Source organism: Polypterus senegalus, chromosome 10, assembly GCF_016835505.1.
Source record: "Polypterus senegalus isolate Bchr_013 chromosome 10, ASM1683550v1, whole genome shotgun sequence".
Classification (NCBI taxonomy): Eukaryota; Metazoa; Chordata; class Cladistia; order Polypteriformes; family Polypteridae; genus Polypterus; species Polypterus senegalus.
The window spans coordinates 63,627,426-63,699,514 of NC_053163.1; the positions used below are offsets into that span (position 1 = coordinate 63,627,426).

The following is a 72,089-nucleotide window of genomic DNA, read 5'->3' on the forward strand; positions in this document are numbered from 1 at the left end:
TCTTCCACTTCAGCCAGTACCTTTTCCAAATTTTGCACTGGAGAAACTTTCATTAGATATTGAAGTACCATTTGCAGGTGGAGCACTGGACTGCCGCTTTGCAATTACTCTGATAGATTATTACAGCAAATGGCCAGAAGTGGCTTTTACTTCTCAAGTAACCTCTGCTACTATGATTGCGTTCCTCACATCAGTTTTCAGCAGAGAAGGTTATCAAAAAGAACTGATTTCAGATAATGGTCCTCAGTTTGTCTCGGCAGAATTTGAAACCTTCCTGAGTGAGAGGAATATAACACACAGAAAATCATCATTATACTATCCCCAGGCAAATGGTGAAATTGAGAGATTCAACAGAAGTCTCAAAGAAACGATACTAACCACTAGCCTTGAAGGAAAACCTTGGAAAGCATTTGTTTCTGAGTTCTTACTTAACTATCGAACAACTCGCCATGCAACAACCAAGATGTCTCCTTCATAGCTACTTCATGGTAGAGACATGCATACAAAGTTACGTATTGCAGTGTTGAAGGAAAATATAAAGCTGGAAAAACAGAAGAAAGCTATTATGAATGCATTACAGCAAAAACAGGACAAAAGTAAAATTTACATGGATCTAAAGCGAGGGGCCAGGGAAGTTGATTTTCAGCCTGGATTATTTGTGCGTGTGAAAAAACCTGGAATACAAAAGAAAGAAAGATCTATGTTTACTAAACTACTTCAAGTATTGAGAAAGAAAGGACAGTATATGTTATGAGCCAGATGGAGGTATATGGAATTCTTTTGATCTTGCTGCTGTTTGTTCAGACCCTAGAGAGGAAAATGATGAAAGACATCTATTTGTTTCTCTTATTCCACACAGACATGCCCAATCCGAACCTGTTAGAAGGAGTGAAAGAGTAAACCACCTGTGTGGGCAAATGATTACTAGATGTAAATGACAACAATAGTTGGTTTTGGAGGAATGCAGAATGTATTTTCACATGACTGTTTTCTCAATATAAAAATCCTGTGTGTTAATTGGGATGATTCAGTTCATGTTCTGTTAGTTTACAAATGTAATTTGGTACAAGCTTTCCTTACTATGGGGGGAATATGTGGTGTTCCTGCTGTGTTCAGTAGAGGGCAGTATGCATGGAAGGTAGGGGGTGAGGGAAGGAGGAAAGAGAGAGAGAGGATCGTTGGGTTGAGGTTGAGTTTGTCAATTAAAGGATTTTGGTAAAGGAGACTTTGTGCTGTTTGTACTGGCTGAATACACAACACTGTTGTACACCATGTCCTTGTTCATGGGATGACAATGAGCATGTTCTCTGTATCATCCGGTAATTCAGAGAAGAGAACAGGTCATTGTTCCTTGCAGTACTACATTTGACATGACAGTACACTATACTGTTAATACTGAAATGTTTGTTACAATACTGTTTCTACTGACAGTATACATTTGTAAGTGCATTGTCACCTCTGTAGAATCGAAGCAAGACCAAATGAGGGAGGACAGACTGCTCTTTTCTCCCAACAACAAAAATCACTTGTTGTTGATAAAATAATGCTATCCGACTCCGTGAAATCCAGCACAGAGTGATTGAAAACAATGTCAACTTTGATGGAATCAACAGTGTGTATCTGTTAATTATTGACTGTGTCCTACAATGCAACAGACTTAGCATGAAACAGGTATACAGAGTACCCCTTCAGTGCAACTCTGCAAGAGTCAAAGATGATACTACAAGTATAGTATTGTAATGTACGTAAATCTGGAGTGCATATACTGTAAATACACTATCACAGAGGTCTGTCTCTTTTTTACCACTTACTGTACTAAACTACTTATCTATTTCTATAGAGAGAGCTTTCCATGGAGTCCTTGGAAAGGCCCCATGAATACATTTTCATAGATGAAGAATGGTTCAGTCTGGTGAAAAGGAGGCAGAGAGGCAAGAATATAACTGGTGCCATTGTGGAAGTTCCTGGCCGGCGTGGTGGTAATGTAGCCATTTGTGCAGTCATAAGTAACTGGGGGTTCTCCATCATCATGCAAACCTGGGGCCATATAACACCGAACATCTCCTTACATTTCTGGGTAGTCTACAGGATATTATGGCTGCGCGTGAGCGTATTTCATTGACAACCACCACTTCATAACGGTCTTCCTTACACCTTATAGCCCCTTCCTGAATCCAATAAAGGAGTTCTCTGCATGGTGGTGGAAGGTTTATGACCGACAGCCTTACAACAGGGAAACTATTGGAGGCAATGGAACATGCCTGAGATGATATAACTGTGGAGTCTTGTTAAGGCTGGATTCAACACACCAGAGGGTGTTTTCCTCCCTTGTTGCTTGGCAATGGAAATTTATTTCCTGTGATAATGAGGTTCTCTGGCCAGACCCCGCACAAAGACATGATGTAGGAGGTTTTTTTTTTCTATTTTTTGTTATGAAAGTGCTGGATGTAGATATCACTTTGCCTACGATAATTTTTTGCTAAATGCATTTTCAATAAACATTTTCTGTTACCTATATTCCCTGGATGCTGTGTCCTACATTATTGTATATAATGTCTAGCAAATGCTCTGTGGTGAATATATTTATACTTGCTGTGTGTATGAACTGAATGCATTGTTTGGTTTTGAACACAGTATAACTGGTTTTGAGGTGATAGTTTGGTTTTGATAGAAAAGTCTGGGGTTTTGTGAATGTAGTGTGAATTTTTGGATTTGTGTTTAAGAGAAAGGGCGGAGGCTTTAAGAAATGTGTTTTAGCAATTGGGAAAATCTCTAATAAGCATGGGACGTTTTAGTAAAGAAATTGTCAAACTTTAACTTAATCATTAATACTTTTTATTTGCAGTGAAGCCAGGCTTTAAATACTAGAAATTAAAAGTGGAATAAAACATACAACCTGAACAATGCAATCAATGTCAAGTTTGGCTTTACTATACCCAGGAGAGAGACGCCCATGTAATCCCAAGAGTCCGTTCTCAATTGAACTGAGGCATTCGTTAAAGGTATGCACCACCATGACAATGCTTTTGCTGTCTTCTGCTTCACTAAGGTGTATTTTCATTTGGTAGGTGGTATGGCACTTTTGCCCTCGCCTACACCCTTTTCTCTCTCTCTCTCTCTCAAACCAATGCTGCATTCTCATATTAAAGATGTGTGTCGTCCTCCATTTCATTTGCCTCACATTTTCCTCTCCCAAAAGCCATTGCATCTGACCCTTCGGTTGTCTCTGACAGTATGATCAAATGATTGCGCTAATCGCCTGTTTTTCACTGCTTGTCAGGACGTCCTATCCTGTGCCTTCTGCTAAACATCTGTTTGAATGAAGTAGTATTAAATCGTTGTATTAAACCTAGCATTTAAGTCCAAGCTCAAATTTTTAATCCCCATTATAGACATGCTACTTAGTCACACATGCAATAACAGATACAACCACTGACTTTAAAACAAAGGAAAAAACAAATTAAAAGAAAAAAAAAAACAAGTCTTTCACAGGCCCACCATGCTTATTCTAAAATAATATTAATGAATACTTCGCATGTTTTAAAGTTTTGAAAACATCCTCTAAAAGATATTTAGATTTTCTCTATTTTGAGATAATATAAGACATCACCCACCCACTGAGTTATTAAAGGTGTGGTGGGATTCGTCCACTTAGGCAATATAAGTCTGCATACTAGTAGTGTGGTATAGGCTACTAGAATCGAATTTCTCCCTATGTACTGACACCAAATGTCAGCGTTAACAGATTAGGAGTCATTGTGACACCAAGGCTGCCTGAGAAGTGAGTAAAGATTTTTGTCCAAAATTATGTTAATCTAGTTTATTTCCAAAACATTGTGATGCTGGAGGTAGATGGCAATGCTTGCAGGTTGGGTTTTGTCCTGGGTACATTTTGGCCAATTTAAAATGAGATAAATGTGATTTATGAATGACTTTTACAGCTATGTCACATTACACAACTTTTCCAGTGATTTTCAGTCGTAGCCTCCATTTACACAATCTTAGCAAGTCTGAGGCAGTCTGCAGCATACTCTTGTGAATTCAGTTATCTAATGTGACATGCCCAGCGACTCACTCAAATTAGTTTGCGACTCACTCCAATAATAATAGTTAATTAAATTGATATAGAACTTTTATTGCTACTCAAAGCACTTTAAATAGACAGATAAAATCACTTAAACTGCCAGCAATGTGTAGCACCCACCTGGATGATTCAACGGCAGCCTTTATTATGGCAGTACACTCATTACACATTAGCTATTATATGGTGAAGGGATAAGACTGAGAGAGACTGGATGAATAGTGAGCCAGAATGGATGAAGCACTGATGGGCAGTTTAGCCAGGACATCAAGGTATACCCTACTCTTTTCAACAGTTGCCCAGGGATCTTTAATGACCACAGAGTCAGGACAATGGTTTTACTGTCTGTGTCCTCTGAAGGCCATATATACAGCTCAGTGTCCCATCACTGCTCTGGAGCATTATGATCCACATACAGACCAAAGGGTAAATGACCCCTGCTGGACTCACTAAAATCTCCTCCAGTAGCAAGTCTTGCTTTTCCTAGATGGTTGCCAATCCAAGTACTGGCCAGGCCTGAACATGTTTTGCTTCAGGTGGATGACATGTTCTAAAGCACAGGTGATATGGCTGCTGAATTTGGATTTTGTCTTTAGTCATGTGTGTGTGAAAGCTAATAACCAATTAATGTTCATCTGGAAGTACAATGCATAGAATACAGCGACAAGAAATAAGGAACTCAGGTGTTTTGGACCTCACAAACAGAAGAAATATCTGTCTGATATTTCATGTTTTATACACTGATATGCTATTGTAACTCTACTCGCTGTACCTGTTAACTCTCCATACAACATGGGTTCCATCCGACAGCATGTTGTTGGATGTTACAAAAAAGGGGTGAGTATGACTGTGCTAGAAAGTAAAAGCTCAGTCAGTAAATGTGACATGGGCAGGTCCACGCCTTTTCTTTGATCCTAATTGAAAAAGAACTTTTCAGCCATTCTGTAGGATCTTTAAAGGGCAGTTTCTATGAAATACTTTTATATATTGCTGAAAGGCAGTCTCAGTTTTCTTCAGGATTAACCGTTACGGTTTCTGAAATTGATATGGGTGTGAGATGTGGAAAATTAGGTAAGTTTTTTTTTTAACAAAATTTCTAACTTGCATAAAGGAAAAAAGTGTGTGGCTGCAAAGTTAAACTTGAATGTATTTTTTCATAAGATGTAAATAAGTTACCTACATAAATATCTGTAAGTGTTTTAATCCCTGAGTTTCCATGAGTTACATTTTGAAAAGGTTTGAGAAGGTGGAAAAAGGTGATCATAATGTATAGGAGCTAAAGATAAGTCCTCGTCTGCCTTGAAACGTGTCCTGCATTGGTTCAATATTTAAAGTAATTTGTGGGTGACTGGATTGCTGCTAAACTGACGATAGTTAGCATTGATTAGAGCACAGAGCAGGGCATACAAGGAAGATTTACAGCAGGATTTGTTTCCCACTGCAAGCAAGGCCAGTGTGAATTCAAGAATGTTCCAAGATTTTATTGTGCTTACATTTGGCGCCCATTAGTTAAACAAAGTTAGGTAGTGTCGTGCCACCTTCTGCTTTAGATCTTTGTAGAGTCATCTTTTGAATGCATGGTCATTTTGAAATCCAGATAAGTTGTGTGATGATTGAATCTAATTTCTTAAATAACGATTTTCTTATGAATAAGATCTGGAATAGTTATAGCAGTATAGGGAGGATGTTTATATTGATAGTATTAATTCACCCTGCTAAGGTGAAATGGAGTGTCGAACATCTGTTAACATCTTGTTTTATTGTATCCATAGTACTTTTGAAACTGTATTGAAAAAGATTTTTATATTTACTTGACACAATTGCTACAGGTGTGGTCCCAGGTTAAAATAAAGTCTTTTATTAAACAAATTATCATATTATAAGGCTTCATTAATGACCCATTCTCCTTCCATAAAATAGCCATGATTCCTTTCTTTTTCTTCTCTAAGTCCTCCATGCCTGTCAGGTGAGCTTCACCTGATTCCTCTCCTGACTCTGACTCACCTGGAGAAGATGAAGCTCTCTTTTTTTAACCTGGGCCCAAAAGTACCTCTGGTGCAACAAAGTTGTGTCCTGGTGAGCCTGCCCCTTGCAGCTCTCCCTAGCAGAACCCATGGACCCCAATAGGGTTGCCCACTACAAATGCAATTCCCATGCAGCCCTGTGGGAGTCCAAACAGGAGCCATACCACAGGAGCGCTGCCACCCAGCATATTGTAGGAACACTGGAATTTGTGAGGCAGTCTCCCTCAGTCCTTCCATTCTAATGGTCTCCCAACCAGTAAAGACACCAATATCCATCCCAGCTGGAACACCCATCTGTCCATAGATTTCTTTACAGCAGATATTCAAACTGTATTGATATTATGAACAAGTAGCTGTCCCATCTACTATGATGTTCTAGAACATTTATTAGGAAGAGGAAGAACATTGAGAATTTTTGATTGTATTTACTATACAGGTACTCGTCGACGTATGACCTATGCAAGTTACGACTGGTCGACTTTACGATGTGTTCGACAGTTTCCTCCGCCTGCTGTTGGCAGCGCCAGTTTCCCGCAGCCCCAAGTCTCGCTAGGCAGCAGTAATAATATAAGCAGCAGTGTTGCCCCATGTGTGTTTGTGTCTTGTTGTTTTGGCAATTTTCGATAATAATATACCCCTAACATGTTTACCAAGAGGAAATTGTCTCTGTCCACTCCTCAGCCTGCCAAAAAGGAAAGAAAAGCCATTCATCTAGACACCAAAATGATGATAATAAAACAGTATGAAGGAGGAAAGAAAGTGAATGCGATTGCATGTGATATGAAGTTATCACACTCTACTGTGTCGACTATTTTAAAGGACAAAAATAGAATTTGTGAAGCTGAGAAAGGTTCTTCACCTTTGCGATCAACAGTGATTATGAAGCAACGTACCGGGCCCATCCATGACATGGAGAAATTGTTAAACATTTGGATGGAAGATCAAATTCAAAAGCGGACGCCATTGAGCCTCTTTACAGTACAGTCGAAGGCTAGAAGTCTGTTTGAGACTTTGAAGGAACGCGCCGGAGAAGACTACAGTCAATAATTTGTGGTAAGTACTGGTTGGTTTAAGAAGTTTAAGAAAAGATTCCAGTTGCATAATGTTTGAGTGAATGGAGAAGCAGCGAGTGCGGATGAGGAAGGAGCTAATAAGTTTGTCAACAGTTTAGATGAAATAATTAAGGATAAGGGTTATCTCGCACAGCAGATTTTTTAATGTGGATGAAACAGGGTTATAATGGAAGCAGATGCCAGGACACACATACATCCACAAAAAAGCCAAAAGCATGCCAGGATTTAAAGCACACACGTATAGACTGACTCTGCTGCTTGGCGGAAATATCGTGGGGTTCAAGCTGAAGCCCTTCTTAATTTATCATTCCTAAAATCCATGTGCATTTAAGAATGTGAACAAGCACACATTGTCAGTTTATTATAGATAAAACCGTAATGCCTGGATGAACCAGGCTTTATTTGAGGATTGGTTCAGTAATTGTTTCATTCATCAAGTGCGTGAGTACTGTTTGGAGAGATGAATTCCCTTCAAAATGTACAGTAACTGTTGCTCGATAATGCACCTGGACATCCACGTCACTTAGCTGATCTCTATCACAATGTGAAAGTGTTTTCTTTGCCCCCAAACACTACTCCACTTATTCAACCGATGGACCAAGGTGTGATTTCTACATTAAAGGCAAACTATCTCAGAACCACCTTCGCCCAAGCCATAGCTGCTATAGATGTCGACCCAGAACTATCACTACACGACTTTTGTAAACAGTATAATATTCTTAAGTGTATAAAGAATCTGGCTACCGCGTGGGACTCTGTGATGGAAAAGTGTATGAATGGTGTATGGAAAAAGTGTGTTAAGCGTTATGTGAATACTTTTGCTGGATTTAACAGTGAGCAAGAACTTGATGAGATTCGTGAAGAAATAGTGAAACTGTCAAAAGACCTTTCATTGGAATGTGAAATGGAAGATGTCGAGGAGTTGCTAGACTGGGAATCAGGTAAACTTATAAAATGAAGAGCTGATAGAATTGGAAGAAGAAAGAGTGGCAGAAGAAGAAACCAGAGAATTGGAGAAAGACGAAGAGGAGGAGGCACCACAACGAATGTTCACCACAAAGGGATTGTCAGAAGGTATATCTCTACTGAATAAACTCCTCGCCCATTTTGGAACAATGGACCCAAATATTGAACGATTTGCGAGGATTGAATGGATGGCACGCGACACATTTCGTCCTTATTGCGAAATTTATGAAGAGAAAAAAAAACAAACTGTGTTTGACTTAGAAAGTAAGAAAATGTTAATAAAATATTACTTTAAGATGATTACAATATCATTACCCAGTCTAATATTCATACCTTAATTTACCATAGGCCGACTTACGTCCAGATCAACTTACAACCAGTCAGTCGGAACCAATCGCGGTTGTAAGTCGACGAGTACCTGTACTTCCAATACTGTAATTTAAAAGAACTTTTTATTTACTTTCGATGGTTATCCATAGATAATAAAACTATTTTGCTATTATGAACAAGTAGCTATCCTGTCTAGTATGATATGCTAGAGTATTCACTAGGAAAAGGAAGGATGTTGAGTATTTAAACTGTTCATGTCTAAGGTTCTGTGTAATCAACAAAATGATGCACCAGAAGGGACAGGAAGTAGGACTGACATAGTAATGTATGATAACAATATATTCCAGCTGCTTCAGATGGATCTAGAAATAATTGTAACTATTAGCTCCATTTTAAAATGAAAGAGCAGGCTAGTTATTTTTTTAACATTTATAAAATATGCTTCGCTTTAGAATGCAATTTTACATGGCAAATTAAAATATACCATGATTGTGAAGAAATAAGACTTGAAGAATTCTTGACTTCATTAACTTTAAGGGCCTTCATGTGAAAAGATTTAGACATGAAGCTCGAGCAACCTTATATCCAAAGAGATTCTGTTCCTGCTTCTTTACTCTCTACAATATACTGTACAGTGTAATTTTGGATGCAACCACCATGGCTGCAACAATTGTACTCTAACTTGTAAACAAGGCGCTATATAGCGCCCGACCCGGCACAGAATAGGCAGAGGCACGTGTTCACACTCATCAAGGCTCTTTTATTTTTCTTCAGCTGTGTGACACGCCTTTTCCTTGCCACACAACCCAAACACAGTCCAAGCACAAAACACACAGTTACCACCAAACCAACACTTTCATGCTCCACCACTCCTCCCAGGCAACCTCATCCTCTTCCTCCCGATTCTGGCCTCGATTGCTGGGAGGCAGGCCCTTTTATGCCCCACCCAGACGTGATCCAGGTGCCTGACCAGCTGGTCTTAATTGCACCTCCGAAGTGGGGCTGATAAACCGTCCAGTGTGGTGGCTGGATCTCTGCAGCACCCCCTAGCGGCCACCCCATCTCCCAACCGGGCTGCTGTGGTGGACTCCATGTCCCATGGAGCCACGGGGGAGATTGAGGAGGAATCCACTGCCAGGGAGACTGCCCCCAAGCGCCCCGGGGAAGGTATTGCAATGTCCATAATGGCTCCCCCGGGACGTATGCGGCAGAGGCATCCCGGCCGGGCATGGGATCCGGCTGTCCGTCACACTCTGTATTGTCCAAGATGTGTTCAATTGCCATCCTTACAACTCATCTTTCTTTAAGCAAAGGTCAGTCTTCCTAGGACCTGCTGATTTGACTACTCAGTTCTTGTTCATTCCATTTCATTTTGTCTTATTCATGAACTTAGAACATAAGAAAATGAGAAATTTGACAAGTGAGAGGAGACCATTTAGTCCATTAAGCCTGATAGTTTATCTAATAGTTAAGCTGTCACAATATCTCACCCAGTTTTTTTCTTAAAGGTTGTCCAGATTTTTTTTTCCACTATACATTTCAATCGTTTGCTCCAGAGTTCCAATTCTTTGTGTGAAGAAATGCTTCCTAACTTTATTTGGTGCCACTCTTTCCTGCAAAGTGAGTCATTAATTCATTCATTTTCCAGACTTGCACATTCCAGTACAGAGTAATGTAGACCTGCAGAGCAGTCTGTCTTAATTGGGTGCAGGGTAGTGGTCAGCTCTGAATTTGACACCAGTTACAGTCCTTTGGATCTGGTAAAAAACAGATTACCTTGTGAAAAGCCAAGGTATATTCTCCAAATAGACAGTTCTCAGGAAACAATTTAAACAAAGACATTATCAGTTGCGCAAACCATTGTACTACTATGTGTCATAGAGTCAAATGTTTAGCATACTTAGTGATGAACCATTTTTGTGTACTCATTGCTTGAACTAATAATAAGACAAATGTGTTATTGGCCACATGTGATATGTGAATACTGTTGTCACACACACATGCAGCAGGAGCACCTGCCTGGCCCTAAAATGGAATGAACTGCAAAGGATAAGAGTGTTACACCATGCTTAACTCATCCCCACTTGTTTTTCACAGAGCAGAGGATGAGTTTTGGGGCAAACAGTGACACGATTTCCAGCCCTGACCCATCTGCCTTGGAACCTATATAAGAGGAGATGTGACCAAAAGTCCACGATCATTGTGGACCCTGCTCTCAGTAAGGGTCACTCTGGTCAGTAGACTAGCAGTATTTCAAGCAGCATAAAGAACAGACTGTTGGTCCTATCCTTTGGCTATTTAAGTGCCCGTGTGGGTCCCAATCTCCTAAAGGTGCTTTCTATTTGTATCCATGCTGTTTTCCATTTTCATCTAAATAAAAATTATTAATTTGTATAGAACCAATTTGTACAATACAAGATCTAATTTAGTTTAAACAATATTGATTCTTTAAAAAAATGCAATTTCTTGTTTTAGCAGTTTTCAGTTATATGAGAAATGATATTAGAAATGATTTACTAATACATTTTGTTTCTTCTCATTCTTATTTAGTATTCACAATTTTTTTTGTATAAATGCATATTTTCAAATTAAATTAACAGCAATTTTTAGGACTATTCTTACCAGGTGCGCTATACTGTAATTTTAACTTGTTCCTATTATGACTATGTTGCCTGTTTGACTAATATAGCCAAGTAGAAATTCTTGCTAATTGTCATTTGCTTCCTACATCTCAGTTTAAGCACTGGCTAACCTTTAATCACTAACAAGAATAACTGTCCACTAGCTGTTCATGCACTTCGTGAACAGAGTGATTAATACTTCTATTAAACCATCCTCATAATGAAGCTAGGTTCTCCATATGGCAGATTTTACAGTAACCCAAGGTATTATAAACAGATGGGCTTTTACACTCTTGAAATTAAAGCATTTGCAAAACATAAGAAAACCTAAATTAAAAAATTATTTTTCATGTTAACCATAATGTACAAGTTAATATAAATAATTGATGTTATGAGTCTCTGTTTGTCCATTTTAGCACGAGTGTTTAGAATTTTATGAGGTTATGCACACTGACAGAGGATTGCCAATGAAAATTGACATTCATGCTTTCCAGTTTTGTTTTTGTTTAACCTTTTTCATCTACTTTGTGGTAGCTACATAACCAGCATTACTTCACATTCTTCCTTTGTTTAGAAAGAAGGAGCAGATTCTTTTAAAAAGGATCAGAGTTTTTCTTGTAACAGTTAAAAGTCTGACTTAAACTGTAACTTAAATTTTACATTTATTTATTTGTCTGATGCCTCTATCAACTCTTTTTCAACTAAGCTTCTGAGAAACCACAAAAGCCCTTTGTGAATCCACTGAGGGATAACTCCATGGACTGACGCCATTGTATGTAGGTAGCGCAAGCCACAACACAAATAGTGCCTCTCTGGACTTAAGGACATGCCGTACTCTGACAGACTTAGGGAATTAAACTTGTTAAGTTTTAGGCGGAGGAGACCGCATTGAGACCTAATCCAGATATTTAAAATCCTCAAAGGCACTGATAAACTTAAACCAACAACATTCCTTCAGCTTAAGGGTGAATTGAGGACAATTGTGGAAATTAAGGGATATGTATTTAATACTGAACCAGGAAGAACTATGCAAAGAGTTGTGGGACTCTGGAGCAAACTACTTGTAACATAAGTTTAATATGTCACTGTCCTCTGTACAATTTTTTTTATAAATCTATTCGCATGCACATGTGACACAGATTTAGCACAGAGGCGCTCATCATTTAGAACTGCTAGGCAAAGCATAAAACAAGACAGATAAAGATAGCTGGGGAAACATGCACTATTTTTTGTCTGTCAGAGTCAGCATGAAATTGTATCCTCTTTGCCTTGTTTGGAATTGTATTATTCACCTAAGTGGGGCCTGCACATGAAGAAAGAGTATAAAGCCTTGGAACATTGCCCGGCACACCTTTGAAACCGACAGACGGATGGGAGATAACATCATCCAATCCTGAAAATCCTTCCAATGCAGCAGTGAAAATGGCAGACTCTATATATCAGGCCCTCAATTTCGAACTGGGTTCTTTCCATTGGCTTCCACTGTCTGTTATGCAGTGTAAGCTGTCATTAAAGAAAGCTAAGTTATTTCTCCTATGTGATTTCTTACCGCCATATCACTAAGGGTGGAGTATCGCCTTTTAATATTATATCTACAGTCGACCCTCGATTTACGACCGGCCTGACATGTAAACAACTTGGTTTACGACCAAAATTTTTGTTTTGAATTATGATCAACGTCTTGAGTTACAACCCGGAAGCGGTCACATGTATCCGCTTGTGCGACTGTAAACAAACAGCCAAGAGCGTTCGTAAGTGTCAGTCGGAGCCCAGATACTTGTGTTTGTGGACGTAATTTCGGTCAGTGCAGTGATTTATATAATTTATTTCGATAATTGCTATCAAAATGGCCCCAAAAAAACTAGAAAAGAAGCTAAGGAAGGAAGAGAAGGTAATGAAGGTAAAGAGAGCAATCACAATTGAAGGAAATTGTTTGGAAATATGAGAGTGGCATTTGTGTGACCAATCTTGCTAATATGTACAGCATGTCGAAATCCACCATTTAGACTTCGAAGGCTTTGTAGAGGAACCTGAGCCTGCAACTGACCCTGTGATTGATGACATTGTCACTATAGCTGAGTCCATAGGCTTGCAGGTAGACAGTGGTGATGTTGAGGAACTGGTGGAGGAACACTCTGGAATTGTCTGCAGAGGAACTCCAAAAACGTCTGGCTGAGCAACAGAGAATGGCAGCTAAGGAGCTTTCTGAAGAGGAGGGGAGGATCAACAATCAATGCAGCAAATTTCCTCTTCTGAAATAAAGGACATTCTGAAAAAATGGACAGAGCTACAAAAATTTGTAGAGAAAACCCACCCAGACAGAGGAGAAGCTAATCGTTGCATTAACTTGCTTAATGACAATGTCATGTCATACTACAGAACTGTGGTGAAGAAAAGACAGAAACAGACAACCTTAGACCAGTTTTTATTTCCGACAAGATTGAGACCTAGTGAGCCAGAAGCATGTCCTAGTGGACTACAGCCTCTCCCAAGGAGAGAAAGGACACCAGAGAGCCAGAGTCCTGATGTTCTTATGGAAAGGGGCTCTCCTTTTAAACAATAACCACCTTCCATTTAATTCTCCTTGTCTTCCCTTCCTGCAAGCCAAAGATGTCAACTTAAATGGTGAGTACAGTATGAAATTGTTGTTTCTGGTAGGCTAGGCACTTTTTTATAACTTTTTGGTTAGTACATTAGAAAAGTTATTGGTGTTTCTGGTAAATTATGCACATTATACAACCCTTTTTTATTATGAAAAGATTAAGTAAGTGTTGCTGTGGGAGGTTCAGAAGGCATTATGGGTATTTCCATTATTTTTTATGGTAAAAATATTCTTGACTTACAAACAACTTGAATTACAACCAGCCCTCGCAAACGTATTGAGTTTGTAAGTCAAGGGTCCACTGTATATAGATTTGGTTTATGTAACACACCGCAGTTACAAAAGAACTCATTCCAACAAGGGTGCTAATGCCCCCTGCGGGATACACTACGAAACATATAGTTGAAACAAACACCTTGACACCTTTTAAGAAGAATTTAGAGGAGATATTGGGACAGCTAAGCTTGGAGCTATACAATGGGCTTGAAGAGCTGTATGGTCTCCATTTCATATGTTGTTCTTATGTAAATTTGACACAAAATGGTCACATGACAACTGTGTGTGTATATAGCATTGATTACTTTATAAAACAGTATAGAGAAGAAAACTAAATAATACAATCAAACTCTCAACAAAAATAAATAACAAAGAAGAAGACAAAATCTTTAAAAAACTGACACAATCACCAGAAAATAAATGTAAACAAAAAAAACAATATTACGCAAACAATGTTCATCTCTATGTCTATGTTTTATTAACTTGATATTACTTAAAGAGAAACAACATTCCATATTATCATGTCAAACTTAACATTAATTCAACCCCTGTCAGAGAGAAAGAGAGGAAAGACTACAACATGGGCAAATCTTTAAGAAAAAAAAAGAAATAAAAATATCTTTTTCCCCAATATAAATGCTTATTCTAAGATTTGATTAATTAGATCTTGCCATTTTTTGAAAAAGTTTTGAATAGGTTCTGTAAGTGAGAATTTTTTTCCCCCCAATTTCAAATAGGATATAACATCAGTTACCCATGACTTATAAAAGGTGAGCAAGATAAGTCTGCATGCTAGTAGTGAAGTAAAGGCAATTACAGTTTGTTTGTCCTTCTCCACTGTAAGCCCCTCTGTGAGCCCACCAAACACAGCTGTTAATGGGTTAGGAGTGATTGTGACACCAAGGATGTCTGATAGGCATTTCAAATTTTTCTCCAGAATGATGTTAATTTGGTGCAGGCCCAAAACATGTGGCCCATTGAGGCTGGAGCTAGTTTGCAATGTTCACATGTTCAGTCTTGCCCTGGATACATTTTGGACAATTTTAAACAAGATAAATGTGCTTGATAAAAGATCTTAAGTTAGATGATTGAATGCTTTGCGGATATGCAGTTGGAATCAATTCTGTGCCTTTCACTGCTTTCCTCAATGTGCCCTTGGATCTTTAAAAGGAAGAGACTTTAAAATGTTTTTACATATTATTGAGATGCTGTCTCAGTCTGCAAGACTGATCAGTATTAGTATGTAATAGAAGTGGGTGGGAGGTGAGGAAAATTGGGCAGGTTCTTTTTAGCGACGTAGTGGAAAAGTTGTGTTGATGGGAAGTTAAATTTGAAGTGTAATTGTTCATAATATGCAAAGACATTATCTATATACAAATCTCTAAGTGTTTTAATCCAGGATGTTTTCCAAACATTAAGAATTGTGAAGGTTTGAGAGGGTTGAAAAAGGTGATTATCATGTAAAGGTGCAACAGATAAGAGCTTCTCTATCTTGAACTGCTTCCTGCATTGGTTCCATATTTGGAGTGAGTCATGAAAATTAGATTATCAATACGACAGGGAACCCAAAAATAATGAGAATTTTTGTTCTGGAGACTGGAGGGGCATTAGTTCCAAAGTTTGCTGCTAGATGCATGTAGTAGACTGCCCTCTGCCTCATTTGCCGAAACGACATCCTTGGGAAAAAGTCTGTAAGGAGAGTGTAATTTATTTTCTTGCATCTCTGTTAGCGTCTTCGTCTATTTTGCGATGGCAGACTTGAAAGAATAACTTGTTAACATCAAGTTCTGTTTCCTTTTGGGGAAAAAGGCAGCAGAAGCTGTCACAATACTTCAAGAAGGCTTTCAAAGAAGAAGATTTGAGCTAGTCAAGTGTTTTTACCTTAAAGTGCTCAATCAATTGCATGATGCTGTGCGGAGAAAACGACCCGAATTGTGGCCAATTGTGGCTTCTGTATCACGACAATGCTGCCATCCACACAGCATTCAGTGTGTGGCAGTTTCAAGAAAAAGGGATGGCAACGGTCCCTCCACTCATCGGACCTTGGACCCTGTGATTTTTTTTCTTATTTCCAGGAAAGAAGAGTGATCTTAAAGGAAAGCATTTTCAGGATTTAGAGGAGGTCAGGAAGCAAATGACGGAGGAACTGAAGGCTAACAGTTTTGAACAATGGAAAAAGTGGTGGGACAAGTGTATTGTGTCTCAGGGAGAGTATTTTGAGGGTGATTACAGTTTGGAAATGTTCAGAGAAATATCCATCATCCAACCCCAATCCCAGCAAGCACAGGGCAGGAAACAAACCCCTGGCAGAGCACCAGCCCACCGCAGGGCACACACACACACACACCAAGCACACACTAGGGACAATTTAGGATCACCAATGCACCTAACCTGCATATCTTTGGACTGTGGGAGGAAACCCACGCAGACACAGGGAGAACATGCAAACTCCATGCTGGGAGGACCCGGGAAGTGAACCCAGGTCTCTTAACTGTGAGGCAGCAGCACTACCACTGCACCACCATGCCGCCCTCCGAGAAATATATGATTTTAAAAAAAAAATAATTCTCATTATTTTTGGGTCCCCTCTCATATATTGACGATAATTAGTTTTTACTGGGCATATAAAGAAATACAGCAAGAATTTACTTTGGTTGTAGACCAGGCTTCTGTATCTTCATCAATTTGTGTCAATGTCCATGTCTTCGTAGCGTGTGCATTTGCTGTCAAGTAATAAAACTGAAAGTTAGGTAGTGCCACACCCCCATCTGCTTTAGGTCATTGTAGAGTCACCCATTGGATGCGTGGATGTTTCAAATTACAAATAAATGAGGTTATAATTGAATTTAACTTCTTAAAGAACTATGTGTTAATGTATATTTGGGATGAAAAAGAAGCTTAGGAAGGATGTTCTATTTAACAGTATTGATTCTCCCTGCTAATGTGAGATGGAGTGTAGACCATCTGTTCACATCTTCTTTAATTTTTTCCAAGCAGACAGCAAAATGTTGTTGAAAAAGATCTTTATATTTACTTGTAATGTTTACTTCTAGGTATTTAAACTGATCTGCTAAAATAAATTGAAAGATGTCCAGTATAATTTTGTGAGTTATGGAGTTCACTGCAAAAAGCACACTTTTTATTCAAATTAATTTTAACTCTAGGTAGCTTTTGAAATTCTGCTTGTGTATTGAGGACTGTGGGTATGGAAATTTGTGGGTCTCATATATACAGTACCATATTATTTGCATACAGTTATATTTTCTTTTCAAGTCCTTCTCTGGTAATCCTGTTTAATTCTCAATACATTTTTGCAGCTGAATGGCTAATGGTTCAATGGCAATGGCAAAGAGCAATGGCGATTGGGGGCATCCTTGTCAAATGCCATGTTCTAGTTTGTTGTAGTTTGAAATAATGTTGTTAATACAAACAGAGACTTCTGGACTGGTATAGAGTAATTTGATCCATTCACATATATTTGGGCCAAATCCAAATTTGTGCAATGTGGTGAATAGGTAGTCCCTTTCAACCATGTTAAATGTATTTTCTGCATCCAAAGATAATAAGATCTTTGGTGTGTTAAATTTTATGGGTGAGTGCATTATATTAAACAAGTGTCCAAAATTAGAAGCTAAGTGACTGCTGTCACACATGTGCACATGGGAGGCAGCTATAGGGTTTGAATGAAGATAATTCCACCCCAGACCAGGGGGTGGCAGACTCTGCTAATCCTTCCTCTGTTTTCACTGCAGACCACTTACAGGAAACTCTGCCGGTCCCTGGATGATGCCACTTCTGGTCCACAGCTCAGACAACACCACTTCCTCAGCCTTCCTTTATAACTGCCATCTTTAATTTAGCCAAGTCAGGTCTGTTTTGGACTCCAATCTGAACATAATTGTACAATAAATTTATCATTTTGCAGCTGGGTTCAAGTATATGGGAGGCTGCCCCAAACCTTTTTGAGGCTCTTTGTCTATTTTTTGGCACTGCCTTTAATAAATCATGCTTTGGTCTTGTGATATTAAAGAGGGAAGTACTTTTCTCAATCCTTCTGGCTTGAATTTTGGAGAGTACCTTAACATTATTATTCAGATGAGAAATTGGTCTGCATGATGTCCTTTTCTTTCTTTGGAAAGACCATTAATGCTTGCAGAAAATTGTGAAGTAGAATGTTTTCTCTAGCTTACAGTATATAAATGTTGCAAATAGTGGAGCTAACTTGTTTGATTTTCTTTTTTTGATACAGTAAAATTCCACTGGGTAGCCATTAGGGCCTGCTGCTTTCCCACTTTGGAGTGAGTTTATAGCATCTAGTAATTCTGAGAGTGTCAGGGGTTTATCCAGTTCCTCTACTTAACTATTGATCAGCTTTTAATCCCAACTCACTCAAAGGAATGCCTTCTAAAAACTTCTTGTGAAACTTGTGAGGCTTTCTCTATATTTTTAAGAAAAAAAATGAATGACATTAGAAATATTATTGAACATCACTCCAAAGTTAATCCAACCGAATCCCAGTTGGGCAGTAGGGCAAGGAAATCTTATCTGCTTGTCACCCAGATACAGTATATAATACCATCCTATACAGGTGGCATGGCGCAACTCAGTTATGACTGAGAAATACCCAATCGGAAGTCAGTTCACATTGAAAAGCTCCTGTGGCTAAAAACCCAAGGGTGGACAGAACTTGCAAAGAAACAGGTAGAACATAATTCCTCAAAGTCTGTCTTTGTAAAGATAGCCCCAGATCAAAAAACAGCATGTGGTGTTATGGGTCCACAGCTCGTTTAGCAAAGGCCAGCTGTTTTTATGTAAATAAATAATCACTGCGCTCGCGGCGGCTTAGTGAGGGGGAATGGTGGCTGTAGCATGATCTCCGGGCGATCTGCGGTGTGGGCGTTTCTCACCTAGTGCACAGGTGAGGGACTGCCCACATCCGTGATTGTTCCTGTGGCTAATGTGCTGCAGCCCCCCCTCAATATAAAGAAGCGCGAGTCGGTTAAAAAAAGAGAACGAAAAAAGAAGAACAAAATGGAAAGGGAGAAAGGACGGAGTTTACAGGAAGCGAGCGAGCAAGCCGGTGCAGGAGAGAGAGACGATGCGTGTGGGCGAGTGAGCGAGCGAATGAGCGCTCGCGGGCAGCTGCATGGAAGCCTGGGTGTTAGGCCGACACCCGGGAGTTGAAGTAGAACTCGCTCCCGCTGAGCGATCATGTAGTGGGAGTGACCAAAGAAGGAGAGACTGTCCACGTAAGGCCGGAGCGGCGGCGAGAGTCAGGAGGCTTGGAGGTGAAGTCCTTGGTATGGGCGTCCTGGAAACCATGGAGTCCAAGTCTCGGGCCTGGGATGAGTGCCAGACCGAAGCCAGGATAGGGAGGTCTCCAGACCTGTGTGTATGAGAGAAAGGGCAGCAGCAGAGAGAGCGTCTCGCCGGTTGCAAAGCACAACCAGGAGAAGCAGGTGAAACGCTAGCATAGAAGAGCACCAGGCTTGTTATTTATTTTAAAGACTGCTTCCTGATGAACGTTTTAACCTGGTTTTAAAGGATTGTTCTATTTATTGCATTTTTTACCTCCACGTTTTGTTTTAATGGATTATTTATTTAATGAAGATTTATTGAACTGTGAACACTGCACTGTTGCACTGTGTTTTGTTGGATTTTAAATAAAAGCACTTTGCACTTTTTTACATTATCACCTTGCTCAAATGTTATTGCCTCACTGTCTAGCTCACCTTGGTAGCATTATCGACGGTGTTGGGTTCAAGGGCTCCCGAACAGCTGATGGGAGCATGGAGCAGAACCCACATTGTCACACAGCACCAATAGAATAGCTCTTGGAAATGTAAATCAACTTAGAAGCTGGTAATTGGACAAGAAATCAATTTGATCTCTGAATATGTGCTCTCTTCTAATTTGTGAGATCTTCTAACAATACTACGGCAGCCATGGCAGTTGGTCAATCTGTGCACCATTATATTGTTACAGATTGATTATAATCAAGTGCCTTAAATTTGTAAATGATATGTAATTAATTTTGGTGTATTTGATAAAGCCAGCGGCATGGATGTTAATCTAAAAAAGAAAGGGAAACCACACAGAAACAGTAGCACTGCTTTGACACGTGGTGGCACAAGTTTACAAAACCTACTAGAAATGTGCATATGCATGGGCTGTGGCTGCCGTGAAAATGTGTGTATGTGTGCCAAGTTTAGTTTTTATACATTTCGAAACGAAAACGGGCATACATACTGTTTATACATGAGGCCTCTGGTGTATGCTTGATCTATTTTGGTAATTTTGTTGATTACCTCTGATACCTTCTTGGTTTTTCAATTTATTTTTGTGGGAAAGATATGAAATATTCTGACTTCTTTAAAAAGCCTTCCAAGTTTCCCAGAATATTACTGCAGAGACTTCTGAGGATGCACTTTTCTGTAAAAAATAATCAATTTGCTTAGAGATTAGCTGGTGAGAACTATACAGAATTAATGACAGGAGCTATCAAAAAAGTGTGTAGGACAGTGATGTAAGCTCCATGACAAGATTGGCATGGTCTGAGATAACAATAGTGCCATACTTGCAAGGTTTGATAGTGGGCAATAAATTATCTATAAAGAAATAATCAGTTCTTGAGTAACTATGATGTACTGATGAGAAGGAGTATGCTCTTGAGTTTAGATTTAAAAATCTTCATGTGTCTGATTATGTTATGATCATGACCCATTACAAACTGTGTGATTATTTTTCAATATTAGATGTTATCGCCACTGTAATAGAAGACCTATCTAATTGTGGATTTAAAACAGAATTAAAGTCTTTGGCCATTATAATTTTATGAGTGTTCATACTAGAAATGATGCAAATATATTTTGGGTGAAACCTCTATCATCCATACCAGGTGTGCAGATATTTTATCAAAATTACTTTAGATTTAAATAAATTACCCATCACCATGATGTATCGCCTTTCAGGATCAGATACAACATCTGATACTACAAATGAGATTGTTTTATGTATTAAAATTCCCATCTCTATTTTTCTTTATATAGCTGGAGTGAAAAATTTGGCCAATCGCATCTCTTTACAACCAGTACTGTTCCTTACTTATTAAGTAAGTCTCCTATAAAAATATTATCTTGGCATTTAGACCTGTTAGGTCAGCAAATTAGGTAGCAGAAACACTACTTTTGAACCTTTGAGGGCATTTTGTAATCTTAAGTAAAAGTAATAGATTGTTTCATATAGTTGCTTTAACCTTGATTTCATATTATTGACAGGTAGTATGGCTAAGGAGTCTATAGTTATGTTGGCACTTAAAGTAGTTGGGGTAAAAAGGATTAATAAGAAATAACTTGAAAATTTGTCTCCTCAAGTGAGGCTAGACAAAACTTCATGAAGTCCCAATCCTCTGACATAACTAGAGACAAAGCATGTCCAAAACAAAACAAACCCTCAGCAGTGATGTAGAGGTGATTGAGATAGCTTATGATTGTACAGACCAAATACAATAAACCTAGTGTATGATGTTAAACAGTCCCCTTAGGAAATAAATTTTCTTTAAAAATTACTTAATGGTTACCAAAATATAAATATATTTAATAGAATACATCAAGTTGAATGAAATTATACTGTTTATTATATTGTTTTTAACTTTTATTTACTATATTTCTTTATGCTCTTTATTTGTTTCTTGTTATCTGCTACTTTTATTTATTTACTGTATTTATTTATACTGTCAAGTACATGTGAATAGGGGACGGTTGAAGAGCTCAATTAACTGCAGTTCTGCTACCACTCCAGGGGTTGAAGGGTTGGTATCCTAATGTCTTTCTTTCTTCCTACATCTGTAGACCAGTTGATTGATAGCTGGAGCACCTCTGATGTCACTTCTGGTATCCGTCTACCTGGATCCGTCTCTTCCTGTCAGAAGGGTTAAAAACTGGAAGCTCCACCATCTTGGGACAGTTCTGTTTTGAACTTGCACCTGTAGAGAAACTCCACAATAATTTTGTGTGTGTGTGGGTTTTTTTTTTTTAATTTATTTGTCTGCAACCAATTATACAGGGTGGCCAGCTTGACACTGAAGTTCTTTATCATTGTCTTCTTCAGTTCCAATACACCACTGCAACTATGGTGCAAGAATTCCACAGTGCTCTTATATTATATGTGAAAATAAAGATCTTTAGTCTATAATCTAATATAATCTGAGAATGTGCATAGCTCTGCCACATTCTCCCTGCAGATTTGACTCAAAATCTTCAACACACAACCACTGAGAATAATATCCCACATGTTCAAAGAATGTGCTGCTTTGTATTAAAGCCAGTTTGATAAGCCTTAGTATCTAGTTAGGAGACTCTTATATGATGGGTTGGAGAGGACAATAGGAGCCTGAGAAAATCTTATTGCAGAATCTGAAATAAATCATGTAGAGACAATAGCAGGCGTTAAAACCCAGAAACATTAATAATCAGTTTTGGTGATGTAAGGAGGAAATTAATTTGCTTAAAATTCAAACTGTTAGTTGTCACTGAAGTTAAACAATTGTGCTGGACTGTTAAAATTGAACATAAATGATCTCAACTACAAATTCCTGTTGGATACAATTGCAAAATGTACAATGATGTGTTTTAGCATCATCAAAACAGAAAAAAAAACCTTTTTCCTCTCTGTCTTGTTTATGCATACATAATATCAGTACCTTTTCTGTGGCTTTCTCTTCCTCCTGTGTTTATATACCTTGTCTTAACTTTCATTACAAGGCCTCAGTTGCTGGTAAATATTTTTGGCCCCCTGCCATTTTATGCATTAAGGCAAATGTATCAAATTGTACAGTTACTGGATAAAAGTTTTAGTGTCGTGTTTGCTCCTTCTCCATTCCCTCAAAAGATTATCTACTTCCTACTACTCATCAGCTTTTCACCAGATTTGTCTCAACTAAAAACCAAGACAAAAGCCCCAAATACATCTGAATGGATCAGCTGCATTTTAGTTGACCATATTCTTATATGGTTTTATATACTGTTCCACACGTATTGTATAACTAAATGGCATCTTCAGGGCATTCTATGCTAAATGTAATTTCACCTTGAGTTTTGGACTGCCTCTGTCATTTATGCCTTTCCCTTTTCTGCACTTGGAAATGAAGACAAGAAGGTCAATGAACACTGATGTCACTCTCGATTCTGCAGTCAACCGTGCTCCTTCTGTTTTCAGTTTAAATCAGTTTAAATCTTCTGCTTGGAATTTATTATTTATTGAGCTTCAGTTATTATAAAGAATAAACAACAACAACAACAATAATAATAATCTTCTAACTGGAGTAACACGGGAGACAGAGAAACAGCAAAATATAACTGAACAATCAACAGAAAATGATTGTCTCTCAAATGTGCTTACAGTTTAAAGCTTGTGTTAAATCCTGGCATATTTTAACATCCATTGTTCACCATCATCTATCAACTGATTGATGACACTCCTCCCATTTTGTTTGTGGTTTCCTTAAAAGTTCTCCATAGCCAGCTTCCTGTTTGAAAATTTCTTATATCGTTTATTATTGAGCTGATGGTGATATTGCATTCAGTGCATATGTTGACCTGGACATAGTAAACAGCAGTCATGTTTAAAGACCATCATTATATTTCAATCTCATCAAGTTTTGTTATCATATTCAACTAAGCAGTTTATTTCAGAGACCTAATTGAGATGTATGTTTATGGTTTAAGGGACAGTTTTTGTAAGATTATAATTTTCTATCACCCTCACTGTAGGCTACTGGTTCGTCCGACAGGTGAAGTACAGATCAACCATTACAAGAAATCTATAGCAACACATCAAGTCAAACACATCTGGTATTGAATTTCCAGCTCAGTTTTCCCAGCATGAGCTCCCTCAAGCATTACATCAGGTGAACTTCAGGATTGAGGGGGCAACTAAATCAGTGCCCTTCATACTCAACATCTATGCAAAGTACATTTGTATGATAATAGTATATTCTCATTTTTCACCTTAATTGTTGCCTCTCCTCTTGGATTATTTAAATACATTAGAGCTTACATGCCATGTATAAAATGACCAAAGAGGTCCTGTCTAATGTGAGAACTATGCTATGTCACAAGATTTAAGATAATGGGACCATAGGGACAGGATAAGGAGCACATCATGTAAGCTGATTTGTGTTTTCTTTTAATGAAATGAAGTTCTGTATTTTAGATTTTTCACATTTGTTTTGACACCAGAGAGTGGCAATATTCTGCATGTTAGTCAGACACAAATGTAAGAATTTCAATGTACTCTATATAGATAACAATACTGCTATTACTACTATATACAGTACATACTACTTTATTATTTTATTTTTTCTTTTAACTCCTTAACTCTTTCTGTAACTGCTGCCAGAACACTAACTACTTCTAGTGGTGATGGGTGATGCATTGAGAGCTTTAATGCTGCCTAAAATAAGCAGCACATCGCTTCTGCATTGGATGCATTCTAGCATCATCCATCGTGAAAGACAGAATCTTTGGGATTCAGCTGACTTTGTCCATACATTCTTAGAAGCAAATGTTTCCAGTTAAAAGAAAAGCCATTGAGAAAAAGGCTTTGATCTATTTATTGATCTGAAAATGGGAACGGAAGTAGTAACCTTTACAATCAGATAATCAGACTTGGCTGGAACATTGTATAAAAGAATTTCTTCCACCTGTCAGCGGAGTTGGAAAAAATTAGCATACATACTTTTCTGCTTTGTGGTATAGCATGAAATTTATGGTTAATGGTTTCATGTATTATTTGCAAAAAATAAATTCAAAGAGTATAAAATCTAACCTACTACCATTAGTTAGAAATATGATTGAAATACAAAAGTACAAGGATAAAAACAGGACATAAATCAAGTACTTCACTGAGGAAAAATATAAAAGGGATAATTCAAAGTAGAAATAAACAAAGCCAAAACAGCAAAGCCTACTCTTCGTCCAGGTATAACTTATTGGTTTAAGATCCCTGTCTGTATTTTAGAATAACTTGTTCATTATTGTAACAAACCAAAACATTTCCTTTATTTCATTCTGCTTCTTCTCTGTCTCCATCCAACTCACTCCAGAGGTGCATCACTGCTTTGAGATCTGGTGTCATGTTCTTGTATCCTTTATGGGACTTCCCAGCCTTGTGGTAAGGGAAACTGTCTTTCTGAAAAAGTCGATACATATACAGCTTACATGAATTAATGGACATTAAAAGTGGCTATCCTTCAAACGTTGTATCAAGAAGGAATCTCCACAACCAGCCTGCATTTTTTGAATGCAAGGTGGATTTATATACTAAAGGATTTTTCAACGTATTCTGGTTCTCTGTATAGTGGTAAAAAGCATAAATCTGTTGGTATTGGGTCATTGGGTCAAATTGTTGAGGCATTGCAGGACAGCTGCTAAAGGTGTGTTTGGGGGTCTCAAAGCTGAGAGCTGGACCTGGAATGGAATGTCTGGAGTGGAGTATCAGTTCAATGAAAGAACACAGCCAAGAGATACATCTGCAGCTCCAAACAAAGAGGTTAATTTACTCACATTTAATAGGCAGAACACCGCACAGAAGTGCAGCATTAAACTCCTTTGCTACACCGCATGACAACAAAACACTCAATATCAATGCTGCAACACCTGACAAAGAAGCAGTCAAGACTCCTGCTGATATGTCTTTGTCACTGGCTGCATGACTACTCTGTAAACTCTGTTTCCAAAAGTTTGTTAGAACATTTTGAAAATCATGGCAGTATCAATTTATATGATATGCATAGTACCTGCATAATTGTTTTCTCTGAATACTGAAATGAGTTATGAACATACCAAAGTACTATTCTGTAACCAGAGAACCATCTGTGTTAACGTGAAATGCTGTTATTGTGTTATTAAACAGGCCTCGTTTAGGAGTGCTAAACCCCTTACTTAATAGTAGTTTACGCTAAAGATTTTTGATGCTACTTTTACAAACTACAGCTCATGAAGTCCTTCTGTGAGTCAATTGTATTTGAAATTCCACACTTGCCTATTTTTGCTTTGTTTAGAAAGATGCTTCTCCATTTTTATTTGTACCTCAAAAGTAATATAATGGCTGTGAGGTTTTTAATATTATTTTCATTTGTTTTGCAATGTCGGTAGATCTAATTTTTGACTTCATTTTTAGCCATAAGTAAAGTTAAAGCATTCATCAAATTTTTCTTTTTTTGACTTGAGGAACTTTGTAAATTCATATGTAAAAAATGAAAATGAAACAATTAAACATATTTTGTTTGGTGTCTTAATAAAAGTATACTGGTAAAAAAAATCTAATTCTGTCAAATCTGGTAAATGGGTGTTGCTCCCTTCAGTGGCAAACGAGGCTCTGAAATTAAATATAAAGGATATCTAAAGACTAGTTAATAGTAAATGAGACCCCGCCCCAAACTGCAAACCCAGCACTTATTTTGACACGTCCATATAATCTAGCAAGTATCATTGTATATTGACTTATATCTTTATATAATAGTTAGATAGGAAAGGCACTATGTTATGGCATCGAATAAACACAAATAGATAGATAGATAGATAGATGTTTTATTTAAGAAGTCTTCGACTTTGAGCTGTGAGTAACAAAATAGGAACCAATAGATGCTTGTTTGGAAATCAAAACCAGAGGAAGTCTCATTGTGAAACTCTGTTCCACCTAAACATTCAGAACTGCATTTTCATTGCAGCTCATCTGTTTTTCTTCAGAAACGTGGGTATAAAATTTCCTGCTTATAAAAAAAAATAAATTATTACACAATGTACTTTGCTGTCTGCTGCAGGATGTGCTTTGTCATTTACTTCTTGCATAATGAAGAATGCCATATTTTGTTATACTGTCAGCTCAGATGTACGGTGTTTTTGCTGTTTAGTTCTAATTCCATACTGTTTTCCATTGTTTCAGGAGATGTATACTATTGTGCTGTAGGTACAGGTACTTTAGCTGTTGAAATGTGCAGTATAAACAGAATGTGTTAGAAACTGATTAAAAGAATGCTCCTGTAATTCTGATGTGCAGCTTAATGAATTCACAGAGTTTTCTAGACTTCTTACAGGTACAACGTGCTTATCAGGGACACTTTAAAGCATGTGCCTGCTTATTCTTTTTTCGCTACTCACTTCAGTTATCACATTCTTGTTCAAGCAGCTCTGTTACAGAAGCATCAACACCAGAATTCTCCTGCGAAATGGATACTCTATCATAATACCCTGTGCTACACTATTTGCTTATTGCCAAATTTTGCTTAACTTGAAGAATGTTAACAGATTATCATGGGAAAATTATTCCTTGTACTCTAAAATAAGAGAAAATGTAAAAGTAAAAACCATAGAAAAATTTCCTTATTTTTCAGCCCCTGATTAATCCTGTCAAATATTATTCCTTATAGTAATTTGTGAACTTTCTCAGTTTCTGCAAGCCCTTTAGCCATTTTAGCTTCTCTGACTGATGCATGTGCGTTATACTTCATCCAAGTTTTGCTTTGTCTTGTTTGGTTAGGTAGGGAAGAGAGTTTTGAATATTACTGGAGCACATTGAATGTAACCTGATTTGGTTTAATGATTTATAGTGTGATTTTTCTTAAAGTAATGCAATTTGCTATAATTTGATGTTCACACGTTCTGTAAGCATGCATTTCATGTAGAGAATACTTATGGAACAAACACCTACTCTGTATTATTTTCACTTAAATGGTGTATGGTACATTCTGAAAGTACTGTAGTGTAATGCTACTTTTTCACTAACACCACAAACAACCAGAAGTCTGGTACCAGAACTAGGATGGTGGCCTGGGTTCGGATGCCATTTTATTAAGAGCCCTAACAAAAGTGTTTCTTGTAAATTGACTGCATCCAATGTAAGTAGCCTGTACTTAAATAGAATATTAGAATACAATTACCTCAGCAATGATTTTTTTTTTGTATATTATAGACTGTAAACCTTCGTTTATTCAGTGTTGTTATTTTATCTCTCTGTTCAGTGCTGTACATAATCTTTCGGCCTCTTTACTGTATACTCTTATTTCTTTCATTACAGATCTTAGTATTTTATCATGTTCAACACAAGTCCGTTGAAAGAGATCTGAGGAACAATACCATAAAATCTTCAAAAATATTTTTGATTAAGTAATCCTTTCTCATCTCCCCATCTGTGTTTTTCCTGGTGAGGGTTACGTTGTGATTAAATGTTATGAGATAATATTTTGTTGTGACAAATTTTTGATGGCTAAGGGTTTATGAATTTTGCAATGAGCACTGAATTATGTAAATACACCAAAAACACAATGTTACTAAAAAACAGAAAATAGTAATAAGTTAGATTTAATATTATGAGCAAATAAACGTTCAACTTATTGTTTTTCGATCACTTTTTTCAACTTGAGTTGACATCATTCAGAGACAGAGCAAATACCATTACGTTGTTTTCCACTGAGTTTGGGACAAAATAATAAAATCTTACATTATCATTGCATTAATTAACATAAATTGCAGATGGCAGGTAGTGCAAAATACATGACATGATAATAAATGATTCATTTTACAGGTAAACAGGATGCTAGAAACAAGCCTGACTAACATGTCTATGTTTGGCAGTTTGGAGCAGAGTGGATTCAACTGTGAAAAGCCAAGGTGAACACCGAGAGAACTGCAAAATCTTAAATCAGGCAGTAAGCTGGCCTGGGCTTGAACCTGGGATATTTAAACTATGAGGCAGCAGCACTAAACACTTCACCTTCATGCAACATTTAGTGACTTACATAACATTATAGAAATAACACTTGGAAACAGTATTGGGTTTAATATTTATAACAAAAAGTCTTAACATACAGTAAGTACAGGTGTACCACAATAGACTATTTTACAAAATGTATTTACATGAACATACATTGCTTTATACATTATTCACATTTGTATGACAATCTTTGTACATGTCTCTAATACAATACATGCTTGCAGAAAAAATACAGCCAAATTTGATATTTGGCAAATAAAAAGTCTCATTTTTGAAACAAGAAGAGATCTGGTGTTAAATTTCTGATAACACGGATGCACCTGGGAACTCAGCTTAGCTGCCACATATTTTTTTACAGAAAGGACAACTGAATGGCATACAATTATTGGCTACAGTTCATCTCATAATTTTCTTGGTAAATTGTCTTAGGTTTATTATACTACTGATTATGTGCAATTATAGAATGATGCGCAGGGCATTTTGCTTACAGTTATTTCTTATAGAGCAGGTGTTCAGAGCAGGTGGCAAGCATTCATGGAGGTCACAGGATTCATTTTGCCTAGTCAGTGACAAATACTGCATGGAAGCCAGGCCTTCTTGCTTGTTCCCAGTAGGTGCCTGATTTGACTCTTCTTCAAGGGTGCCATTATTTTAAGGCAGCAAGTACTTCATTTTGTTTTCCTCACAATTGCATAGCACACAGGTAGAAACACGTTCCCAAGTGTGTTACATAGTAGAGTCTTTGTTTACTTTCTATTCTTCTTCGTCTTCCCTTTCATACACTATTTGAAGACTCTGCTTATTTTGATCAGATGCTGCAGGAGAGACAGTCTCCTCTGGGATATCTGAGATAAAGGCAAAGTTGTCGACACCTTTCTTGTGTTTCTTAAGGACATTTTGAAACAGCTGCAGCACCTGCATGGCAAGGAGGTAAATTAAGTGTACAGAGAAAGAAACATGTTAAATTCAACAAATAATGTAAAAGTGATGCTACAATAGCCTGCACATTTTACGAAAAGCTAACATTCTGAGATCCAATTGTTTAAATGGTCTGTATTTTAGGCCTGTAGAGTACAAAACATGTCTGAACCCTGGATTCTCCTACTTTTTTTGATATACTTTATTTAACATAGCAGCATTTACCCTTAACAGCTTAGAAGGAGAAGAGAGATAATCTTGCTGTAGGGAATCAGAAGCAAACCATGATAAAACAGACCCCCGCAAAGTCGCGATTCAGAGTTCGCTGCCTGAGTCGTTCACGGAATTTTCCTTAGAACCTAACTAATAATTGTTGGTGGAAACTACAAATATCCTCAGCAATTTTTTATGGCTTTTTTTGAGGCAATACTGTACTGTAGAGAGAACACAAAGCAATACGGGTTGGGATGGTGACAGTAGCCAATCCGAGAGCATTATTTATTTCTCCTTGCTGCTGCCCTGTGATACATCTCCAGCAGATGCAGCCCAGCATTCCCACATCATAACAGTTTGCCGTGTGTAGCTATCTCGAGTGTTTCACTGAGTGTTCTCGTGTTTTTTCTTTTTGTTCTTCTTAAAGCCCTAAGAAGCCTCCCAAACGCCCTGCACCTTCTAAGACTTCTGGCAATGAACCAAAGCACGGAATCCCTATATGGTTCGGGCTGTCAAAGTTAATAATGGCATCGATGCTGCCATTCAGACATATAAAACCCTCCTCACTACCATGAACAAACAACGACTGCAGCTTCCCATCACAATGTTCCTCAAACCTATCAAGAAAAGCTAGTACGAAACCCCACCAGAAGAATACCCATCAGAAGATACAACTCCTCCTTAAGCGCCTGAAGAAGAGATACCACCCAAGGAGCTGTAAATCCTCTGTTTTGCTGTGCAGTCATTATCTTCATTACATATCTTCATCATACTGCACAGCTAATTCATCATCATCATCTTCAGTCAATATCATTCATTATTGGTGAGTGCCTGTAGATTTTACTGTATTTTTATTAAATTAAATTAAATTCAATTATTACGTATTTACCCTACTTATACCAAAGAAAATGACAGCACATACCAACGAAAACAAACTTGCATAAATTACAGTACATGTAGGGGTAACATCGGTATTTTACATTTTAGAACTGCGGGAGACAGCAGTACAGTATACGGGTTTACCTTTACATTCTTTTTTTTAGGTTAATGTATTAAGCTGAGTTTGAAATGAAATTAAAGTGTTTTGTGGGCATATTTAGGGTTTAAACTATAAAAATAGGCATTTTTCTTTTTACCACATCCAAAATTTGCGGTTTTTCACAATTCGCAGGTGCTCCTGGAACGTAACCCCCGCAAATTTCGGGGGTCGTCTGTATACACACTGTAAACTTGTCGAGTGAGGGCCATTTTAACCTGTATCATCACTCACAGAGTTCTCTCATTTCTTTGCTTTCAATTTTTCTGAATTTTAGCTCTGCATCACTCTGGCAGGTTATTGTATAAGGCATGTGTTTCTATCACTGAGACCATTAAAGGGGTCCAACAATGGCTTACAGCATGGCATGTCTGCAATACGAATCTCGTTACTAGGTCTATGCCTAATGATGAGAATGAACCAGTGAAGCTGATAAGTCATCTTCTCTTATTCTTGGTGACCTTGCTGAAGAGAGCTTAATGCACATTGGACTTGTTGGTCCTCTTGCTCTCTTTTTGCCAGATTGTTGTAATGCTGTTTGGCAAAGTGCAATAAATATAATAAATGATCAGCATGTCATTACTGCTGAATCGTGCTTTAAATAGCTATACAGTTATACCTCAATTTTTTTGCAGCAGTATATTTATATATTTTACACATTTAAGTATCTTAGCTTGTACTGAGAAATTTAGATTTTGAAATGTAACCATCCAGAGATAAACAAAAAACAATACAGAGTTGAATGTCAGCTTCACAATTGTTTCTGTTACCAAGAACTTCCCAAAATATTCTGTTACAGAGAGAAACAGATGAAAAATAAACCATCTGCGGTAACCGTAGTTGAATAACATAAGAGTGACGCTTCCACAACTTTCTGCTTGATGGCTGTCTGTCTCTCACAATGGTTAGCATCTGAGAGCTGTCCTGTTGGAATTATTGGAGCCATCCAGGCTATCTACATCCCCTCGGAGTCAAGCCACTTGGACACTGGTGAAAAGGTAAGACCTCACTCACGGAAAAAGAGTCCGTTGTGCTAGTGACTCTTGTGCTAATGACATGCTGCTTTCCAGAACAAGTCTGCACTGAAACTCAAGCTAAGTGTGATTTTTTTTTAAATATTTGAGTGTTTTGTTCTTTTTGCCTGTTTTAAGGTATGTGTTTTTAAACTAACAAAAGAATCTTCTTCTTCTTTTTTTGGCTGCTCCAGTCAGGGTTTGCCACAACAGATAATCTTTTTCCATATCTTTCTGTCCTCTGCATCTTGTTATAGGAGTGCTGGGAATTATTAGAATATCCATTTTATGGATGAACATTTAGTGCAAGCTGAAGAAAACAAAAAAGGGTAAAAAAAGCACTGTCCAGAAGAGCATATCTGATATAGACATGTACTAAAAGACATATGTACCTCCTGCAAAATGTCTGATCAATGTAATGGTTAATTAGTTGTTTTTTATGGGATTTTTAAAAAATAATAATCCACATAGAAGAATCTATAAAATTTCACTTTGATTTAAAAGAAGTCACAATGCCTTATTAGAAATTAAGGTTGCAGTTCAATAAAAAGAAAAAAGTTCAAAGAGGGTGGATACTTCTTATACAGCTGATTTTTGTCGAGAGCTGTTATTAATATTTCTCAGTGGGAAAATTATTGGCACTTCAATTCAGTACTCTAACACAATTTCAAAGTCAGACAGCATATCAGATTTAATGATTACAATTGTTAAATTACAATATCTTCTTCATCTTCTTTTTCTTCTTCATTTTTTCTCACTTCTATGTGAGGTCAATGAGCTTGAACTACTTTCTGCATACAGTTTAGTCCTGCACTTCCTGTCCAGTCAAGCCCTTTTCCTTCAGACCTTCTTTTACTTTATCCATCCACATCTCATTTGGCCTTCCTCAGTTTCTCTTCCCCCTGTACTCCCAATCCCATTTCTTTTTCGCCCACATATTCATGGTCTCCGCTCATCACATGTCCAAACCACTTCAATCTACTTTCTGGTATGTTCTTAGATATTTAACCCCCTTTATGTTGTACCTCTGATTGCTTCATTTCCTTTTTTGTACCTCCACACATCCATCACAACACATGTATTTCTGCCACATCTAACTTCTTATCCTGCACTCCCTTTACTGCCAATGTCTCAGCTCCATAAATCATTGCTGGTCTTACCACTGTCTTAAAAAGCTTACCATTAACTTTTGCCTTAATTCTTCGATCACACCATATTCCTGATACCTTCTTCCCATTGTACCATCCACACTGCACTCAATGGGTTATCTGTACATCTAGTTTTCCATCTTAGGATACCACTGATCCTAGATATCCTGCTCTTCCTGTAGGCTAACTGCTTAATATTGATCACCATTAACCCTCATATGGTCTGTCTTCTTCCCATTTATTTTCAACTGTCTATCTTCTGTCTTCAATGCTTCCAACTTCCTCTCCAAAATGAAATGAAATGAAATTACAGTGTATGACTAGGAATCTCTCAAAGTGGCTGGTTATGGGATTCTTTTCATGGTTCCAAAACTGATTTTGCACTGTTAATGTTATGTGATGTGTTCTCATTTTGGCAGGCAATCAATGTGGTGCACAATGGAATCAGCCGTAATCTTTGGCTTTTTTTTTGTTTTAGTCTGTCTGAAAGCTCCTAACATTAGACATTTGTGCTTACTCCAAAATTTGCACAGTCCACAGCATTTCTTTTCTTCCTTTTTTATCGGTCACTCAAGTTCCTCACAGTTTGTGGATATTGTATGTCTTTCTAGCTGAGTGCCTTCAAACACAAGTGCCCCCTCTGCAGCTAGCGACTCCATAAGATAAAATCAAACCAGATCGATTTTGTCATAAGAGGTTGCAGAGAATTGTAAGGTGCTATGACTGAATTAATGAGGGTGTCACACTACACAACTGCTTGCATATGCTCCATGCTGCAAGTGTCTACAACTCATTGATTTTCTAAAGATTAAATAAAAGAATGCTATGACTCAAAATTGTACAAAGTGTTTTGTAGTATGGTGCCAGCCTTAAGCAGAATAAAATAAATCATCATAGGGGTTGAGGGATAAAATAAATAGTTTTTAAATAGTCTGTCTATGGAGAACTGTCCCATTCTGTTGATATCCTATCTTAATTTTACACTTCAAACCCAGTTGTATGGGTAAGTTAGCATTTTGTACAAAACACTGTATCATATATTATTGGCAGATCAGTTATTTTAAGTGTAAATACCTGTGATCTAGGGTAGATTCCAATTCGGAAGAAGCCTATGTTGCCAGTATGTATTTTGGTACAATCAACAACAGTAGAGGCGATATTTTCTGGTGAAGGACCATCACACAAAACCCCATCCACCTGTGAAAGGAAAATACATTATACAAACAAAAGTAACAAGGTCTAATATTTTTTGAATATCTCAGCTTTTGTAACATTGCATTTTAAAGGTTAAGCTGCTGAGATGGTCTATTTGTCATCACTTGAGGCCTGATTTACTATTTATTTAGAACCAAAGCCAATGAAATTAATATGTGGCATTGTTTTCACAGAAAACGGAGGTTAAACCAATGTAATACAACATGGCTGGGCTCAGTTGTTACATCAATCTTGACAGGGACTCATATTCACCCTAGTTTTACTTCTCAGATGTATATACTCTTTTCTTTCAACATTTTTTTCACATACTTTCCTGCATACTCACACCTTCACAAAACATTGAAGAGTGGTTAAATGGGAGAAAAAACATTATTAAAATCATTGTACAGGCAGGACTTTAGGACTGGTAGGAAATATTTCAGGTACTTCCATCAAAACATGACAAGCACTTAGCATAACACTCTAGACTCCCTTCTAAATAGACTTAGAGCCAGTTCAAAGACTGGTAAGCATATCCAAAAGGATAATGACCAGGTACGATTAACTCCTGAAATGAGAAAACGCAAAAATGCAGTGGTGCCTTTCTAGATGTTCCTATAATATCAGGTCATTTCACTGATGGCTTTTTCACCTTTTTTCGAAGTCTTTGTCTTCCCCAGATTTGCAAGTCCTTTGCTAAGGTTTGAGCCAAACCACATAGTTGGCCAAAATCAAAATACCTGCTTGTAAACAGTAGTCTTCAAAAATGTGTTTTTTAGAAATGTTACTGCATTTGAAGAGAACATTATCTCAATATATTGTTCCTAATGAAACAAAGTCTAAATTGCTTTCACCAGTATAATATTTTTATAAGTGCTGCATTTAAAAGGCTTCAGCCATTTTTACTCATTCAAGTCTTAATTTCAAAATCCATTGATTTTCTAATCCTGCTCATTCCATTGCAAGATCATGAGGAGTTTAACTTGAACTGTACATCCATGGATCCAGTAAGACTGGATCCAACCCAAAGTGGGATGTCCCTTTAAGGTGGAACACACCTGTATTGTATCTACACTTATTTTATTGATGTCAAAATAGATTGGCCTGCCTAGATCTCATGTCTGTGGGCTGAAGTATGGGGATCCGGAGAAGCTCCACACAGACACAGGAAGAATGTGAAGACTCTACACTGACTGCTGCCTGGCCAAGATTTTGACACAGTAAACCTGAACTTTTGAAGCAGCCCTACGAGCCAGTGCTCCGCTATGCTATTCGGAAAGGAAAAAGAGTGCTAATCTACTTTCTAAATGCAGGGGTAGATCTTCTTCTAGGGATCCAGTCTCTGTTTTAAGCATTATATTTTTGTTAATTTAAAAGCCTGTCTTGCATAATACTTACCTTATTTCCAAGCCTAGCATAGACCTGGTTGTGATGTGTGGTGTCTGCTTCACCTGTTGGATTTGCCGACATCACAGCAATGGGGCCGACCTATGAGTGAAAGCAAAACAAAAAAAAAAAAACACATATAAAATTAAACTAAGCTTCCAAAATGCTTACCAGTCAAATTTATATCTTATGAAAGCTGGAGCTAATAAAAATATATTGTCACGCATGTGCCTCTGTGGCTCATCTGAAGCAGGTACTACCACCCATGGTCAAGAGGAGGTCTAATCATTTTTCTCTGATAATGCCTCCTGTTAGGTTATTGAAAGCTTAGGAATAAAAAACTATTTTAAGATATGTGATTCATTTTCTCCCTTTGTGGATTACTAGCTACAAAATATGCAATTTGTATCACAGACCTTTGCACTATCTACTGTAGTGAAAAACCTTTATGAAATATTTTAGTAAGTTAAGCTTTTCAGTTATATTGACTTTTGTCTAGGATGACCATTTTTAGTATGCACTCCATGAAGGTTAACCCTGGCTTGGAATGAAGTATCACGTATTTCTCTATGTACCTTTATACACGTTGATTTAATGTCCCATATATGGACCTATTTATATTAGACTAGCCATCCCCTGCAGCTTTGCCCGCATATTAGTGAAACAGGACAGTGAGGAGGGCCCACCCAGCTCTCTACTCCTGACGTCACTCTTCCCCCTACCCTCGGCCCGCAGCCTCTGTCTCAGATTAGTGCGAATATTTGCTCCTGCAAGTGAACTATGATTCTTAGCACAATGGGAGAAGTCACAAAATCAACTGGAATGTTCAAGCAAATTATTGAAGAAAAAAAGATCTAAATCTCTTAAGTAGTTCTCTCGTTTGCTAACTAAGCAGAGTTAAGGTTATGCCCTGAGGCAGATGCGTGAGTAAGGAGGGACCCGCCCCCCTCTCAACAACCCAATGAGTCTCTCTTGGATCCGCGATAATAAATTGTGAACTATGATACTTAGTGCAATGAGAAAGTTGCAAAATTCAACTGAATGTTCAAGCAAATGATCCTGATCCAAATCCGTTAAGTAGTTCTCTCGTGAAAAGCAGACAGACATACAAACGGGTCTAAAAAACTATAAGAAATTTCACACTTGGACCATGAAATTTTTAAAACCATTTCTTAGCAAGCACCTATGGGCCAAGAGTAACCTACATTCCAAATTTCAAGTCCCAGGTCCTCATGGTTAAGGAGATTTTGTGATGAGTGACTCAGTGGTATTTGGCTTTTGTATAAATAGAGATTAACATATTATCTGGTATATGCTAAATATTCTCTTGACATACACTAGTAAGCCTTTGTCTAACAAAGGATTGTTAGCCTAACTCTGATCACTGAATAAATGTGAACTGTACCCTAAAGCTGCCTTGTTAAATACATTTTGTGTACTTATATAGTGTTGTTTTTTGAAGGACTTTTTATAGAACTAGAACCGGGATCAAGATTTTTCCCTGTCGCTACCTATTCATTTTTATTTTATTGTGTAATCTGAACTGACAAGGAAATCCTCTTTTTTTTCCTCTTTAAATAAACATGCCTGCAGAATGAAGTGTGGTTTAGCAGGAGAACTTTAAAACACATCCTTCCAGGTTGCAGTCATCGAAACAGTTTCCGCTCGCAAAGTAATACTTGTGCCTTTAGTCATAATGTATATGCGTACGAAGAAACAAAAGTAAAAAAGTGTAGAATAGCTATAGCAATGTTTTAGTTAATAAGAGAGTGTAGAGTGAAAAATGCCTACCAAATCCATAAGGTGTGTTGCGACGGTGCAGTTTGGGTTGCGAATGGCAATGCTCTGGGGAGTTCCAATGTATTTTGCTGCATGCTTCAAGCCAAAATAGTCAAGCCACTCACCTAGATTCAAAGAAAGAATAAAATAATGTTCAGATAATCTAGGGAGCATTTCATCTGTAAATACATATCAATCTTATCAGAGTCTACTCCATTCACAAACTAAAAAGACATTTCTCCGGATAAAGATAGCTTTTTTCCTCACAATTGTAAATGACTGTTGGAGAATTATTTATATGTGATCTGTCCATTCATCTCCCTAAACCACATATCCAGGGCAAGGTCATGGAATAGTTGGAGTCTATCCCAGCAATCCTAGGACTCAAGGCAGGAATAATCTCTGGACGGGGTTCCAGTCCATTGCAAGGCAAACACACACTCCAGGGCCAAATTAGCAACACCAGTTCACCTATGTCACTGTAAAGGAAGAAAGGAGGAGCTCCCAGTGGAAACCCATGTGCACACAGGGAGAACATGCAAACTCCATAGAGGGACATTGGACATGAGCTCTGTTTCCTTGCAGCAGTGCTATGCCACCCTTTATCTAGGATATTTTGCTTTATGCCACCACCTCCCCCAAAAAATAAGCAATTGAGAAGCCTGTTTTGAAGTCTATAAGATTCACATATTGTATACTTGGTTTTAAGGCAATCTAATGCAATAACTTAGCAAAACATAAACTTGAGAAGCTTTCTGGAGGCATGATGGCCAATATTGAAAGCTCTAAAGGGATTCTGAATTTGAAGTAAATCTCCTAATTTAATTGTTTAAAATGTGTATATGGTTGTTTCCAGCAACTAAATGTTGAGATTCTTCAGTTAGTTTTTCTTTTAATATGAATGATTAATAATTATGATATATGGAAAAATGTTGTCTTTCATAATGTAGAACGCTCTGTGGCAAATCAATTTTAAATAGGAAATTATACTGAATGAAGTTTATTTGCTGCATGTCTTTACTTAAAACAAATAGATTGAAAGAGGAGAGACCCCACTGACATTTTTCTGAAACCAAGAAGCATCTTCCTTTTTAGCTGAGCACACATTATTACACATTTTCAACATTCAGTGTCTCTTTTTATGCACGTGTGTGCTGTCACTGGTTTTGAACGGACACAAAGATCTTGCCTTAAACAGACTATAACGTTAAATTTACAATTACATTTTTGTTTACATGGAATTTTCCTACATCTGAGGAAATATACTGCTAGTCAGGGCATATTATGCTGTATGATTAAATCATTGATTTGTAATATCGATAACACATTGCTGGAAATCACTGCTTAAACAGTCATTATTCTGATATTTTGTTGATGCTGATAACACACATTTTACACGGACAAGACTAGAGTGTTATTTAGATGGAAGTTCATGTTTTCTCGTTGTCAGTAACTTTCATTGCCTTAAAGAACTTACTAAATTTGAAGGTGGCTTCCAAGAAATTCAGACCTAATGAGGTTTTTTTTTTAATCCTGAGCAAATTTAATGTTTAAAATATTCCATCTTCCTATTTTTGAAACAAACGTATTGTGCTGCATTTACTGCACATGATACTTATTGTAGTACACAGTGGGCATTGCCCATTCTGCTTGGCTTTGGTGGCACAGCAGGCCTGTTAAGGCACTAGATTTAACAGACATCCAGCTGCACAAAACCTCCATTTACATTCCAAACAAAGTGACTGAACTTTGGGTTGTACCAGGATCTGCCTGGACTTCATCTGATAACAAAGGTGTACATCACCTGGGATTCTCTCAGTGAGTGGAAACTCTCCAAAATGATTAAAAACTTCTTGAAAGTAAAAGCGGATAGAGCCATTCTCTGTTTTGGGGAGCTGAGAACTGACAATCTCTTTCTCTTTGTGGATCAGAAATTGACAAACTCTCTGCCAAGCCATTCTGTGGGCCAAGGAGCTGAAAAGGCTGCGAAACAGCCATCACTTCAAGAAGGAAATTTCAGCATCTCAACTCTTTTTCCATATGAAGTTGTAGTTAACACAGCAAAAGGCCTAACAGCAGAAAACAAGCTGAGAAAGTGGCATCACAGAATACCAAGAATGCCAGAAGTATCCTTCTCATCAACACGGAGAAGCAACAATTCAACAGTGCCACACAACATCAGACATCATCTTTAAAGACTTGGTATTGTAAAACTATTTATCTGTTCCGAGACAAATTAGAACTCAAAATAGCAAGTAAACAACCATCCCCTCTATGTTTAGCTATCTAGTCTGTCTTATATGTCAATATAACTGTACAGTTATCATATTTCTATAATCCCTGTACTTATCAACAGAGTGTATTATTCTGTTTCTTAACATAAGTGGACTTCAGTTACCTTGATATACTGTTAAGTCTAAAAGCCAGAGACCTGCTCCAACAACAGAGAAAGGTAAGGTAAATAAAGTCACAGCCTTGCAAATAATTTATTTACAGTATTTAATTACCGTTATTGCAGAAGGAAAGACTGATAGTTAATTAACCAAGTTAAACTGTATCTTTCAATTTCCAACATATATTGTTGTCCCACTGGGTGGGCATAATAAATCTCACTCATTCCTACATTTATTGGTGATTATTAATGATCAGTTCCTACATTGTTAATAAGTCAGGTAAGTCCTCACCTCGAGGGATGACCATACTAATAGAGGAGGGCCATGCTGCTTCCATGAAGTCCCACAAGATTGGGTTTATCAGGTGCCTGACAGGTTCTAATTGCTTGATGCTAGATATCCAGAGTGACATGGGCCTGTCTTCTGCATGTACCTTTGCACTGAATGATGAAATAACATAAAAAGGAAATTTTAATTTAAATGCTGTGAAAGTCCTTTAGAAGCTGTCTAATAACATGTTATTATTCTATCGACTTACAGAGGTGCTAATAATATAGAAGGATTTTTGAACATTACGCAGCAGGGTAATCAGTGTTTTCCCAAGTAATGAATTTGACAGAAGCAATTATATTTTCATTGCAGCTCTATTATCTCCCCAGGTGCCATCAAAGTTATGAAGCCATAAATGTTCCAGTGACTTACCTATAAGCCTTTTCGACTGCATCCGGTCGGTTACAAGCAGCAACTAGGACATACACCGTATCTGAAGGCATCCCACAAGTGCCACCATTTTTCATGATTTCTGAATAAAAAAATAAGACAGTAGGAATTTCTAATTAAATTGTATTCTTAGCATTTTGAAAAATATATTCATTGTAATAAGTGCTGGATTTTTTATAAAAGCAAAATAACACTGGTTGTAAATATTGAGGTAGCATTGGAAAAAAATCTACTACTTTGGACATGCTGGCACTCTGAAATATATATCCATTGTAATAATCATTTTTTATAAGAATAAAATAATAAAACAAAAAAGCCATCAAATTAAATAGTGTAAGATATTAAAGAGAGTGGTCTGGTAGCACACTGGTTGCTGTTACTAGCCCACAGATGAACGAAAATGTCTTCACATCCCCATCCTAACCACTGTCTGTAAATAGTTTGCATACTCAGTCTGGACTAGGTCGCATTTTCACAGGATTGTTCAGTGTCCTCCATATCCTAAAGACATTTAGATGTGTAAGTTGATGAGTGTTCCTGTGATGGACAAGCATCCCATACTGGATTACTGTGTGCCTTGTGTCTGAGGTTAATAGAATAATCTCTGCGGGATTGTCCTCTGTGGTACAGCAATGGAAAAGGTTCAGAAAATGAATAACCGATAAATACATTGATTTTGTACTACCAATGAAGGTCACAGAGGCCAAATTATACATAAGTATCTAAACAGACATAAGACACATTATCTTTAATAACACTTGGCTACAGCTATTGCAAACACTTTAGTGTCATATAGGCACTGTGGCCTAGTGGCTAACATGTTCAGGTCAATCCCCACTAACAAGTTGCTGTGTAAACATAAAAGGGCTGAGACACTTAGCTTCTCAATATACCAAATACAGTAATAGTATGACTCTAATAACTCTAATTCTTATTAATTTCTTTTTTTAATGAGTGCCAATTGTTGCTTATTGTTAAACATGGTGTTTTTCATAGTAGTATGGGTAGCCCTTCTGTAGAAGCCATTGGGACATATGAAACTATTTCACAGGACAACATGTAACCTAAGGGGGAAGCACTGTTTCTTCATGATGTTCCCCTCATTCAGCTTGATAATGTATCATGCATGCAACTAAATTAATTCAAAAGTGGCTTCAAGAACTTAAGTGCCTTTCATGACCTCTCCAATCAACAGCTTTGAACATCATTTACAGAAAGTTCTAGAGAACAGAGTCCAAAATAGATTTCTACATATTTAATCCCTTAAAGACCTGGAAGCTTTTTATCTTGGAAAATGGTGCTCTTAGCCCACTACACACACTTTGGAAATTGTATGACAGCATTTTAAGGAGGATTGAAGTTGTTATAAAGGCAACTGTTGTTGCAAACCCTACTTTTTATTTGGTCCTTCTTACTAATATATTGTTTGAATATTTCTTTTATGATGTGCATCCCTTGTTGTTGGACACAGCACATTAGCCATAATGAATGATGTGTGGCCTCATAATAAGTGCAGCTTATATAGCATTTAATTGCAAGACATCATTCATTATTGTCCACTACAACCAATCATTTACTTTATAACTGGGGCATAAATCATCAGTACTATTTTTCCAGAAGAGCAAAACTCTATTGATTAAATCTAAGCTGCAAGTTTACCAATGTCTGAAACAAGCAAGCACAGTAAAAAAGCAAATTCATGTGAGGTATGATGACTATAAGATGAAGTATTTTTGTCACTGCAGCCCAACATGTTTTGTTATTTGATTTGTTATTTTGATTTTACATAACTTTGCATTATAACACATCAGTTATTCAACACATCATTCAAATTTCAAATATGTTACTACCTGCTATAGCTCGGACTGATGTGGCTTTCCGGGCAGGCACATGAAGGCACTTGTTGCTTCCTCCTCCATAGCCACTCAGCTTGATGAAAGGTTCTCCAAGAGGCAAATTGGGATTTTCAAAACTACTGTTGAAAAGGTTGGCCACAAAACAGTAAAAGCTGACCAATCCAAAGATGACTGTAATACCAATGTCATATCCAAAAGGTAAGGCACTGATAGCATCAAGCAAGAAGCTGATCAAGATAAATTCAAAACTCAAAGAATATGTGAACCATGCCTTGCTAAGGAACAGTGTACCAATAATCACAAAGCAGTTAAACAGCATAAAGCAAATAATACCCACTGCCACATTGAACCCTCTAGTACCACCATAGAGTCCGCCATACCTAGTCAGTCCCCATACTACCCACATGATGCCATACAAAATAAATGCAGTGCTCTCCAAAGTTTTGCCACGTGCAAATGCAACCGAGCCAGATAGAAGCTGAAGAACTCCACCAGCCATCACCACCCAAGGAAGAACCATGGCACCCAAAGGGCCATCAGGTCCCAAAGAGACAATCATTGCAAAAGCAGCCAGTACACTACAGCCATAACCAAGCACTTCAGCATCTGCATACTTTGAGTATCCTAAGTAGGGGGCATGGAAGTCTTTGTTGTGTTGTCTTAATGTGAGAGTATTCGTTCTGGCAAGCAGTTCTTTTATTACTCCATCTCCAGTTGGAATCCTCCAAGGTGAAGCCATATTTTGCAAGTAGATGAACAGCATAAAGGCAGAAGCAATAAAAATTGCTGCTTGAACCCCTTGTGCCCCTGCCTGGAAAAATCCATTACTTTGGGCTGCAATGGAAATGCAGTAAGAAACATAGAACAATAAATAGAAACCTTCCAGCAGGCATTTCTGGGTGCAGAAAAGTGCCAGTGTAAAGAAGAGGATTGAGAAGACAATAGGAAAGGCAACAGGGAAATCAAGCACTTGGTACCAGGTGGTCAGGAGGAGGGCATAACCTTCAGCAAATTTCAAAACTGAAGCAAAACCATAAAAAGTAGCAGACAGGGTGTCAAACGCACGATATGACAGGACACAGACCCCTAGCTGATACAATCCTGCCACCCACAGCCATGGGACTTGACCTTTGAAAAGAGTGGAGATGACACCTAGCAAGCGACAGGCAAAGACACTTGCAGAAAGTAAGTTCATCACCAAGCCAATTATCACCATATCATTTTTGTCCTGTGCCTGTGCAGCAGTAAGTTTGTTTTTCTTGGTTAGACCAGTACCAGGTAGAGTAATCTTTGCTTTAGTGATATAATTGAGCAAACGACCAAACCCAAAGTATGCCCCAATGAGGCACACAAGTAAGTAGTTGGCAGCTGTTGCAACCTGGCTAAAACCCAGAACATATAAGCCTACAATCTCATGTGCACATGCCAGACACACAGCAAAGGAAATGATGGAAAGAACCACTTCTCTTTGAAGAATCCCTACCACTCCAATAACCAGTAAAGCAACAGTGAAAGAAGCCAAACCAGGAACCATAGCATTCCGATACATAGTTTCACCAACCAAGATCCCCTCCCCTGCCAGGACACTGATTAATCCTGAACCACACCACAGAGCTGAGATGGTGAGACACAGTGACACAAAGAGTGGCGAGTGGCTCAAGCTTCGACGTAGACCTAAGAGATAAAAAGAAAAATGACAGCAATATTTAGACCCCATTTTTGTGTAATACTTCAAGTTCAACTTTATTTCAAACATCATATCAGTAAATAGATGTAACATTAGTTATTATGTAATTAATTACACTAAATTTACAATGAATTAATTCATTATTGTGAAGCCATAATTTTAGCAGGAAAATAATTACCCCTTACAATATGTATGCAAGCCTTTAACCACACAACCCCATTATAATTTTGATTCATTACCACTGTAGGCCAGGAGAGAAGAAATAAGTAGTAGTATAATCCCCATAGCTGTTTTCGGAATAAAGGGTTCTGTGGCAGATTGACTGTAGCCATTTACTAGTAATAGCAGGGACCCTAAAAAGAAAAAAAATAAAGAAGTCTTTCAGGTTGTTGATATTTCAAGTCTACAACCACATACAAGATTGTCTCCACTTGGTCCCTAACCAATATGCCCTGAAGAGTCATGTGTAAAATAAGCTGAAACAGATAAGTGGAGAAAGATCATTGTTGTCTCATCTGGCAACATTGTCATTATTATCAGAAGTCAAATTATTGATGAAAGGACAAAGATCAACACTGAGTACGATATCCCTTCCCCAGCACTAACCTTAACTGTAATTCAGTAATGGCACCTTTACAGCAGGCCAAATGTAAGGAAATTTCTGATGAACATCATGCAAGGTACCCCTTGGAATGAGTGTGTTGAGAATGATGAACTTGGCTAGGTGTGTCGCAAGTGAATGTTGCAGGAGTAATGTGAGTGATGTCATGGTTGTCACAGACTGCAGTTACACTCTATTGAATAATTGTGTTTTCAAATCAGTCCTCACTTTGCTCAGTACCTTTTGGATTATCATTTGGCATGCCCCATAGTCTCTTAATATGGTTCATATGGGCTTCTTGAATGGTGCTTCATTCACCTTCATGCTTCTTCTTGACCAATATCCTCCGTCAGTAATGTCTTCCCTGGTCTACAGTGAAGAGTCTTTGTGTCTATTGTGCAACTTTAATCACTTCTTTGATATTTACACCAACCCACTGGCTAGACCACCACATGACATTATGTCTGATAATACAACATACTTCTTCATTTCAGAATTTCACACCTAATACAAATATGCAAGTCTGATGCCTTAGTTAGTATCATTCTGTTTTGCAATGTTACAGTTTAAACAAGGTTGATTTTTAAACGTGAAAGAATGATATATAGCAGCCTCTTGCAGGAGCAGAAATGTCAAACTGTTGTGAAGAATGCAGAGGCCATGTTTAGAGGTATTAGAAACGTACAGGAAAGTGAAACGTGACATCACGGTAAGCCGAGTATCAATGTTCGTTTACTCACTGCACACTCCTTTGAAGGCTACATCACATGTCTGCGAATCATGCACATAATTTAAAATTATATTCAACATAAAAGAATCAAAATAATTGGAAAACAATAACTAGGAAAGTTGCAACTAACTTCGAATGTAGCTTATGAGGCTGAATAAGTTCTTTAAATTAAAATGATCAGGTTAGCTAGGTGCAAATTGTAAAATAATTAATGAAATATGATTTTTTTAAATGTGCAGCAATCTAAAGATTGATTTTACTTTCTCTCAGCTTCTGAAATGCCACATCCCTAACATTTCTATTTTATTTATCTTTATTTTGTGTTGTATCAGGACACATTGCACTATTACGGTTTCACTTGAAAACATCCACACTAGCTTGTTTTTGAAAATATTTCCGCCTACAATAAAATGACTGAAAATGCATATGACACGCTAAAGTGGGCATGGGTGTATCAAGGGTAATGCCACCGGCCATGGGATCTATTGCAAAAATGTAGCAAGCAGTAAATATTTTGCCTTTTGAGCATTAATACTGCATAAAATGCATTTTACAACCATACAAGTAAACAAAACAACAAGCGCCATTGAATGCAACTTCTCTGTTTCTGCCATGTTGACATATGATTTTCTTCTGTGTAGAGTGACCAATCAGGAAATGACGCATGCATTGTAATGAGCAGAATCCAATCAGGGAAGGGCCACAAAATCAGTACAAAGAAATCAGAGTGTGATTAGTGTGTGTGTTTTCAAAAGTCTGTGCTTTCACCCATCCACAAAACAATATCAGTGCAGTGTTTTCAGAAGTATATATGCATCTGGAGAGAGATTTTTAAAAGTCCTCATTTTCAGGGATTTAAAATGCCAAGGTAGTGTGGACAAAAGGTGAAAATGGAGAATAACATTTGCATTTTTAAACAAAAATGCAGTAGTGTGGATGGGGCCTCTGTGTTGACATGTAGATAAATGTCTGTACAATGGCAAGAAAATTATTAACAATTTATTGCTTGAGAATAAGGTGAAAATAATCACAGGTTATATGCAGAGTAATATACTGGCGAATGAAAAATAACCGCAAGACTCTCTGAAACTTCCTGAATAGGGAACACAATGGTCTTGTTGTCTTTTCTATTGTTTTAATCACAAAAAACAGTTTACATACACATTCACACCACTGTGCATCAAAATCATGTGCCTATTAAACAAGGAAAAACATCTTGCAATTGAGAGCATTTTACAGTTATATGTTAATACTCAAAGTTGATTGCTTCTGCCTTTTTCTGGTATTTCTGACCAATAATCTTTGTTTATGCTATTTTTTTTTTTCTTTTGTATGCTGTGTGTGGAAACTTGTCACAATTTCTTGACTAATCTCTCATAAGGTTCACTGGGAAACATACAAAGTTCTTTCTCATGACACTTCAGTTTATGCTAGAAATGTAGCTGCTCTTTTCAGTAGCTCTCCATGCTGCTTAACCCCTGAATCCTGATCATCACTAAACCACATATATTCTGTCTTCCTATTTATCTTCAATCTTCTATCTTCCAAAACCCATTTTTATATAGAAGTATAAGAAATTCAGTTGACTTTGTGTTGCATTGCATAATTTCTACTGCTATCAGAGATGTTCCTTCATCATAGTTTCACTCCATTTTTTCAGTTAGTGCTTTTAATTATGTATCATTTGTTTTAACTCTATAGTTATGTCTTTCTTGCAGCAATATACTGCAACCAAAGTAGTGAAGTGTTTCTTACTTTCTTTTTTGTATGTTTCAGTAGGATCTAACTGACCTGTTTTTCTTTTTTTGCAGATGCTTGCTGACTCAGCCCTTGTCATAGCTGCATTCATTTATTCTGAGAATTCACTTAACACTTCAGTTGTGACCAAATAGAAAGAAAATGGCCCCGGTGTTTAAATGTGAACACTTTATGCTAACATTTATATAGCCATTTATCATTCTGCCTTTTCTTGCCTGCCTGTGAACGTAGATCTTCTGTTAACATAATAAATACACATTGTATGTGAGTTTAACAAGAAAAATATAATGTTTGTGAAAATATAATGAAATATCATGCATGTTCTTGGGTAAGATAAATGTATGTTAACTATAATTCTGGGGTATGCAAAGTATGGAAGTCTCTTTTTAGTCTGGAAAAATACTAATTTTCAAACAGTGATTATAAGATTTAACAAACAATTAAAATGTAATGCAAATGTTAATATTTGTATATCATTGACAATTAGTATTTAACTCATTAGAAGAAATAGCATTTCAACCTATTCAGTAAAAGTATGGCATAATATTATGTAAATTATTATTATGCTAGTGGACATGACAAGTAACAAGCATATAACTGATAAAAACATCTTTAGACCTGCTCTCAGTATCATTTTAGCTAATATGTGTTTAGTTCGTGGCCGGTGCGGTGGTCCAGCGGTGGGCGCGCAGCCTCACACATCCTGGGTTCAAACCTGGCGTCTGGTGGCTGTCTGTGTAAAGTCGGAGTGCTTTCGCCGTGTCTGCCAGGACTTACTTCCTGTTTTTTTTACAGTATCCGAAAGTCAAGCCAGAGAAGTTAACTGTCGACAGTAAACTGCCCGTGTGAGAATAAGTGGACCCTGCAATGGACTGGCGTCCAGTCCAGGGTTTTTCCTTTCTTGAACGCAGCATACCGTGACGAGGAGCTTGTTTAAGTGTTTTTGTCATGATATGTTAATCATTTTGAATTCCATGTCAGGATCGCAGGAGCCCGGAGTCGATACTAACAGTAATGTTTCCTCTTTTTCTCGATCAGTAGGTCATCAATAATACTTAATACAAATGACAGCTGAATAAGTGCAGCCTCAAATGCGTCTTCCAATAACAACGTTAAGATTTACTACACCTTTAGGGCAATCATATTTTAAAGGAATCGCGTAATGCGGATTTTTAATATATTTTTTGCTAAAACATACACCAATTTGTTGTATATAATTAACTAGTTATCAAGCTCAGTTAAATCAGATGTTTAAAGCTTGTTTTTAAGCCCCTTTACGGTTAAACAGCCAGCTTGCTTTTAAACGTCAAGATGCAGTGCGCAAGTATGAGCTGTCAAACTCCAGACACAGCTTCACTGCTCTGAAAGGTGCAATATTTTTGTGATTTCAAATGATAAAGTGCCAAATGTTTCATAAGACAATCATCAAAAAACTATCGTCCTTACAGAAATAGAAAACATTGCAGGTTCTCAAGTAAAAGAAAGAAAAAGAAAGAAAGAAACCAGCGATCCGTTGTACTAAAGTGATACATTAGAAATACTGCATTGCTTTGGTGTTCATATGCGCTTTTCCTTCCTTAAAAAGAGCGATTGCAAGCGTACAGTCGCCCTATGCCTACCTCCAGCTATACCAAGAATGCCGACAGAGAAGTGAAGAGACTCAATGACCACTTGTGGCTCTGACATCTTGCCGAGTGCTGCGTGCACCTCCGCCTGTGATCGACTTCAGTGCGCTGTCCCTTAAGTAAGTCAAGCTGGCAACTTCCCTCTGATACGTCATGCACAAGACATCCTGGAAAAATAAAAAAAAAACGGAACATGTGCAATTCCAGGCATTAAATGGATCATTTTTCATTTGTTAACAAGGAAGAAATAAATACAAACTTAGATGCTAGTGTGTGCATAAATGGGTGTTAGTGTGTTCACCCTGCGATGTGCTCTGCCCAGGAATTATTCCTGCCTTGTGCCCAGTACTGCAGGGAAAGGCTCCAACTTCCCCACAACCCTGCTCTGGATAAGCAAGTTTAGAAGATGGATAGAAGAATGAATTGGGTTTTTATCAAGTAAATTAATACTGTATATTCACTTACAAGTAAAAAAAAATTTTTGAGTTTATTTTAATATATATATTTGGGTCAGTCACTTTCTAACCTGCTTATTCCTGAACAGGGTCACACGGGGTGCTGGAACCTATCCCAATTGGCATAGGCCACAGGGTAGGAACAATCCCCTGGGCACAGCTCCAGTTCATAGTCACACTAGGGTCAATTTAGTATTGCCAATGCACCTAAACTGCAGTCATTTTCAGTCATGGATGGACTGTCAAAATTAGCCAGAAACCAAGCATCCTTGCCTCCCCACTTCTGTTCATCTACACATAAAACTTACCAATTAATTCAGAAGGAAGGTAACTACAGAATACTAACTGGCATAAAAAGCACAGACTGTGCAGAGGCCCACTCCAGCCCTCCATCACTTTCAAAGCGGATACCTCTCAGCTATATCCTTGTGCCTCTCATCTGCTCCCCTGATGCTAATTTTTGATAAAAAGCTAAGAATATGTGAAGGTCTAACACATGTTCAAAGATGGTTTAGTTCTGTCTAAATTTCTATTCACATTTTCTTGGCTAATCTTAATTCCATGTGTTTGAAAGGTGATGCCCATATAAAATAAAACATAAAACAGATTCAATCCTTGCCTACATTATTCTAGAGAAGACAAAATCAAAGAGAAGTCTTTTCATGATGTTGCTATCTTGCATAACATTAATTGTTAGTACATTTTTAACCTTTTTATTTAATTTGAGTGTCCTGATTAACCACTTTTGCTTGCACACTATAGAAAGTAGTCATCGTAAATGGGCTGCTGAGCTCCACTTTCTCCACTCTGACCCTGCTGCTGTCCCTAGCTCATAAATCACTTGCTTTCTAACACATTGCTGCCCCATTTTGGAGTGAATTACATTTATTTTTTGCTGCTCCCCTGGTCCCTTTTCTGTTTTGTGAAGAACTCTTAGCAGTTAGTAAAATTATATGGCCTTGTAACTGGAGAGGCACATTTTGGATGCATATAGTGGGCCAATCACATTCCATCACGGCTCTCTCCCTCTTTCTCACTTGTTCATTTGCTTGCTTCCTCTGCCTCAGAGTTGGTGGTCCGATAGCATGGTTCACAGAGACAGGGGGGCTGTTCACTCACCTCTGTTATATCTCCATTTCTGCCTATGGGGAAATTCCTCATCCATCCATCCATCCATCTATCCATTATCCAACCCACTATATCCTAACTACAGGGTCACGGGGGTCTGCTGGCAAGGCAGGAAACAAACCCCAGGCAGGGTGTCAGCCCACCGCAGGGAAATTCCTCATATTTTCTAGTTTCATTTAACAGTAAGGTAAAAAAAAATCACTCTGATTTGTACTGGTGTACTCCGGGTGTAGTCTGTAATTCACTGGTGCCCCATTTAGGTGCTCTTAGCTGCTGGTGCTGCCTGGACCAACCCTAATTCCTGATCAGTTGTCTCCTTTCCTTAGTCTTGAAACAGGCACTGGTTTTTGAAAAATATGCTAGCACTCTATAGTAGGGGTCTGCAAAGTCTGAACTGGTGGGCTGTAGAAGGTGCATGTTTTTCTTCCAATCCAATTGCTTAATTTGGAACCAATCCTTACTAAGAACAGATCGAATTTAATGTTATTGCTTGTTAGTGTTAGTGCGGTCATTCTTATATTGTGTTTTTTTCCTTTCAAAGATTTCATCCAAAAGATTTGTAGCCAGAAGCAGCTGAATAATTCTCAGTCCTTTACTTTTAACTTTTCTGTTTCCTTCCAAATATTTTATTAAACTAGACAGCAGGGCCGGGACAAGGGTGAGGCAAACGAGACACTTGCCTCGGGTGAACAATGGGAAAGAGCACCAAATTGTTAAAAAATCAAAGTTAATAAAGTGCAAAATAAAAAAAAAGAAAAAAGCCAAATATGTATTGCAATGGTGACCCTGCAGTTAGGATATAACGAGATGGATGATGGATGGATGGATGGATGTTGCAATGTTCGCCACATACCTTAAGCAAACTGACGATTTTCATTGGAAGCTCTCGCTTGATACAGTCGTTTCCTCGTATGATATAAGGAGTAATAAATATTTTAATATCACAACTTAGATGGAGATATGAAAAACTATATGGGATTTCGTCTGATTTCATATTTTTAACAGGTGAAAAATTAAAGTCGATGGATACAGAAATTTTTTTTAAAAAAGCAGCTTTTGATTTATCCCTTAAATATCCACATGATATAAATTCTGTAGAATTCTTATCAGAAATAATCAGTTTCAACAATCAGGCAATGATGTTAATTCCAGACCTTAAAGCAGCTACAAGTCTAGATCTTTAAAAAACAATTCATGAATATACAGTAGTTTAGTTCAGTCCTATCCAAATTTAGAAGTTGCATTGAGAATATTCCTAATGCTACCTGTTACTGTAGCGTCTGGTGAAAAAAGCTTTAGTGAACTTAAAATTATCAAAACATATTTAAGATCGTCACTTGCTCAGGAAAAATGGTCAAATATGGGAATTTTATCAGTTGAACAGGAATTGACAAAACAAATAAATTTTGATAAAATATTTCATGAATTTGCTTCACTAAATGCAAGAAAAGTAAAGTAAAAAAAAGATTTTATAAGATTTATTTAATTATTTATTCATTGTAATTATATTAAACTTTTATTTATTATATTAAAATTATATTAAACATTTTGTTTAAAGTATTATTATTAAATTACTCAAATATTTGTAATATTCTAATTCATCTCATGTGTAATACTTATTTTGTTTTTCTTTTAAGGTTGGTGTGATTTTATTTTTAATATGTGCAATTTTGTGTTCCTATTACTATTGTACTATTACTGCATTCCGTGATTTTGTATTTAATAATTTAAAAATTATTCTGTTCTCAAAATAATTTATTTATTTATTTTTAATTAATACTTACTAGTAATATGAAACTATTTACATAGGGGTGCAAATTTATCCTCCAGCATCAGATGAAAATACCTGTATGCCCAGCTCTGCAAGACAGTTCACGATGAACACAGACAGGTGTTAATGGAACAGAGTTATATGTGAACTGCTGGCTCTTTTGTCATTTTCAACCTATTGCTAATTAGGAGCGATTAAGAACAGTGAATGCAGCTATTTAAGACTAAAATAAGCAGTTAAGTTTGGGGAGCTTAACAAACAAGACAACTGAAATGTGCCTTAAGTACTTCAACAAAAATAACTGACTTACAGCTACCCATTCATCCATTTTCCAAACCCACCATATCCAGAGGAGGGTTGCTAGGAAGCTGGAACCTATCCCAGCAAGCATAGGGAACAATGCGAGGACATTCCCTGGACTGGGTGCCGGTCATTCGCAAGGTAAAGACACACACACACTAGAACATGTCCTTGGACTGTGGAAAGAAACCGCAGCACCCAGAGGAAATCCACGTGGACATGCAGGCACCATGGAGGGAGGACTCGAGACATGAACCCTCCACTCCTTGTCACTTAGAAATTTGGTTGGAACAAAAACCTGCATCCACTACAACCCTCCAGGATGGACTTTACTGGCCACTGCTTCTGAGGATTAAAAAAGGTTTCTATGTAAATAAAATTATTCAGGTCAGGGAAAGAATAAAGGAAAGACAAATAATCTCATTAGGGCCTTGGACCACAATGAGCTGCAAGAACAGTTACCGTGCACCTTGAGAAAGATTCTGAATGTGCATTAGCCTGATGAAACAACGATCTTTTATAAGAAATTACATTCTTTTATTGTGCTGATAGTGTGGAAAAATGCTGTCTCGGGCATCATTTCAGAATCTGAGTCCCAAATTATCTGAGATCTAGTGAGTGACACCTTTTATATATGATATACATTTGTGATTTTGAAACAATATACTACCTATTTGCACCACAGGGGCATTGGCACTCTAAAAGATTCAGCCTCTGTCAGCATACAAATTCAAACCTTTGAACAATATAAGCAATCATTAGGCTGTTTAAGAGAATCAGTGAAGCTAATTCATGTCAGAACATGGCACCCACCATTAAAGCAGAGCCTCAGAACTCTTCCCGGTTGAAAACAAGTATTCAAAACTGTAGGCTACTGTTGATTGCACCATTCTACTCTGATAAGTGCTTTTATACTTCAGATATTGGAGTTTTAATACTCGAACATCCCCAAAATATCCCCTGCTGTTGAAATGCCCCATTCAGCTTTAGAGTGATGTTTGTACTCAGATGACCCAGGATCAGTTGTCTGTTTTTACTCACATCTCAAATAAATCAAAGGGCATCACAATGTGCTTTATCAGCTTTTCTTACTGATGATGTCTTGCCCTCTTTGTTCCATTCCACAATTTCCATACTCCTGTTCTTCACACTACAGAATAGGCAGTTTTAGTTGCCTTTGTTACTGATGCACCTGTCAAATATGTCCCAACAATCAGCCCACTCTCCAAATCATTGATATTCTTCTTTGAGCTATGATAGCCAAAAAATTAGTGACTGATTCAGTCCAGTTTTAAAGTATAATCAGATGTCAATAGCATTTTAATGACCACACCTAAACATGAGCCCCTGTTTTCAATATTTATATATTTTAGTCAACTGCTTCCTTTATTTTGTCAATTAGCTTTACCTGACATGTTTTTGTAGGAGCTGCACAGGAGCCCGGTTGTTACTGAGATGACATTAGAGATAGAGTTTGCACATTTTATGTCTGGATGCATATTTTCACCAAATGTCTTCAGAAATCCATGGTATATGCAGCATAGACGACTTGAGATCTGAAATTGTTCAAATGAGTGTGGTTGGCTACAAGTCTGGGTGCGCCCTGCCAAGATTTGGCACCAAGGCTCAGTGGTTGTTTCCTGCCTTGCACCTGATGCCACTGAGGCAGACACTAGCTCCTCGTGAACTTGAATTAGTAAAAGCAGTTTTAGAAACAGATGAATTAGTTGGAAAAATATTTGCTGGTTTTGGATGTTCTATTTCTTTTGAAAATGTGGTAGTGAGTACCATACCTACTAAAGAGTATAGCATTTACTTTGTGTAGGAGTTGAAAAGCATGGAGTGTTTTGTGTGATCTGAATGTCCATATACTGTAATATTTAAATATGAATCTGAATGTCCATATACAATATACTGTTTTTCCCCTTTTTCATCCTTATTGCTGTCAATCTACTATAGTATGTTTTTCCCAGAAGCAATTTTAGTGTAGGGTGTTGACTGATCTCAGTGTTTGACTGATTTATGTTATTTATCTTAACAGACATTTCACATAATATGTTCACATATTAATCCTGAGCTGCCTGTAACATTGTAAAATTATTGAGAAAGAAGGAAAGGAAGAAACCTCCAGCAGCACTTCCTTCTTCCTATTTCACAATAACACAAACAGATCAACTTTCCATAGAAAAGAAAACAAGTTTCAGGTTAAATGAAAGTAACTGGAAATGTGGTTTTACACAGAATTTAAACTTATCATCAGTATTTGGTTTGCATTCAATGTTTTTTCAGCAAAAAACAAAAGAACAAACTCGAGGAACAAACGTTTAGCTTCCTGCTATGCTTTAAGAGGTCACGTTATGCTACATTTCGATGTCAGAAGCTTTGACTGTTTTTAGGTACCTCTCTTCTCAAAGGGTTAGTCCTATTATATCTTCATATATAATACGTTACCGTGGCTGTCCATTTGTCTATCCAGGATTTTAAATCACCTGTAGCTTGCAAACCGTTTGAGCTATTGACCTGAAATTTGGTACATATATACCATGTGACATCTACTATCTGCTTTTGGGATGATGATTGACCTCCAAGAATATTCCTCTTTTTATTTTATTGTAGAATCATCTCTCAGCAGCGGGCAGCAGGGCAGCCGTGTGGCGCATGCGCATGGGCGCTGTTCTCATCTCTACCACCTTTACCGTCACTTTCCCTACCTCTTCATATCTTAAATCATTCTTGAGGCAGATTGAAGACTTAAGTGTCAGCTTAAGTGAAAAATGGAAGAAAATGTACTAAGTAATTGCAACACAAACACTGACTTAATCAGTTTTAACATGAAAAGATGCCGACGAAAGAAGAGAAGAAGCGGGCCGCTAGGATAGAGAAAAGAAGAGCTGCTCAGGAAGCAGCAAGCGCCTCAACCTCTGAGCAATCGAATGCTAAATGTACAGAGGAGTATGAAAACTATGAATGCTCAAGCCAGTGTATTCACTGCACTAATGTGCAGTGCACCATTACTGGTTCTGTAATAAACAGCTTAGTTGTGTGTTTTTTGGCAGTGGGAGCCTTCAGTTTGTTTTCCATGGATGTTGGACAAGTAAGCATGTTGCATTGAGTCTTTTTCTGAACTCTTTTCATAGCTCTCAGAAACACCCAAACATCATATTCGTTTGCATTTTACAGAGCTCATCCACAGCACTGACAAGTGAACTGCATAACATCGATTATCTCGTCACAATGGCACCACTCAAGGCATTGGATATATTAGGCAGTAAGTGAACAGTTGGTTCTTAAAGGTGACATGTTGGAGGCAAGAAAAATGGGCAAGCATAAGGATCTGAGTTACTTTGACAGGGGCAAATTTGAGATGGTTAGAAGACTGGGTCAGAATATTTCCAAAACTGTAGATCTTGTGGACTGTTCCCAGTGCTGTGGTTAGTACCTACCAAAAGTGGTGCGAGGAAGGACAACCGGTGAATACTCATTAATGTGCATGGGAGTGTAGGCTGTAGCACAAATTGCTGAAAAATGTAAAAAATGTAATGTTGACCATGAGAAAAAGGTGCCAGACCACTGTCCAATGCCGAAAGCACCTGCAATGGGTATGTGAGTGTCAGAACTGGACCATGGAGCAATGGAAGAAAGTGGCCTGGTCTAATGAATCATGCTTCCTTTTAGATCATGTTTACCAGGGAAAGAGATATGCACTATGGAAAGAAGGCAAGGCGGTGGAGGCAGTGTGATGCTTTGAGCAATGTTCTGCTGGAAATCCTTGTGTAATGGCATTCATGTGGATGTAACTTTAACATGTACCATCTACTTAATATTGTTGCAGACCATATACACCCCTTCATGGTAATGGTATTTGCTGATGGCAGTGACCTCTTCCAGCAGGATGATGCGTCCTGCCGTACTGCAAAACTTGTTCAGGAATGGTTTCAGGGACATAACAAAAGCTTTAAGGTGCTGACTTGGCCACCAAATTCTTCAGATTTCAATCCAACTGAGCATCTTTGGGATGTGATGGAAAAATGTGCATGGAGCCATGGGGGCCCCACTTCACAACTTACAGGACTTATTGGATCTGCAGCTAACATCCTGGTGTCGGATACCACAGGACACCTTCAAAGGTCTTGTGGAGTGGTTTTAATGTTGAGACTGATCGGATGAGATTCCCACCAATAAACTGTGTTTCCATGCAGGAATAAGGTGCGAGAACACAGGGCTAGCCAATTATGGGCTCTGCCACAGTTTGTCCTGTTTCCATGCAGCTACAACCTTAGAAAGGCTCCTGTTACAACAAGATATGACAATACCAGATTCCTCAGAGCCTGTTTTGCTTTTTTTAAGAGGAAGCCATAAATGCAAGAGAGAAATGAGGAAATCAACTTGGCCCAGAATGGTCAAGAAGTTGACTGTCCTTTCTAATCTTGTGTTCCTAGGTGAGTATAATGGTAATCAGGGGAAGCAAAGATACAGTTCATGCGATATCACCGAAGGGTTTAGACTCTAATTGTGAAGTGCTTGCTGTAGCCGCAATAAAAAGAACTCTCCACTCTGTGAACTCAACATTGACGTTTCAGAATTTTTTTATCAAATATTTTTAATAAATACATGATAATTTTAACAATTTAATATAAGCATATACCTAAAAGAAGTTGTAACAATGGATTATTAAAAGCGTAAGGAAAAGAACTGAAGATGGGAGGTGACAGTTTAAAGCTTGGGCACATGGGGCTTTTGCCTCATCTGGAGGAGCCACCATGACAGTTATTAAGGTTAAAATGAAGTAGATACTGTATGTAATGAACACCCCATTAAAAAAACAAGAACAAACTAGTGAGATAGCCCAAACACCATTATTATAAAGATGTGATAAGATCAATGGAAAAACGTGTAGGACAGCCCTATTAGATGATGTTTAAAATAATGGAAGAATCGATATGTATACAAATTTACTGGTGGCTGTAGTCAATTGGCTAAAATGATAGAATTCTGCATATTAAGAGTCAGGTGACATGATGTATTAGATAAGGTAATGGTAATAGAAAAGTATAAAAGGGAATAAATTGTTTTATTGATTGCTCACTCCATAGACTGAGACATTTGTGCATATCTATGTGCAAATAAAGAATTGTTCATCATCTTCATCTGGTCTCAAGAATGATTTATTTGAATAAAGCGGAAACTTTTTTTCCACAACAACCTACATTAATGTTATCTACAAATACAAATGGGAAGAATGAGTTACTGTATTCTTCATTGGCCTGTTTACCAAGTTAAAGGAAAGAAATCTTAAAACAGCAGAAAAAAGGTTGACACAGAGAATCAGTCTTATCCACCACCAAATCTAATCTCTAAACTAAAAATCAAAATAAACTGTAGTGCTAATAATGAACATGAAAAGCAACACACAGGGATTTCATTTGATTTATCCACAAACACGGAAGTGCTCACTACCCACCTTTTATTCCATTGCAGAAATAACAGCAACAACATGCATCTCGGAGTGGCGTTGCATAGTATTGCCATAATAATTCATGCTCAAAATGGCATTGCCTGGGAAAATAAAAATGGTGCCAGGAAATGGCATAAAAACTGTAATCCAAAAACAGAAGTCAAAATTGAGTTATGGGACCCCAAAAACCTGTATACAGACATACAATGTAATAATCAGAGTGGCTAAGAATCTGTGCTAAAATTGGGAAGAATGAAGTCTTGTTAGTGCCAGATGAGATCCTACTCTCTTGGGCCCTTGAGCAAAGTCCTTAACCTGAAAATTACTCCACGGGTGCTGTACGATGGCTGACCCTGTGCTCTGACGCCAAAATGTTATACAAAAACACAAAGAATTAGTAAAATATATCAAAATAAAAAAAAATCTTCAGGATTAACCTGAAGAAATACCAAATTACACAAAGGAATAACCACCTAGTTATATAGTTTATAGCTTGCAGTGCAAATTAAAAACAATAATTATTTTGATTTCAATATTTGTATGTTCTTACACTTGGTGTTTGTATACAGTATATGCAATTTTACTTCTGAGCTAATTAACATTATCACTTTTTTTTGGCTGAAATAGATCTTTTGTGAAACAATAACCTGCTTCTTTAATTATTGAAGTACAATATTAACCTTGCCTCATGGATGACTAGTTTTCTTAACTGTAATACATGTAATAAGAGGCCATGGTGAAAAAATCCTGGGTTGAACTGTGCCAAAATGAAGAGGTAAAAAACAGAAAGAGAGTGACATGACACTAACCTTCCTGCTCCCCACCAAAATCTAAATCACGCTTATCCAGGCTCTTGGGTACTACAGATTAAAACAGAGTATAACAATATTTTTGCAAGTCAGTAATTAAAGTAAAATGTGATAGTGAGAAACAGAGATTAATCTGAAAGCACAATTTACATTTCTTTGAGGCATGAAATAAAGGCAAAAAAAGCAAAAACAAATGCAAAACACATTTTCTGCTTATTAACTGATATGATACTTAATGAATCATTTTATGAATCAGTAAAACAAATATTTGCCTTGCAATGACAAAGAAAAATAAGGACAATTTAACAAGAATAATTCCTAAGAATACATGTTGACATACAGGATGCTTTACTAATGCAGTGTGTGCCTTCTAACAGCATACAGTTCTCTGTAAGCCATTGATTGACCCACAGATGTTTCAAAGATGCAGTTGTGTGAATAAAGAATACTGTAAGTGTTCCAAGTTTGAGAACTGCTTAAAATGAAAAAATCAGAAGTATTAATGAAAGATTTTATTTTAGCTCATAAAACAAAATTCTTGAATGTACAAATAGTTTTTTGTTGCAACACAATGAGTTATTCAGTAACAGAAAATGTAAGGGACTTTCTTGAAGATAATATCCTTTAATGTAACATATGCCAGGTGCTGGACAGGGTGCTGGTACATTCCATAACGCTACAAACACATTCAAAATGAGTGAAGAGAATATGCACACTCTAGGGAGCTGGCACAGCAAACTGAAAATGATTTGGCATCCAAACACAGTGGGGTGGCCAAACCTCCTGATGTGCCACTGTGTCACTTATATGTTGGCTTCAGAAAGTATTCTTACCCCTTCACTTTCTGCACACTTTATTGTATTGTAGCTTTAATTTTAAATGGATACATTTTTCATCTTACCCATCAATCTCCGCTCAATAACTCACAATGACAAAGTGAAAACATGCTTTTCAGAAAGGTTAGTAAATTTAATAGAAATTAAAAACTGAAATCTCTCATTCATATAAGTATTCAGACCCTTAATTCAGTATTTTAGTAGTAGTAGCCCCTTTGGTAGCAATTACAGCTTTGGGTCTTCTTCAGGAAGTTTGTACAAGGTTTGCACACCTTGGTTTGGCAACTTAATCCAGTTTTTCCTGGTAGATCCTCTCAAGCTTCATTAGCTTGGATAGGAAGTGTCCATAAACTGACAAATTCAGGTCTCTCCACAGATGCTCTATGAGATTCAAGTCTTTGCTTTAGGTAAGCCACTCAAGGATAGTCAAAGTCTGTCTCAAAGCTACTTTAGCATTGTCTTGGCTGTATATTTTGGATCATTGTTGTGCTCAAAGGTGAACCGTCGCCACAGCCTCAGGTCATGTGCACTCTGGAGCAGGTATTTTTCAAGGACCTTCCCTGTATTTGATGTATTGATCTTTCCCTCAGTTCTGACCAATTTCTCTGTCCCTGCCACTGAGAATCACCCCAGTGATATGCTGCTACCACCATGCTTCACCATAGCGATGGTATTAGGCAGGTGATGAGCAGTGGAGTTCTGGCCAAAGACCCTTCCAACACATTTTTCCATCTCAGCAGAGGACTTCTACAGCTCTGTTAGAGTGACCATAAAATTCTTGGTCATCTTCTTGGCTAAAGTTCTTCTTGTTCAGTTACTCAGTTTGGCTGGTTGACTAACTTTAGGAAGTGTCCTGGAAGTCCCAAACATTTCCAGTTCACAACTATTCAAGCCACTGTGCTCCATGGAACACTGCGGGCTTTAGAAATGGCTTGGCAGACATAGTGTTTGGAGCTCTATCCAAAGAGTTCAATTTTTTTCTTATTAGAACAAAGAAACTTTTCCTCATGCTCTCAGAGACAAAGTTCAAGCGGGCTCTCATATGCCTTTCATTTAAGCTTGGCATCCGTCTAGACACTCTGCCATAAACACCGGATTGATGGAGTGCTGCTGAGATGGTTGTCCTTCTGACAGGTTCTCCCATCTCAGTAGAGGAGTTCTGAAGTTCTGTTAGAATGACCATTGGGTTCTTGGTCATTTCCCTGACCCATGCCCTTCTTGCCCAGTTTGATCAGACAGCTAACTCTAGGAGTCCTAGTGACTCCAAAAGTCTTCCATTTCACAGTTACTGATCCCACTCTGTTCCTGGGAACACCCAAAGCTTTAGAAATGGTTTTATCCCCTTGCCACCACAATTTTACTGCAGAGGTCCATAGAGAGTTCCTTGGACTTCATGGTTTGGTTTTTGTCCTGCCGTGCAGTGTGACTTGTGGGACTTCATATACTCAGGTGTGTGCCTTTCTGATTGATGTTCAACCAATTCAGTTTGCCATAGGTAGACTCACACATTTCAATGACAGTTAGAGCAAAATGGGTGAACCTGACCACAATTTGGAGTGTTACAGCAAACATTTTTAATACTTATATAATTGAGAGATTTCAGTTTTTAGTTTTTAGTAAATTTGCAGAGTTTTCCGAAAACATGTGTTCACTTTGTCATTAGGGTTATGCAAATGTAGACTGACAGCAAATTTATCCATTTAGAAAAAAATCTAAAGCACAATAAACGGTGCAGAAAGTGAAGGGGTCTGAGTACTTTCTCAACCCACTGTAAATAAACTTAAAATATAAAATTTAAATACATAGTTTAATATTATATACAGTATTTAGAAGAGTGTCATTTGAGGTGCCTAACCCTATAAAATAATGCATATGTCCAAATATACTGCTCAAAAAAACTAAAGAAATACTTTTTAATCAGAGTATAGCATCAACTCAATGAAACTTCTGGGTGATTGATCTGATTAGTTAAGTAGCAGAGGGGGTTGTTAATCAGTTTCAGCTGCTGTGGTGTTAATGAAATTAACAACAGGTGCACTAGAGGGGCAACAATGAGACGACCCACAAAACAGGAATGGTTTAACAGGTGGAGGCCACTGACATTTTTCCCTCTTCTTTTCTGGCTGTTTTTTCACTAGTTTTGCATTTGGCTACAGTCAATGTCACTACTGGTAGCATGAGGCGATACCTGGACCTTACAAAGGTTGCACAAGTAGTCCAACTTCTCCAGGATAGCACATCAATACATGCCATTGCCAGTCTCAAGGGCATGGAGGAGATTTCAGGAGACTGGCAGTTACTCTAGGAGAGCTGGAGAGGGCCATAGAAGGTCCATAACCCATCAGCAGGACCAGTATCTGCTCCTTTGGGTAAGGAGGAACAGGATGAGCACTGCCAGAGCCCTACAAAATGACCTCCAGCAGGCCACTGGTGTGAATGTCTCTGACCAAACAATCAGAAACAGACTTCATGAGGGTGGCCTGAGGGCCCAGCATCCTCTAGTGGGCCCTGTGCTCACTGTCTGGCACCATGAGGCTCAAATGGCATTTGCCATAGAATACCAGAATTGGGAGGTCCACCACTGGCTCCCTGTGCTTTTCACAAATGAGAGCAGGATCACCCTGAGTACATGTGACAGACGTGAAAGGGTCTGGAGAAGCCATGGAGAGTGTTATGCTGCCTGTAACATCGTTCAGCGTGACCAGTTTGGTGGTGGGTCAGTGATGGTATGGGGAGGCATATCCATGGAGGGGCACACAGACCTCTACAGACTGGACAATGGCACCTTGACTGCCATTAGGTATCTGGATGATACCCATTTTCAGACCCTGTGCTGGTGCAGTGGGTCCTGGGTTCCTCCTGGTGCACAAAAATGCCCGGCCTCATGTGACAAGAGTATACAGGCAGTTCCTGGAAGATGAAGGAATTGATACCATTGACTGGCCCCCAGGCTTGCCTGACCTAGATCCAATAGAACACCTCTGGGACATTATGTTACAGTTCATCCAATGCCGCCTAGTTACACCTCAATCTGTCCAGGAGCTCAGTGATGAGCAGTTTATACTGTATCAATAATTATTATTTTTAACCAAAACACAAAAAGATTAGACAAGTTATGCTTTCAAACTACACTGTAAAACAGAACACTGAAACAGATATCTGGCTGTTCCAGATATCTGGCCATATCTCTTTCCACACTTGCTTAGAGCACAGCCCTGGCACGTATCCAAAATGCTCTCCCGTAGCCCCCTGTTCTCAGGCCCGCCTTTAACCTCCTCCAGTAGTGTCAGGAATGACCCTCAAAAATCTTTCGGTGTGTCATTTCTAGTTCCCACTAGTGGCAACAGGAGTTGTAGAATCCTTAGACTCCATAACTATTCTTCATTCCGGTCCTCCATATTAGAACTTTTAACTTTTAATTTCATTGCTTTTTCATACTACTACTTATCCTGGGGAAATTATATTGGCCTTCTTCAAGTCTCCCATGACCCTCTCTCTGTCATTTTAGCACCTGTTAACTAAACTTTGCCAAGACATATTGTTCCCAGGAGGCTACTGATTACCCACATTAGTAAATGGAGGGTCTCTCCAGTAATTTGTCTGGGTCTCTCTTGTAAAATGTATTCTTATTTGCTTGTTTCTTTTACATTCTGCCCCAGTAATCACTGTGTAACCAGTAACCTTACCCCCACATCTCTGATTTAATTTAGAAATTGATGGCTTAGCACTGTAAAGCCATTTGTGTGTTTTGGTTCTTAGTATTTAATATTTATGCCTTTTGTAAACATGTCCAGTGTTATATTAACCTCAGCTAATTATTTCAGCCATGTCACGTGCTAGCGGGAGAACAGCTATTAAATGAGGATGATTACAAGAATCAGCATGGGGGTTTAATAGGGACACCTCTTCTCTTTTGAGGTGTGCATCTTAATGAATATTAACATCCCAATGATTTTTAAATATTTGGACTTTGTTTATTAAATTAGTCATTTTTATGACAGAACAATGTATTAATTGAAAATGAATTTACAAATTAATATAAATGTGAACATTTTGAGTATTGCATTTAATATTGGCATTATTATTAAATCTGGTAAAATCTCATTTTACTGCATAGTTTTAATCTGCGTCTCTAAAGATGACTGATAAGATCAAATCAGACTCCAGTGGTTGTATGTAGTGTGAGCATGTGTTTTTTGTAAAATGGGATTATTAAGCGGTGATAAGGACTGTCATTGGCAGCACATTAGCACAGTGGTAGCTAGCTCTGTTGTTTCGTGGTAAGGAGACCAGGGCTCAAGTCTTGAGTCATCCCTGCCTGGAGTTTGCATGTTCTCCCTGTGTCCGCATTGATATGCTCCAGTTTCCACCCACAATACAAGCACATGCAGGTTAGGTGGAGTGGGAACACCAAATTGCCCCTGAAGTGTGAATGTGTTCACACTGCAATTTACTGGCACCCTGTTAAGGATATTGTTCCTGCTTTGTGCTCTGTTCTTGCTGGGATAGACTCCAGTACTCCAGTAATCTCAGGATTATGCGGTATGGTATGGGAGGACTGATATTTTTTTTTTAGATGAGCAGTTATAGCATTTATCGATCCATCCATTTATCTTAACTTTTGGATTTAACGTAGGTAGAGATTGAGCTCATGCACATAGATAGATAGATAGATAGATAGATAGATAGATAGATAGATAGATAGATAGATACTGTAAATGTATTTGCTCACATAACACATACCAGAATAAATAAAAAGAGAGAATATTCAGGTGGGGTTTGAATTTTGTTTTGCTAAATTTTGTCTTTTTGATCCTGCTTTTTTAACTTTCTGATTTTTTTTTTCTTTTTTTCAGTTTGACTATGAAGTCATTTGTTGTATAAGTTCAACATTGATTTTATGCAATATTATTTCCTTCAAAAAAATAAAAGTTAAATAAGGGAAGATAATTAAAAATAAAGAAAAACTGTTAACTTGGCAGTCCCAGAGATCCATTATACAGACATATTGCTGTTGGTTTAAAGGAGCCCCAGTTGTGTTTCTTGGCATACTTCTGCTGAATAATTTGTTGGCTGGAAGTCCTCAGTGTTAGTGTGTTAGAGAAGGGATGTGCAGCATTGTTTATACTGGCACTCAGTTTTCTTTTTAATTTTCCCCTTCGCTAGGACCTCCATGGCATCCAGAGTGCGTCTCATAGCTAAGCCTGTCCTTTTCATTAGTTTGTTGATTCAGTGGGCCTCTCCTGAAGTGATGTTACCATCCCAGCACACCACAGTGTAGAAAATCACACTGGCCATCACAGAGTAATAGAAGATGTGAATGATGTCACTTCCCATATTAATGGAATACAGTCTCCTAAGGAAGAAGAACATGCTGTGCCCTTTCTTCTATAGTTCCTCTGTGTTCGAAGATCAATCCAAGCTGTCATTAATGTGGACTCCCAAGTACTCTTCCAAGTTCACCGCCGCTACATTAATGCCATGTCAGCCTGTAACAAGGTACATTGACACATTCATAACTGTTTATTCTTGTCTGATTGAGTGTCACTGGTCAACCTAAAATTCACATCATTGGGAAGTAAATTAAATCCCCAGAAGAAAATTTACTGAAACTCATAGAGAATTTGAAAACTCCTTACACACATTTAACCACTGTGCTGTTTTTCTTTCCACTGTTACATGCAGCAATGTTAGTTCCCAAAATCTATTTAAAGAAATGACATAGAAATACACTAAATTCAATTACCTAGATAAAGCCTCTATACTTAGTTTTACATTCTTTTCAAATTAGATCATATGTGCTTAAAATAACTTTGAGGGTGGTATTGTTTATCATCTAACAGTCTAACATTTTTCTTTATCCTTGACCTTTAATAAAGGGAAATTATTTCCTGGTATACCTTAAATAGCAAGGTGTTTCCCTAATGAATAAATTCTAATTTATTATGAATCATTCAATGTTAAAACATATGACTAAAATCATGTAAATTATCATTTCATAAATGCAATAAAGAAACACAGCAGCAGTTTTTTAGTAATGTAGTCTTGGTGTAGCTATACTAATACTGCTCTTTCATAGCTCGAGCAAAATGCATTTTACATGACATATCAGCTCAATATAATAAAGTTGAGGAAGAGATTATTTCAGGAAATAATGTTAAATATTAAACAAGGAAATATTCAATTTGTGGGAAGAGCCTGGAAATATCTTGGTATCAAGCCAGAAGGAAAAATAATAAAATGAATCTATTTTTGAAGCTACTGATGTTATATTAACAGCACAACAGAATCAGTATCAGAACGTCAGTTATAAAAAAATAAATACATCAAGCATTTTTGAAACACCTCTAGTTGGATATCATCGAGAGGAGTTGCAGCGCACAGCTTGATGGCAACTCCACCCTGTACCGGGAACTGAAATGGATGACTGCGGGGGCTCTGAGGGCAGATAAGCAGGCATTTGTTAGAGGAATCTGTGAGCAAGTGGCACACCATCTATAGTCTAGTGACTAACGTACCACTTACAGAGGAATCAATACATTACGCACATCGGAATCTGATTCTCGGAGAGTCGCAGTCATGGTAGGCAATGGAACAGTCCTTACAGATAACGCCGCAGTTGTGAGCCACTGGGCTAACTACTTTGAGCAGCTGTTTAAAGCTGATCCTCTGGCTAGGATATTGGACATCTCTGGGTCCACGGTTCTTGAGGATAATCCCCCAATTAGCTGTGAAACACCCAATCTCACTGAGATTGCACATGTGTTGAAGCAGTTGAGGATTGGAGTCTGCAGGGATGTGTGGTATCCGGGATGAATTTCTCCACGCTGGTTCTAAGGCTGTCCTCCTTTACTTCCATTTGGGAGACAGGTGTCATCCCAACTGACTGAAAAACTGGACTTGTTATCTCTATCTGGAAAGGGAAGGTTGATCACCTGGATTGCAGCAGCTACAGGGGGATAAACACTGTTCCTGGTGCCGGGTAAGTTCCGTGCTAGGGTCATCCACAATAGGATCCGTGATCACTTACTCAACTTCCAGCAACTGGAGCAGTCTGCTAGCATTGGGGGTTCTCATTTAGTGCAAATGCGAATATCGACAGAGTTTCTTTGCAGACTTTGTTGATTTTTGTAAAGCATTTGACTCAGATGATCCAGCTCTCCTGTGGGACTTTCTGAGACTTCAAAGGGTCACCACAAGGCTACTGTATATCATGGCCGGTCTGTACACTGTGTCACGCATGAGCGCATGGGGAGCAGTTTAAGGACACGGGCCGCATCGCGACAGGTTGTGCCAAGGAACAACAGTGGCACACTAACCTTTCTTTTCTTGTTTTCTCAGCCAGAACGAGGAATCGCCTCCGTAACAATGCCAGGACAAGTTAAAAAGCCACCATATTTCCGGGTTTCCTTCTACCCTCCAGTTCCCTATGATGATGTCAATCACCCATCCTGCATCACGATTTTCCCAGCATTCCACCTTCTAATTTCTGGTCTCCCTGTATAAATTGTCCCTCTTCCCTGCATAATATGTCTTATGTTGACCTTGTAAAAATACGTGGAGACATTAGTCTATTTTTGTTGCAGTATACAGGGCTAAAACCCCAAACTTTTATGCTATGTTGTGTTGTTTCTTCACAACTGGTACTGTGAGTACTGTGCAGAGTGTAGGCAGAACCTCAGCATTTTTCCCAGTTGATTCTGGAGTTTGTCAGGGGTGTGTTCTTGCTCCTACTTTCTAGAATGCTTGCATGGACTGGGTGCTGGGCAGAGTCGAGGTGTTCAGTGGCTGTGGGGAATCTGTTGGTGAACAAAGATTTACCGACCTTAACTTTGCCAACAATGCTGTGATCTTTGTGGAGTCAATGGAGGCTCTGATCAGGGCTCTTGAGAGACTGAGCGAGGAGTCTGCGTGTCTGGGTTTGGGAGTCTCCAGGCCTTTAATGACCTCTTGGGCACAGCAGAGAGAGTGTCAACCTTGTCGAGAGGTTTACTTACCTCAGCAGTGACATTTATGTCTCTGGTGACTATTCCTATGAAGTTAGTAGAGAGATTGGGAGAGCATGGGGGTCATGAGGTCACTGGAAAGGGGTGTGTGGTGCTCCTGACATCTGTGCAAAAGGACAAAGGTCCAGCTCTTTTGGAGTCCTGGTACTTCATATTTTGCTATATGGTTATTAGACATGGACGCTATCCAGTGACTTGAGATGAAGACTGGACTCCTTCGGTACTGTGTCAATTAGGAGAATCCTTGGGTACCGCTGGTTTGAGTTTGAGTTGAGCAAGAGGTTGATCACAGAATCCTGAATGAGACACATTATCTGCATTGTGAGGGAGTTACAGCACTATGGCCATGTGGCACGATTCCCCAAGGGTGATCAGGCTCATAGGGTCCTCAGTGATAAGGACTCAAGTGGCTAGACCAAGCCAAAGGGACCTCCATGAAATACCTGGCTGCAGCAAATAGATGGTCATTTTTAGAGGGTGTTGGGGGTTGCCAACTGAGATCCGGAGCTGTCTCAATGTGTGGTGGGTGCATCAATGAGCTGTACCAGTGCATGCTCTACAACAACCTCTTGTGATATGTGACTTTGTAACATGATTTAACTGGAAAAACATAAAACCAAAATAAATGTGGCAAAACAAAATCAAAAAGAAAAAACATAAAGGAGAAGCACTGTACAGTAATTGAGCAAAAACACAAAGCCACGTAACTAAAACGGTAATAGTACAGTGCAATAGTGACACATTATGTGCGATCAACAAGCTGCTCCTACTCATATGCTGGCATTCACAGATACATCCAACGATTAAGGTGAACACATCATGATTTGGGTGCCTGTTCTTCTGACGGGCAAGTTTCCTTAAACTCCTGAAAGCAGCAGGCACATCATTACATGGCACAGAACAAATTATACTGACATTTTAACCTGCAGGCAAACATTTTTAGGTGCCCACTAAATTAAATTCCTTCATTTTTCTCCACTGCAGCTATGCAAGATGGAAAAGCAACCTACTAATTCCACCACTGGATAGACAGTTTTACGTGCATTCTGGCAAACATTGATTGTGAATACTTGGCAGAAAAGGGGAGATGATACCTTGCATACAAGCATATTTGTCACTGTTTTCTCCCGCCTGCTTTAGTCAAGGTACCAAACATCCTGGTTAGGAAGCCATGAGAAAACTTTATTTAAATTAGTGTAGACCCAAGCAAGCATGTGATAAGTGTTCTGAATATTTTGCACTTCATATTGAGCCTCTAGTTTAAAATGAGGAGATATACTGTACAAAGTTGGGGGGAAACAACAGCAACAACAACATTTATTTATATAGCACATTTTCATACAAACAGTAGCTCAAAGTGCTTTACATAATAAAGAATAGAAAAATAAAAGACACAATAAGAAAACAAAATAAATCAAAATTAATTAACATCGAATAAGAGTAAGGGTTAATGGCCAGGGGGGACAGAAAAAACAAAAAAACTCCAGACGGCTGGAGAAAAAATAAAATCTGTAGGGATTCCAGACCATGAGACCGCCCAGTCCCCTCTGGGCATTCTACCTAACATAAATGAAACAGTCCTCTTTGGATTTAGGGTTCTCGTGGAAGGACTTGATGAAGATGGTCACGTAGACTTCTGGAAAGGGGGTTACAAGGACATTGGAAAATGGGGGAACTACATACATGGATTAGGAGAACATGATAAATCGCTAGATTGACATGTCAAACAGGTAAATTATAGTATGGGCATCTGTCAGGGCTAATAAGGCAAAGTTATGTAGTGGATACCTACTGTCTGTGAATAAGGCAAAAATGATGGTAACAACATTTTTAGTCAGTAAAACAAATAAAAGCAAAGTTTATCAAACAGGAGGAGATTTTTTAGTTTGTCAGGTTTGTTAGGTTAGTTAAACTCTATAGGACCTTATCCAAATATTGGGAGCTAGCAGATTAAGACGCACCTTCATACCAACTGTCTTTAGGTACTTCACTAGAATAATAACCAACCAAAACACAATATTTGACAAAAACAATGGGTGACACGAAGGTAATAATTTATTTAAACAGGGAAAGCTTGATGGGAGTATTTAAGAACAGTCTGCCCAAGGCTTGGGGTTAATCAATTCATGGCTTATTGATTCAAAAAAGTGTTAGACTTAGCAAATTGATATCTTCAACTGAGTTTCAAACTTTTTGGTAAGGTTTAATATACTGTACAATAACAGACATGATACATATGATGAAAATGAAAGTCAATGAGAAAGAAAATGAAATGATCAGGTTGCACAGTTTACATATCTTTAAACTGGCATACAGGTAGAAGGTATTATGAAGAGCCCAGTGGTTAGCACTGCTTCCTCACAGACACAACATCATGTGGTGTTTTGTTTTTTGGTATTCTGGTGTTCCTTCCAAATACCCAAAGGCGTGCATTGTTAGGTTAATTAGTAATTGCAAATTAGCTCAATATGGATGTGTATAAGTGGGCCCTGTGAGGAACTGGCACCCTCTCCAATGCTGTTGCCTATCTTACTCTTGTTACTGCTGAGATAGGCTCTTTCATGTCATGAAATAAACTCAAATTCGTGAAATATTGATATAATCAAAGTAATCCTTTGTGAAGAGAACACATGTTCTTGTGTTTTTGTTTTGTTTTTAAAGAAGGCCACCAGCCCAGCCTGTCAATTCCCAGACACTTGCTCTGTATTGCATGCAGCTTTGTATGGGAGTTTTAACCAAAACACAGTGATGACCTCAGCCACACCCCAAAAAATTCCTCATGGAATGGATATATGTATTTATTTTGAGGTCAAAATTTCCCCAGCAGAAAACTGTCTGGCAACACCTGACTTGTCCTTTCAGAGTTGTTAAATGACTTGTCAGAACCTGTTTGAGGCCATTCAAAAGTCATTCTCCATTGCTTTACCAGACATGGAACTTCTGCTTTTGTTGGCGTCTTCTGTTTTTTTTTTTTGTTTTGATAACCTCCTCTCCACTGGTGTACCATCTAATGGTTTCCAGGCATGAACATTTAGTTGCAGGTCCATGAAGCTGCATCTGTTGTGAGATCCTGAACAAGGTCCATTCATACCCATTTTGCTGAGATGCAGAGGTGAAAGTTGAAACAAAACAGAAGCATTTTCTGGCCAATCCCAGCATACCCAAAGTTTCTGTCTGGTTCTCATAAGTGTCTGCTGAGTGGTTATGGTTAGTCTGTTTTTGGTGATCAGTTGACATCTCAACACCTCTGTTTAGCAACAGCTATCCTTAGTGCTACTGGAGAACACATTGAGTAGTGATGCATACAGTACATATAGGGTGGTCCAGATCTAATTATGCAATTTTTATTACGCTATAATTTATTGTTTATTACACAGAGAATTCACAAAAAATTCTTTTTGTTGCCGATAGATGGCAACACCTGCCCTGCGTTCCAAAATGGTGGGGAGACGGTTGTCAGTCGAAAACAGTGGGTGCGATGTGTTCGCCTTTTCTTAATTGCATAATTAGATCTGGACCACCCTGTATGGGAACACTGTGATGTTGCATTATCACAATTCATCATTATATTTTGCTGTCTTCATTATCCAAAACACAGTTGTCTTATTTGGTAGTGCAGATTACATGTCAAGGATGGTTTGTTTAGATGTAAACTGGAAAAGTATTCATCAGGAAAAAAATATTTTGCTTAAAAAAAAAACTAATTACAATAATATTCATTATTAATAAAATAATATTAAACTGTTAGCAACTATAAAGTTAATTAAATTCCAATTAGTTTTATTCTCTTAATAACATAGTAGAAGGCTTTGCTTGGGCTTTTTCCATTGTTGGTATACAAAGTGTTTGCTAAACACTAATGTCACTCTTCTTTGAGGAAACCAAAAGTAGAGTCAATAATAGGCAAAAATGAAAACTAAAAGGGTGTTTTTCAGTACCAGATCTCCCTTTCTCTGAGTTTTCACATGGTCCCCCTGCTCTAGAAAACAGCTTGTGTAGTACCAGTGCCAAAGAAGGGGAAACTCAATGCCCCAAGCACTTTAGACCAGTTGCTCTCACTTCATCCTTCATATTGACCTTTGAGAGACTGGTCCTGAAACACCCATCAACTTGATCTACAGCAATTTACTTATCAGGCTCACATACAGTATATACTGTAGGTGTGGTAGATGTGCTGATTTATATGCCCCACAAAGACAACTCCGACCTGGACAAAGCCAGCACCACATTCAGGATCATATTCTTTCATTTTTCCAGCTTCTTCAACATCATCCTTTCTCAATAAATTAGGACTAACAATCTTAATGTCATATAGTCTCCTGGATCATGGACTACCAAATCAGCAGACAACAGTTTGTGTGGCTTAATGGCTATGTGTAAGCGATGGTGCTGTGTGACACTGCAGCACCTCAGGGAACCATCCTGTCTCCCTCCTTTGTTGACCTTGTTCCAGTATAATACCAGCTCTTGCCATCTATAGAAGTTCTCATATGACTCCTCCATCATAGGTAACATTGAAAACAATGG

The 72,089-nt window shown here is 38.0% G+C and overlaps 1 protein-coding gene across 1 annotated transcript; it reads right to left on the bottom strand.

Moving 5' to 3' along the window:
* Positions 1–28,299: 28,299 nt before the first annotated feature.
* si:ch211-153b23.4 (uncharacterized protein LOC335392 homolog) lies at positions 28,300–48,895 on the bottom strand. Its single transcript, XM_039765856.1, has 9 exons — positions 48,797–48,895; positions 44,328–44,441; positions 42,396–44,075; positions 40,528–40,627; positions 40,117–40,265; positions 37,445–37,557; positions 35,666–35,755; positions 34,148–34,270; positions 28,300–29,660 (listed from the first exon to the last, which is right to left on the bottom strand). Exons 1-9 carry the CDS (start codon positions 48,861–48,863, stop codon positions 29,499–29,501), a joined length of 2,598 nt encoding a protein of 865 aa, XP_039621790.1. The 5' UTR covers positions 48,864–48,895; the 3' UTR covers positions 28,300–29,498.
* Between the last annotated feature and the right edge of the window lie 23,194 nt (positions 48,896–72,089).

Bases quoted from the DNA above. Each gene is read 5' to 3' on its own strand.
- si:ch211-153b23.4 (XM_039765856.1), bottom strand. From the start codon at position 48,863: ATGTCAGAGCCACAAGTGGTCATTGAGTCTCTTCACTTCTCTGTCGGC. The intron at 44,076-44,327 runs GTAATGAATCAA...TTTATCTCTTAG, and splicing joins TTCTCTCCTGGCCTACAGTG to GTCTACGTCGAAGCTTGAGC. The intron at 37,558-40,116 runs GTGAGGACTTAC...CTTTGAATCTAG, and splicing joins TAGTATGGTCATCCCTCGAG to GTGAGTGGCTTGACTATTTT.